Genomic DNA, 60948 nt, shown 5'->3' with positions numbered 1-60948 from the left:
GAAGAGTTGCCAAGTAGAACCACCCAAGACTTATGAGATCCTAGGCCAAAATAATCTATAGTAACTTCTAAGCAGCTCACACTGCTCCTGCCAGAAAGTACCAGCCAGACACTGAACACACCACTGTGCTCTGGCTTTGGGAAAAGGTCAGGTACAGGATGTCTGGACACACACAGACCTGTCCTGCACGGGGAGCATTTATTGCTCAAAGCATACACTCATCATTAACAGTTCTTGCATACTTCCAGTGCTCCTTAAGATCCTAAATGATGCATTGCATCTTTAGATATCTCTTAAATGCAGGAGATATCAAACCTACAAAATTATCTAAACTATGTCTGGAAGAAGCCGAAAATTGACCAGCTATTAAAGTGAACTCAGCTTTACTTTTGCTCATACCAAGCACAATGGAAGGTAAAACAAAACCCTCTGACTAATCTATTTATTTCTACACTGGACAAAGAAAGCAAGGACTAAATCAACTGCCTTTTAACCAACAAAGAAAGGAAACAAATATCATGAAATGAGAATTACCTCAATAACTAGAATGGTCTATAATGAATTAAAAATATGTTTTCAGCAACTCCTATGATGAACTGCTATGTTGTGCTCACAAGTTGCTGTCCTCAGGAAGTATAGACAGGAACTAGGTGACAAGAGAAACAGGAGCTATGGACACTTAAACAGCTATCTGCCACATTTTAAAGCTCTTTACACTGTGACCATGATTTAAAACTTTATTCCCTCCTTTCAAGGTTTGAGCACACAGTTTCCCTAGGGGAGCTATCCTACAGTTAATGACTTTAGAATCTGCTACTTGAGAGAATGGGAGTTGGAAGTGTGCCTTCACAGGTGCCACGTTACAGAGGCATCTATACAGACATTATAGTGCTGTTTTGAACTTGGCACCACTGCAACAACTGTCAGACTGAGCAGGAAAAAAGACACTACAGAAAGCTCCCTTTCAAGTATTACTTTCCTTTGCTCCAAGGAAGCCCAATTCAGAGGTTATTATTCAAAAATATAGAGATAGTCAAGCTACATTTTTTCTCCCTGCCTCCCAGGGACAGACAGCTATCTACATTATGAGACTCAGCACATTACAAGCTGGCTGCTTGTTTTCTATCATCATCTAATATTTTCAAGTGCAAAATCCTCAGTCCCCATTGAGGAAGGTTGAATTCAAAACAGAGACCAGGAAATGTAAAGCAGCAACACAGTGCATACAAAAGTTAGCACTAAGCAGGAGTGCACTTCCACCTTTCAGCTGCAATCAGCAGGACCAGGAAGGAATTAGCAGTCGCCACCAACAGAAAAAGCCAACTTTTTCCTAAGTCACTGGAAATGTTATTATTGTAAAACTGACCCTTAGCAGACAGATCCCTGCTTCAAAAACAGCATAAGAGGAGAAGCAAATCCCCCTAAAATCCTTTTAACAGGACATTAAAGAATAAAGAAAAGTGTTTGTAGCAAAGAAACGTTGGCAGCTGCAGTCTAAAATGCCGGTAAATGACCACAGTGCTCCCTCTGGTGACAACAGACGGGGCGAGTCACCTGCCGTGAGAATCGGCACATCCGTGTCAAACTCCAGGGCAACACATCTTCCTCCTTTGAAACTTCCTAGCAATACAGCAGGTACTTCCACTGAAGAAGGATTAGAAATACTCCAATGTCACGATGAGTTATCACGCTTAAACCTCGGGAATGTGTTGTACATTACCAGAAATAAGTTTTTACACCACTGATGCTGCCAGGTGTCAGTCACTGCAGCATGTAGAAAAGAGCATGAAATGAGATTTCAGCTTAGAAATGTGGATTTGGACTTAAATTCCATTTCAGCACCAGAGAAACCATTTACAAGGGATGAATGTTCTGGAAGGAGGTGAAAAAATGTTTCTATCCAGTAGGACACGGAACCTTTAGGAGCTCATACAAAGGATCTCAGGAAACCAAATTCTAACTAGTTCTGTACTGGAAAATGTTTGGATCAAGTGTATAGTTCAGGCCAGTACAGTAAGAGTGGACTGATGACAGCAAGCCCACAGTCAATGACACCTTTCCCTGCCAATTTATTAAAGGAAGTTTATCAATTTGTTTTGCCAGTGTGGAAATCTTTGTTTAGCTTGTGCCTAGATAGTCTTTGGCCACTGAGAGTTTCTCAATGCAGTGAAACTGGATAGACTTGAGAGATGATGAAGAAATGTTTAAGGACAGCTAATAAGAGATCCATAACAGGTTGTGTTTGGTTATGCCCAAGTGACCTCACTGACACACAGGGAGCTGTTTGCCAGGAGGTACAACTCACCTGTGCAACTGGTGCCCTGGAAATGAACTGCTGCAACAGGACCTACTGGGAAAGTTCCTGTGATTCAGAAAGCATAAACATCAGCTATCCAGGGAGCAGTCAGTCCTCTACAACAAGCAGCATTATAACGGCTCAAGGACCTTGGAAACATTTCAGTTTGTTTTTTTTCTACAAAACATTCTGTACTGTCAGTCACCTTTGGGTGAAAACAGCCAAAACACACAAGCAGGCTGCCCAATTGCAGGCAAAGCATCACAAGAGCAATAGCTTCTGCAGTTTCGTCCACAACGATTAAAGATCTCTCAGAGTTTGATAAGACTTGCTGTGATACACAGCATTTCAACCCTCATCTGTCCTTCACCATCCCTTGACATCTACGGAAACTAGGATAGTAACACTTGCCCAATATTACCTTCTGTCATGATGTTCTTCTCTGATGAGAATCAACTCCCAGAAGCATTTGATGAGCCTTAGTTGGGATGAATGAGGCAGTTTAGATCCCTGAGATGCTGCAGAAGACTTTCTGAACACAGGAATACATCCCTATGCCAGCTATTCTCTTACCAGGTTTTCATGATTTTTCTGTTGGATTCCAAGGGGAAAAAGGAGTTTTTGTTATATTACACTTGAAACTTTAGTATTGCAGAAGGCAAATTTGGTTCAGGGGCACAGATTACACAGGCTGGCAAGTGTCCTCACTCTAGTCCACTCAAATGCTGGTGGCAAAGCCATTGTCACTGACATGTCCTTGCTGGTGCTGCATGTCCTGGTGTGCATCACTGCAGCTTCTGGCATCCCCACACACACCCACTTCTGCCATGGCAAATGAGACCTGGATTTACAGCAGTGACACACAGGTGCCTGCATGGTGAACTGTAAAAGCATGGCAGGTTGGCAGCCTGTAAGTCTTATAAGGGATTTCAAACATCTCAGGACAGGTGGTGGTTTGATGGCTGTGGGTACTGAGGGTGACAGCAGCAGGTTCAGTTCCTGCTGGTAACAACAGTGATTAGACTGTCTGTGCCCACAGCTACACAGGATAGAGCATATATAGGAAAAATCCTCTCACACAGAGACCAAAACTAAGGACAGGCAGCTTCAAGTATATGACCTTGGGTTATATCATTCACAACAATGAATTGTTGCCCTATGACACGATTCTTGTCAGATTTTGTGGATAACAAATGCCTCTGGGTTAAGGAGGGACCAGTCTGCTTTCTGCCACTAAGAACCAATAAGATGTGCCACTTTATTTGTACTTTCTGCCTGAACAGTGACTCTGCTGGCCCTGTATATAAATCCCCCTGCTCTGAAGAAGATACCACATAGTTTCATCAGAATATCTTTGCTATATGTCATCAATTTTAATTCCAACCTGTACTTTAATATGCACATAACTATTTTCAAATACAAGGAAATCCTGAAGTCAACAGCATCAGAGCTTTCAGTAAATCCTTCACAACTTCAGAAAAATCTCTATAAACATTGTGTAAAGTAGATACAGAATGTACAGAGAACAGTTTTCTATACAAAAGTGCATTTTAGCATTACAATTAGCAGAGAACCGGGGGGGGGATCAATTTAAGCAATACCATATACTCTAATATATACCCTCACCTCTCCCCCTAAAAAAAGACAAAAAAAAAATCAGACCCCCCACTTTCCCCTTGCTTTGGTTATGAACTATATTCAAGGCTTCAATATTACAATTTTTTTTTTACACTGAAGAATTTATTTGTCATTTGGAAATGTTTTAAAGTTAGCCAGATGAGAGAGAATGCAAATACGATTCATCAGAGTTAATAGTCAAAATATACAAGCTTTGAATATTACTAGGATGTGCCCCTGACAGATTAATAAACTATCTTTGCAATCCTTAAATGGACAACTGCATGTTGACTTTTCTATGCTCAAGAACTGCAAGATCAGTAAGCTTAAGAATATTAAACCAATAAATCTAACAACAATTGCCATGAAAATCTGGCTAATAAGAATGAACTGTAAGAGCTCCCAAAACAGTTGGGTTTATTAATATTTATAGACCAATGCATCAGCTGATTTCAAAGTTGAAAGAGTGTTAAGAGAAAAGAAATGGCTTCAGGCCATTCAGCATAGATGAACAGTAAATACTGTCATTTTTATATGTTTCTATATTGTATATGCATTCTGATGTAAATGCATGTACTTAAGTTCAAGCAGGTTGGTTTGGGTTTTTCCCTCCAGAGAATGATCTTCACAGGTTTCAAACCACAACAGGAGAACCAAAATTTAGGCCCAGGAAAGTCTTGCAAAGAATTTTCTTGCTCTTTCAAGTAAGCACCCCATACTGAGCATACTGTAAGCATCTTTTTATCAGCTTCCCAGATAAAGAAAAATAGATATCTTAACAGAGACAAAAGATGACATTAGATACACACACAGAAATCAACCAGGTTTGTCAGGCAGCTTTCTTCCTCATATTTAAAATCATATTAGAAAAGAATGTTCTCTACTGTTTACAGTCTTATTGCAATCAAACTTTCAGTGCTCCTTCTAAGCCTTTATAGAGAAAAAGTTACCATGGAAGCAAACCGTTACCTTTACAGAGTGTAAATTAATTACATTCATATTGCAGTGGGTACAAAGCTCCTACATACACAGCTTCAGTACCATGGAACCATAGAACTCTGAGCTTTTTCCTGTGTGCCTCTATGTTACTTTTAAGCTTGACATTTGTGCTCTGTGAATAAAAAGCAGAGATTTGATTTAAAAAAAAAAAACAAACATACTAATAAGAGAATGCATTATTTTAGCAGTCTGTTACTCTTCACCTGAACCCAGTAATCTACAGCTGTAGCCACAATGGCCAACACTTAAATTGGCAAGACCGGGTTTAACTAAAATTCCAACTGTTTGACTAATGCCATGGGTATTTAACATAAATTCATAGAATCATTTAGATTGGAAAAGACCTTTTAAGATCATCGATTCCAACTCTAAATCTAACACTGCCAAGTCCACCACTAAACCACGCCCTTAAGTGCCACATTTAAGTGTCTTTTAAACACCTCCAGGGGCAGGGTCCTCCTGGGTAAGCACAGAGCACAAAGCAGGGAAAAACAGGATTCTGACCAAAAACCTCCCCCAGCACAAATTGAGCATGTCACTAGAACTATGGAGGATGAGAAAACAAAAGGGAAAAAAACTCAAATGTGAGAACTCTTGAATCCCACAGCTACTTCAGGCCTGATTCTCTGAGATCAAAGACAACATTATATCTCTGAGTACTTGGCAAAGAACATTCAGGCAAGATGTTACTCTGCATTCTTACCAGAACATTCAGAGCTTTGTATTCTTATGTTATAAGCATCCTGGGTCTATGAGATCACAAAGCTATAAATTACTACCATGGAATCCCTGGAAATCCACTCTCTTCTTTCATTTCTACTGTCACACAAGTGATTGAAGTACCTGCTGGAGACAACACACCACTATCAGCTATTGTGGTACCCAGGACCTTTTCATCCAATGTGACAAGAAACTGGACCCATTTAATCACTTGGATTAATTTATACTTACATGCTCAACCTAAGATCAAGGTGGAAATACTACCCTCCTCATTTCATGATCCCTGGAAACTAGTAGACAGGTGACCAAAACGAACTGTACCTCATCAAAATGAGGGTGTCTTCTCTCAACAAAACCTGAGGCATTTTAAACTCTGAAGAACTGTTGAAACAGAAAAAAGTTACACACTTTCATGCTCCACCACACTGAGATATTGCACCTTTCTTACAATTCACTTCAGAGTTTCCATTCTCTACAGTATCGTGTGCATTTTTCTTCAGAAAAAAAAATGCAACCACATTACAAAGACACTGCAGAAAATAAAAGTTGTACTGAACTGCGACAGTGTACACACGGTGAAATATTTCATGATGAATTCGTCCATTACCACGCAAGAGTTTAAAACTGCACCCTGAAATTAGCTGAATTGACAGCAATTAAATTTTGCCTTTCAAGGAAATACTGAGAGGTAACAGACACTTGTGGTTAGTGGCCAAATAACTGGCCATATGGGATAGCTAATACTTGAGCTTAAAATGACATTACATGGCTTTTAATCAGTGAGTGGACAAGTCTGGGTACCTGTTGTACAGCAGCAGTAAGAGTGAATAAAGTCACACATACTAGTTTGACCATGGACTCTTTCAGAGGGCATTGTTCAGATATTTTACTGGTCAGTTTGAGTCTACAAGGAATGCCACTTCTGAAAGAAAAACACTTCTCCTGTCAGGGCTAATAAGTCTGTGCAGGACATGCAAAATTAATGTCAGTAGTCCTAAAGCTGACCATGCAATTCTGCAGGACTGGGCTACATCGTGCAATTACAGACACCTGTGGCCACACTAAACTGCCAAACTCCTTAATTCAAGAGCAAAATTAAAGCAATGAAGCATCAAAATAATAAAAAATTACTAAATTCAGAATTCAAAAATACTTTCATAATCTTTTAAGTTTCACATTAAAATTTAGAAGTATTATTTTTATCTCAGCAGGGGGGAAGGAGTTCTGTAAAAAGTAATTCCAAAATAGAGACAAAAGTCACCTTAAAGATGGTCAAAATTAGGAAACAGGTTAAAACTACTTTTACTTCCCTACCTGAAAGCCACAATTTTACCTCATATTCTTACCAACAGAAATTTCAAAAGCCAATAGACAACAAAAGGAGATTCTGATACATGTCATGGTGCAACAACCCACACAGAAGACACCCTCAGCTAAACATACCACTAAAAAGCACAGCTGCATTAATTTAAATTCTCCTGTAAACAACATGAATCTATTTAGATGTGCTTCTGGGGAAGAAAACCACTGAAGCTGTGTGCCACTTGTTTGCACTTCTGTTTCCAGTAGAGTTCTTAACTACTGTTAAGTAGTGTCCTAGACAACTTAACTGCAGATTAGTGTACTTTCAATGCATAAAGACATTTTTATTGTAATCTTTTCATAGAAATAGAAGGGATGTACTGGTCAACCATTAGTGATCATCCTAAGATATTGAGCAGCTTCTGAAGACTAAGCCTGCACTTCTTGGGGTTTTTTTTAATTCTAGTTGCTTCCTAAGAACTACATTATTAGGCAGTATTTGTTACAGATTCCCTGCATTAGAAGTCCTGCTTCTTGTTTTCTGTGTAGTTTGAGTTAAATCACAACTTTTAGAAAAGAATTTATGACAGCACTTTGATTTCGTACAATTCAAGAGCAAGACTGAAGAAAGCCCCACAGAATAGAAAGATTTTTCCTCATGCTAAACAATCTTCCTAATAATGGGAAAGGAAGACAGAACAAGTCAAGTGGAATACTAACTCTAAGTTGTAAAAAACAAAGAAGCTGAAGCATAGTAATGCATGCTTTGTGTCATCCAAGAGCACCCCTAGACTTAAATCTTGTAAGTTAAGTTAGCATATTAGCCAAGTTCCATTTCCTTAAAATTGTATTTACTGAGCAGCTTTTCAGAAGACAGTTAAGTTTCTGAATTCTTTGTTGTAAAATTACTCTCAAAAAGCTGAAGTTACTCAATACTTAGACCTTCTTAGCAAAATTACACTTGAGAAAAGATCTGGTTTATATTGTTAACACTAATCAAAATTTGGTCAGGAAATGTATGTAAACAATAAGGATAATACATTTAAGGCTTAGAAAGAACACTGATAAATTCACCCCTGTCACATTAAAACATCCACATCTCCTTCATGGTCCTCCTCAGTCACTTTTAAAGAGAGCACTTCTTCATTAAGAAACAATCCACTCAGTCTTTCTTTACGAGCTTGTCTCTGCTCCTTCAGCTGTCTCTTCCGTAAGGCCTTTTGCTGTAGTTTCCGTTGCTTGGAACGTTTCTGTCAAAATAAAGAAGAGACAAAATGTAAGATTTTGTTCTGTAGATTAGAAAACACTTCTAAAGCTGGAAAATATAAATTAACCTCTAAAATAACAACTGCTCTGAAAAATAGCTAATATGAATTCTTAGAGGTGGTGCAAACAGTCATCCAAAATTGTATCTGATATTAAATATCAAGACCCAATTACCATATCTGAATTATGAGGCACAACATTACCCTGTGATGTTGCACAGTCGAATTTTTGATTGAAGGAATCTTTACTGCTGGGGAAATGCTACAGTCTTACATTAACAAACCCAAGATGTTGAAGAGCAAGGAAGAACTGCTCCTCTCCTCCACCCCTGAAACTGAAATTATGGAGACACGACAAGTGCCACAGTCCTACTTTAAATGGAACACGCTTCAGTGGGTCTCTCCTCACCACGTAATCTCATGAGACATGGAAGAATAAACTGAAGAAGATTCAAAAAGCCTGATGAAACTTTTAGTTGGAAAAAAAAAAACACAAAAGAAAAACAAAACACAACCAAGATGGTCTTTACTATCCAGAAATTATGCCTAGATTAGGGTGATCAATCTTAAATAATTATTTTTTTAAAACTGTGTGTTTTTAAGTTAGATGCATAAGCCCTTACTCAAGCCCACTCACATTACTCTAAACAAAAGGAATTAAAAATCTGCTACAAACATCAGGCTTTCTCTTAGAAGAGAAATTATGGCAAGAGCACGAGTTTTAACTCCTCGTGATCATGTCGCACCAAACAGTCTATCTAAGTAACTCAGTCACTAACTGTGTTCCTTCAGGACAAACATCCCAGGTAAGATCACATAAGCAAGCTTAAAGAGTTAAGACAGCTTAGTGCAGATTTACATAATTAGAAACTTTACTTTTGAATCCCGGATCCTCTCTGCAGCACTCGAGGACAGGTTACTATCGCTGTGCGCTCGACTCATGTTGGCACTCGAGTTTGAGGCGGAGTTGGCGACGCTGGAGCCGCTGCTGCTGGCTGAGCTGACCATGCTGGCACTGCTGCTGCTGGCACTGGCACCGCTCACACCACTGGTACTTGCACAGCTGTAGCTGCTCCTCTTCCAGCTCTCCCTTGCTGACCGCTGACGAGGCCCGTGTTCCTTGATGTAGTTCCTCACCTGTAGAACAGAGGCAGCAAAATGGCTAAGGCTTGATAAACACTGCACTGAGATGCTCCTTTCCATGGAAAAAAACAATTTGCCTATTAATGATCAAGTTATTAGATCAATTCAGTCAGACTTTTAAAATATTTTGCTGCGCCTGCTTAAATCCCAAGCCATCTGGCAGTCACCCAGAGAACTAAGTTAAAATTAGCTTCACTACAGAAGGAACGAAAATAAGTAGCAAGGTTTGGGGTTTTTTCTCCTCTCCTGCTCCTTGAGTTTGCTACTACATTAGTTATTATTTCAACACCAAAAAGGAACATCAGTCAAGTTCAGCTGAACTAAGCTGTTTACTTAATGTATCAAACCCCTTTATTTTGCTAGGTATACTCAAACAAAAATGGGTGTAAATAAAGCAGTACTTTTCTACTGTAAGATGATACTTAAAAAATGTTTGAAACATGAAATAGGCCAAGCCCATAAAAGCAGTGAATGTTTTCCAGTTTCAATCTTCACTTTCATCACAATCAGAGTAACACTGAGGAATTCAGCTTGTTTGGACACCACATCTCTTCCCAACAACACATCACAATAGTACAAAGACTAAGTAGTGGGATGTATCTACCCTACCAGTCAGGTACCCTTCTTTGTTATAATTCCTATTCCGTTACATCTTTAAAATGTGTTTTTATCTCCCTTTCTACATGAAATTTATGGTCTTCCCCAACCAATCCCAATCTTTTAGAGTTTTAAATGCTAGTTCATATTCAGTGAGCAAATGAAGATCCTCAGCTAGCTGATGGCCATGAGGTGAGGTACACTGCCATAAGCAGCACCAGGTCTATAGTACACACTCACCAGCTTAGGCTTAACACATACTGAGAATGTACAGTCACAGTCTCATATAAAGGTTTCCCTCACTGACAACATTGTGCTCTAGTGTATATCTCTATATCTAATGATTAGGTATAAAAATTGATCACAAGTCCATACGATTTTCCAAGACATATCAGATGCTGAAACCCCAAAGTCAAATGTACAAACTTTAACTCACCTGTTTCAGTTTTTCATCTGTGAGACAGTTCAATTCAATAATGAATTCACTATCTGTAGGTGAGATCTGAGCAGTAGGATCAATAATTTTAATAATATCAAGTTGCTCTCGAAGGCCCATTTCTGTACTGACTTTGCGACTCAAATATTCAATATATTCAACCTAGGATCCAAAGAGAGGCAGGTCATTTTAAAGTATCATTGATTCTAAATGAGAGACAGAAAAAAGGAAGGACCAACAGGATAAAGCATGCTCAAATATTCTAGCCTTGAGTATCCTTAAAAACTCAGGGTGAAAACCTGAGTAGGCATTAAACTGCCTCTTACAGACCCAAAGGACAAGATTTAGTTTTGAGAATCAAGCAGTCCTGTATAGGTCTGCATTTATACCTACAGCAATCAGGATGGCATTTAAGTTGTATCTTTTAATGGAAAGTTCTTCTGTACATTGCAGTTCTCACACAGGAAAAAAAGTCACCTGTTCATCATTTGTCATTGCGCTCCATGGAAGTTCATCAAGATTCCTGTGCTTGTTTTTCTTTTTCGGAAGCAGACAGGGAGAGCTCGGAATACTAGGTATAACATCAGAAAGCACATCACTCCCACTGGTAATGTCGCTGCCAGGCAACTTGTAACATGCAAGAGAAGGAACAAAGCTTTAGAGTACAGTAGGCAGACTGTAAATCACTCTAACACTATTAACCATTCAAAACATACTGTCAAATTAGCAAAGCATCGATTATCTCTGCACTCTGACAACTTCTTTGTAATTACTCATAACTCCCTTGAATCTTCCTACAAACAACAAGTGCAGCAAACTCGATTCATACTATTCTCTACTTATCAAATCTTTTTAAAAAATTGCATATAAGAAAACAGCAGAATGGTGTGACATTTCAATTACTTCCCTTTTCCATCAGTGGGAATTGTCCATTACAATCCAAACTTAAATCTAAACCCCCCATTTCAAAGCATAAGTCTAGTTTAAGGAATATAATTTCAAAGTCGGTCTGTAATTCATGCCACACCCCATAATTACACAAGAATATTCAATTAAAATTACTGTCATTTGCCTGGAAGCAACTGCAGAACTTCAGATAGCTTCATTTATACAACTGACACATGATTTCTGAATGCACTTCCAGTTGAAGTGGGACAGTTGGATTACTCATGCTCAGATTCTGCCAGATAACACCATAAAGAGCTGCAAAAAAGTCTTTCCAAAATTTTACAAGTCCAATCAAGTATGTCTCTTAAGAAAAGTTTGTTTTAAAAAGTAAAGAGTGATAAAAAAGCTAGTTACCAGTCAAACATGCTGTTAGCTAACTAAGGCTTAAGAAATTACTTCTTTTCAAAACAATTGCCAAGTTTATCAGGCAATTAAAATTTCACAGCTCAGTGAAGCTCTGAATCTTTGGGATCCAACCTGAGTCATTCCTACAGGCTGCATTATACACATTATACACGTGCACTTGTAACTTCTGCAATAAATAGAGACCTGCAGTTAGACTAAACCAGTCAGAAATTCGGAGCTAATCTCAGAGCACGTCTTGAGTTTATTTGCATCTTCTGGAACAGGATCTGAGCCGCCTTAGTTTTCAGTTCTTATAATGCCCTTAGGACTCTACATGCTTTGACTGAACTTTACAACAAAATTTAAAAGTATGACCTTCACTCACTCCTCCAGATTAAAAAGGCTGGAATAAAACTAAACAAAGCATTTCTTTATCACTCAAGATTCAGGTATGTGCTCCCATGCTGAGTAGTTACAAAGAAACAAATGCTGAGAAGGTCATTTGGTCTGTTCAGCCTGGAGAAGAAGAGACTGTGGGGAGATATCACAGCTGTCTGCAGCTTCCTCACAAGGGGAAGAGGAGGGGTAGGCACTGATTCTTCTCTATGGTGACCAGTGACAAGATCCAAGGGAATGGTCTGAAGTTGTGTCAGGGGAGATTTAGGTTGGGTATCAGGAAAAGGTTCTTCATCTAGAGGGTGGTTGGGCACTGGAACAGGCTCCCCAGGGCAGTGGTCACAGCATCAACTCTGACAGAGCTCAAGGAGCATTTGGGCAACGCTCTCAGACACATGGTGGGATTCCTGGGGCTGTCCTGTGCAGGGCCAGGAGTGGATTTCGATGATCCTTGTGGGTCCCTTCCAACTCAGGATATTCTGTTCTATCTGACAGCTTTTCAACTACAACTAAACCCAGCACATAACAGTCTACACAAAATTTTACATTTACAGTGGAACTAGTTTACCTGCCATTCAAACTCACTGTCTGACCAATCCCAGTATGTGCTGATAGAAGAAGAGACATCACTGCAGACACTGCCCTCGGGGAACAAATCAAAAGAGGTGAACTCCTGGTCATCCAACAGAGAGTAACAGTCATCCTGATCACCAACAGAGACCGATGAGAACAGCTCCTCACTGCACTCTGAGCTGGCGACGCTGGTTCCACAGGATGTCAAGTTCCACCTGCAAAACACGACAAAACAATTAGAAAGCAGCAAATGTTGGCATCAAGTGGCCCTGAAAAATTCTTTTAAGCCTTTTAAAACTATCTTCACTTTGCTTGCATTATACCTGGATTTTACTGAAGTTATAATTATGGAAATTGAAGTATTCTAGTTTAAAATATTTTTTAAGGTCCATAAACAACACCAAGGGAACCCAAGGCCAAAAATGGCCAGGTAAAAATCCACACATAGTTAGTATAATTATATCTTTATTTTAATATATTATCACTTTCCACCCCAGAGCCATGACTCCTCTAGTATGTGAATTGCTTCTTTTTGCTGTTGGTTGAATTTCTAAAATACACTGATCTAAAAATAAAATTTTCCATATGTTTGGATATTTAAACTGTCACGTAAATTGAAATAAGCAGAACTAAGAAGTTAATCAATCAGACATCAGGATAAATAGAAGTCAAAAAGAAATTCTAGGCTGATAATCCCCCACAAAACTGAGGCTTAATAAGGAAACACATTATGGATTCATTATTCACAACTCTGAATGTCAAAAACATTGGACATGCTATTGGAATAAAACAGTGCAAGATGGGAAAATGACCTGTGTGAAAATGTTACCACGCCAAAACTAAATACTTTTTCCACCTCATTATTTCATTTATAAAGCTAGTTAATGCTGTTGCTAAAGGAAAGCTATTGAGAACTCAATTTTCACAGAACAGGTTTTTTGCTCTAATGAGAGTAAGTCAGAATTTAACAAGCTCATGAAATCAGTCTCCAAATCTGGATTTATTTTACATATTGGTGAAAAGTAGGTCGAGACAAATATGAGTCAGCACAGCACTGCAATATGGCCAAAACAACTTGAAAAGGGCTTCTAAAATGCACCACACAAACCCACACAATCAACTCCTTTCCATCAGCCTGTCCACTTCAGCCTGGCTAACTAGAAAAACACTCTTCTTCCATCCAACTGCAAAAGCCAAGCAATCTCATCACCCTGAAGGGCTGGTCCTCACTGTCATTATTTAAGCTGCATACCAGGTTGGCTAAATATGTTTGTGATGGATTCACTCCCACATCTACTTGGCCAGCACTGAATTTATCCAATGTTAAAGACATTTCCAAAACTTCTCATTTAGCAGATTCAGGAGATCCTGCTCTCCCTCCCTTTCTGGATCCCTTACAGACGTGCAGTGTTTCACCGGTTCAGACTTTTGTGGGCAGGGCAGTCCATTGGTACGGAGCAGAGCACGGGTGTGGTGACACAGCACACTTCTCAACATGACTACAGTTACAGAATTCATGAAATATTGACGAAAGGAAAGACAGAGTGGACAAAGTTTCCAGACCTATCAAAACAAAGGGTGAGGTGCAGGGGCTCTACCACCACCCCACTGTGCAGATACTCCAGGTACAGGCAGACAACCCTCACCTTCTCACACCCAGGGGGGTCTGCTGGGCTTGCTGGGGTGAACTGGACTAACAACAAGCGGGAACTACATTACAATTACTCGTAATATTATGCAAACAGCACAGATTGAGCTGTGCATCTGCAATGGCTTAATGAGTGTGTGTCCTTGCCCAAAGAAGTGAGATAGCCCCTCAAGATGCCTGAGTTACAACCCTGCATTTGTAAAATGAGCAAACCTAAGTAACACACTTGGGAAGTGAAAAGCAACACAAAGAGAAACTCACAAAACAGTTATCAAACATTTATCTTACAGATATGCTAAGAATATTTCTTACTGCTCATGCCACAATTGTGTTTTATGATTTAAGAACCCTATCATGAGAAATGTATCATATTTGATTAAGGTTGTTTGTGTTGAATCATTTAAGAATCTATAATTAAGAGTTTGCCCTTGTGAACGATACTTTTAAAGTGCAATTTCCATGATTTCATACAAATTCAACTAAAAGACTACCTCATTATTCACTCTTCATAATGGTGTAGTAGAAACACTAATAATCAGTAAAAGTATCTTGCAAGTCTGGAACAGGAACTAGAACTATCCCACACATATGTTCGTGACTGAAATCTCACAGACTGTTCTCAAAAAAAAAGCTATTGCCATATTCAAGTTTAATTATACGCAGTAGCAGAATTACGTTCTTAGGAAAACTGTGATTTTCACTTTTGGAATTTCTTTGTAGAGTTGTATATGCACTTTTTGAATAGAACATTTCTACAAACTACAGGCTGAATAATTTGACGATCATTAGTAGCATGGGATTGAAATGTTTCTGCGGGAGTCGGTGCAGTCACCAAGCTGCCTGACTCATTCTGAACCTCTACAGGTTTGCCTGGTGTCCATGCAAGGCCTGCTTTTAACTCTTATAAACACACCACTCTGCAGCTGACCATCCTGCAGCGCTCAAAAATTACCAAAAATCTCAAAAAATAAGACATTTGGAAGGGAACGAGATTCGGAGCAACCTGGCTCAGTGCAAAGTATCCCTGCCCAAGGCAGGGGGGTTGGAACTACATGATCTTTAGGGTCCCTTCCAACCCAAACCAGTCTGTCATCCTACGAACAAACACATCTTTAAAGAACGACCCAGCTCACATCGATAGGTGTAACGTGACGAGCCGAACCCCGACTAAGCCAAGCTCAGGGTACCCCAGCAGGGCGTGCGGAGCACCCTCAGCCCGGTCACACCCGGCTCGCACCGGGCAGGGGAGCGAGGCAAAGATGCTCGGCCCTGCCCGGGGACAGCAGCCGCCCTGGGGCCCCTCAGCACCCCCCGGGCGCACCTGTTGGAGTGGAAGCGGTGCAGCGGGTCGGTGCGGTGGCAGGACGAGAGCTGGCAGCCGAAATCGCTGACGTCCAGGCAGCCCTCCTCGCTCAGGCTCAAGCTGCCGCCGCGCGGCGGGTGCTGGTGCGAGAGCAGCGGGCACGGCTCCTCGGGGGCCAGGAACTTCTCGTACGGCTCCTCGGTCATGGCGGTGGGCGCGGGGGCGGCTCGGGAGGCGGCGGGGACGCCTGGGGCAGGCGGCGGGAGCGCCTCAGGCACCCGGCGGCGGCGGCGCCATCAGCGGCCGGTCCCGGGACGCGCCGCGCTGTCGCGGCGCGGCTCCTTCCGCCCCGGCGGCGGCGCAGCGCCCCCGCGGCGGGAGGCCCGCACGGCGGGGCCATGGCGGCCGTGTGGGCCACGGGCTCGCCGAGGGCGGTGGCGGCCCGCGGGTTTCCTGGGCCCGCGGGTGCCCGCCGAGGTGGAGGCCATGGGCCCGGGCCCGCAGGACCTGGGCAAGGACACGTTCTCGGCGGTCCTCAAAGGTAGGGCCCGGCGCGGAGGGGTCCCCGCTGCCCCCCAGGCAGGGACGGGAAGGGTTCGCAGCCAGGGTAGATGGGCGGGAGCCGCGGTCCCCGAGAGGCCGTGGATCCTCTCGGTAAGGCTAGGACAGCTCTCAGAGGGCGTCCAAAGGAGGGCTGCGAAGATGGTGAAGGGCCTGGAGGGGAAGCCGTGTGAGGAGCGGCTGAGGGCACTTGGTTTGTTCAGCCTGGGGAAAAGGAGACTGAGGGGAGACCTCATTGCGGTTAAACTTCCTTGTGAGTAAGAGGAGGGACAGGCACTGATCTCTTTGGTGGCCAGTGACAGGATCCGAGGGGATGGCCTGAAACTGTGTCAGGAGAGGCTTAGGTTGGATATTAGGAAAACATTCTTCACCTCTAGGGTGTTTGGGCACTGGAACAGGCTCCCCAGGACTGTGATCACAGCACCAACTCTGACAAAGCCCAAGAAACTTTTGGACAACGCTGTCGGACACATGGTGGGATTGTTGGGGTGTCCTCTGCAGGGTAAGGGTTGGACTGAATGATCCTTGTAGGTCCCCTCCAACTCAGAAATCCTGTGATTCTGTGACAACTGAGAGGCTGCAGCTTCCTGTGTCACTTCCCATCGCCTTTCCCGTCAGGAAGTTAGAGCTGAGGGTTAAATACAGCACCAGGCTTGCTTGGTTGTTCTCTACAGTTCTGTAACAACCGTGAGAATGAGGAACAGACTTCTGCAGCTATGGATGGCCCCCGAACTCATGCTGAGTCCTGTTGGAGTTATTCCTCTCTCGTCCCTGTGCTCCAGAGCCAGTGGTCCAATCACTGTCAGGCTGTGTGTGACAGTCAGAGACCCCGTGGGCATCTTCATAATGTGCAGGAGACAATACAGGAACCTCAAGGTGCAGGTTTCTTGCTGAGATTGGGGCAGTAAGATTGACAATGATTGATTTCATTTTTGTCTATAACGCTTCTCCCTGTGGTGAGAATTTTCTCAAAGCACCTTTGACCCTCAGAATGAGGAGTTGCTCAGTTAAGTAAATTAAGGTATGTAAAATAATCATGGATTAATGGAAGAGTTGTTTAGCAAAGCAAAAGCACAGTTTGTTTGTGGCCAGCTGAGAGGAGGGCAGCTGCTGCCCAGCATGGGGTTGTGCTGCGACCCTGATATGTTCTCTCAGCTAACATCCTGTCAGGGTTTTCCTTTTTGATTTGAGTCAAGAAGGACTCAAAGTATCTGGTTAGTCTCAAAGTGTTGCTGCAAAGTGTCAGAAATTGAGCAATGTATCCAGGGTTTCCTTATAATAATAATTGAAAGTAATAAAGCTACATATAGGCAGAGTCATTTGGGACAGAAGTAAATACAGATGTTGAACCATATTTGCTATCTAGTGCAGGAGCCACAGAGACTGAAAAGCTCTATTGGTGCCAGGCAGCCTGACTGTCTGGGCTTAATTTTGGTGTAAAAGTACATTAAGTCAGGCAAAATCATAGAGGTGTTTATGTGAATGTTCACAGTCTCCAGGTCTTCCTCTTTTTAAAGAGGTCTTGCTTTGCTTTCTTATTCACAGTCACCGTTAATGCACTGGAAGGAAAAGACTGCAAGGAATCTGTCAAGCTGATTGCAGAAAGTGCTAATCTCTCAGAAGAGCAACTTGCTTTCCTCATTTCTGGCATGTATACCCTTCTCCGAGAGGCGTTGAGACTCCCCATATCAACCTTCAAACAAGAAGTAAGTTCTGGGAGTACTTGGAGCCCTGATAAGTTAAAAGCTGCATCAGACACGAATTACAATCTAGATCCTATTTGCAAGGGTGGGGAGCTGCACATAAAAATGTTACTCCAAGTCAAAGTTGTTGTAAAAAACTGTTAAAAATCTAGAGCTTATTCTTTCACTTGGGTAGATTTACAGTGAGCTTTCTGAAAGCTATTTAAGCTTTGGGAAAAAGATTCCTGTATCTATTTCTGCTTCATCATCTTGTTTACTGTACATGTTTGTTTTCACTCTGAAATTAAAACCTCCAAAGAAACCATAGCAAAGTGTTATTTCACAGACGTCACCGCTCTCTCTTACCCTCACTGGGTGTTCATATACTGCTCATTTTGTCCACACTTATCATTTCTCATATTTCCTTGCCTGCATTTGTTTATATTGCTGCCATAGAGGAAGGAAAGTCTTATGGCCAGAACAGTATAGTGGAAATTGGAATAAAGTGCAGTTTCCACTTATGCTGAGGATGCTTGGTGGGAATATGTAGACACGTGCCGTGTTCCCAACCCCTATCCCTTTTTTGTGCTATTTTCTCTCATTTTTCATGTTCCTCGACCTTATATTTTCCCTCTCTCATTTTATTTTTATGTGAGTGAATCACTTCTGGGCTTCCAGCACCTCTATCTTGTTTGACATATTGTTTCATATTTACTTAGGCATACTGGAAATGCTCCCATATTGCAGGAAACATAGTGGAAATATGGTTTTAGTATTCAGACCTTACCTTTTGCACTTCCTTTCTGTTGTCATAGTTTAAACAAGCTACTGCAAAACATATTTGAGAATAAGGGCACACAGTTACTCTAAAAGAAGAATATGTTCTGGGTAGCTAAGTAAGACAAGTGGCAGAGAGGTTATTTTGAAAAATAAAGGCTTCCAAGGTATTTAGGTCTTTAAAATTAAATCACAGCTTGATGGAACACTTCTGAAAATTCTTCTCAATATGTCACCCGTCATTTCAAAACTACTGGCACTCGAGACTAAAACTTTTGGGAAAGAGTAACTACTATTGATTCACTAGGTAAGAAATGATTTTTTTAAGGCTACACTGTGTAAAATTTAACCTTCCTTGTCTTTCTAGGCTTTTAAGGAAGACCTGAAGGAGCTCAGGTATGCCCATTTTTGCCTGTTTTTTTTAAATATTTGTTTTTTCATAACTTTTACGTAATTGCTTCCCCGAATCAACACAATGAAGTTGGTATAAAAATTACCTGTAAATAACACATAATACATCTGTTGCCAAGCATCACATAAAGCCAGAGTCAAAAACCAGGTGTTGTGTAAGACTTGATTTAGCAGTGAGCATGAGCAGTGAATTTCACATGCTGGGGAGAATGGTCTAATTTAGTCTGTAATGTAGGTTATGCAAATGTGAGTGACCTTCTCTCTGCCATCCCCACCTTGCCCTGCAATATTTTTTAACATGTTTAGTAAGACAGTGGTAACTTTTGAGAAGCTAAGGAAGTGCCCTACTTTTTTCACTTCTTTGAAAGGCCAACCCTACCACCTTGTTCAGCTACAATCTCTCCTGCCAATTTCTCAAGAAATCATAACCTTTGTTACAGGCTTTGCCAAAATCTGTGTCAGTCTCTCCAGAGTATGTCTGAATAGAAGATCATATCCTAAAAGCTAGATATCAGATGCTAGTTAACATAAAAAAAGAATTCCTTTTTATCCAAGCACCATTTAAAAATGTGGTGTAACCTCCCTTCTTCCATTAGAAATTCGAGCCGTAGTAACTGCTGTTTCATCTTCCCACTGTGTGAGTTGATGAGTTGTTTTTTCTCCTGTCATTAGACACTGTAAGCTCTTTAGGACAGGTAACTTCCTTTGATTTTCCTTTGATACACTGCTGTGTATCTCAAGCCACTGATGAGTAATGTCTCTGGGCACTGATTCATGGTGAGGATTTAACTGTGGCAGCAGCAGTAGTTACTTCTCCTTCTTGTCCAACTTGCCTCTCTGTAGGAGATTACTGTCCATGTGGCTGAATGGAGAGTGTTTGCTCTGTAGTCTTTGCAATTCACAGCCTGATCTATTGAACTGAAAATCGACAGCAGCTTGTTTGTGAGGCAACACCAGTGTCAAAGGAATAGTAAAGGAGTGGAGAGGCACAGGGTGGATGAAGTGTGAATTTGTTACACCAGTCCTCATGTTAGATATGCTCCTTTTCTAAGCAGTCTTAGCTTCAAGGGCCTCTGTTTTACTTTTGAGGGAGCAATTCTTTCTGTCTTCTTTTCATCATGCTTCAGGTGAAAGTAAAGTGAAATGTGTGGGTTTGGGATTTTTGAAAGCATACATTGCTGGCCTGCCTTCTACACTTGTTAGAGCCATCAGTAAAATTTTTCTTGACTTTACCAAGAGAAATTAAGCAAATACTGGGTTCTTTTGAAACTCACCATTTCCATACTAGGTAGGACAGGAAGATGTAATACAGTTTTTAGGGTTCTTGATATAAAAACACAGGCTGTCCTTTTGAGAGCTCCAACTGAATCAATACTGAAACGCTTACATAAGAGCTGATGGCAGTTTTAAGCAATGGAAGAGAGAAAATGTTGTCGCATCTTTTGTGTTCTATAATGGATTTAGTTTTTTCTAGATACGGCCACATAATTATAGGTACAAGAAACTTAACTGTTTTGTATTGCTCTTCTCTTTCAGGATACCAGAAGATTTCATTGTGGACTTTTCCAGTGTAGTCTTTGGTAACAGGTTGGTGTCTTCATGTGTCATACATTGTGCAGGCAGCAGGGTTGCACAGAGCTCTGCTGACACAAATCCCTCGCATCTTGAAGGAACAGCAAAATTTTCTAAATTATTGAGACAAGATTTGTCCCATTATCTTGATTCAGTACAGTATGATGTCCATCATGCATGGCTATATATGCATTAAATGGCTTTCATGCCAATTTTCAGGTTTTTTTCTGATCAGCATTTTTTATAATGTTCTAAAGACTGTGAGATGCATCAATACCTACAGATGAAAAATGCAGTGCAGAATTAAGCATTTTTGCCATCATTATCATTGCAAGTTAGAGCAACAGTGAAAGACTTGCTGTGTTGAGAGGCAAGCTACATGTGCCTTCTATTTGCTGTGGTTCATGGCAGCTTTTTCAGATAGAAATTCATCAAGTCTTAAGGTACAGTTGAATTGGGAGTTCACACTGGGTGACTTGACACATGTGAGATATCAAGTGCTCTGCTAGGTGAAATTCATTTTTTAAGCAGTATCCCTCAGTAGCTCCAGAGGAAGTACTAAATCAAGAGCTTTTTGAACATGCAGAAAAAGGGAATCCCAAGAATGGTTCTCTGCTCCATCATATTTAGCTTATTCTACATCTAGAAATTTCTTGAACATTTTGCATATGGAAAACTTGTGCAGAGCCAGGAGCTAGACTTCAATGATCCTTGTGGGTCCCTTCCAACTCAGAATATTCTATGATTACAACTTTCTTCCTTGAAACTTGAGGTCACTCAGCACATAGCATCACTAACCCAATGCTGCTCCAGATTCTTTGCATAGAATCTTGGTAATCATAATTGTGGTATTTCAGTTACCCTTACAAGGGTCTGAATGCTGCTACCAAAGTTAAAAATACTTTTCATTTCCTTGATTAAGATCTTGGCTTACAGCTAAAGGTTCTTGGAGTAAAAATAAATTCAGTCTTCTCATCTTTTCTTTGCTCTTCTTTTCGAATTATAGGTGTTAAGAATGCAAAATTCATGGTTGCAAAGTGGAAATATTGTTTGCAGTGGAAAAAGAAGATAAATTTAGATGTAATTTGAAACATGCATGATTGTCTGTTTTCTACTGTGAAATCACGATGCTGGAAAATTTAGCTTTTTCTCATTTTGAAAGCTGTGATTATCCAGTGTAATCTTGCTCTGTGTTTTGAGACCAGAGAAGAGCACCTCAGATTAGATTTCTAGACAGATCTGCTTTTATAATCTTAAATGTAACACTGAATCATACATTTGCTTACCGAGTTGTAAATATATATGATTGTGATGGTAAGAGATGTATTAGCATCTGATCAAAAATTCAATATGAGCTAGATAACCCAGAAAAATCCATTTTTAATACTTTTCCTGGCATCTTATCCTATTTTTGGACTTCTGTTCACTGAACAACAGCTCTGAAGAATTTGACATTTGTATTTCTGTGTCCCCACAATTCCATCAAGCTACATAGACTGAAAGGAAAGAAAAACTTGCCACGCTGACACCATCAAATAGCTGCATGAAATTAAAACTTTTTTAAGGGAAAGGATAGCTCTAACTTTCCCCTCTCTGAATGGTTATAATAAATGCACTGCTTTTTTTTTAATAGTGTAGCTTTAGTTTCTACCAGGAGGGTGCATTCTGTGTGCCATTTGTCAGCATTTCACACATACCAGTTTATTCATCCTTCCTTTTCAGTGACCTGCTAGGCATTTCTTGTTATGTGCATAGGGAACCATCCAGAACTTGTCTTTAGTTTTGTTAGGTCAGCTGCTGCTCCAAGTTCTCTAATCTTTCATTTTTGAGTGCTCTTGTGTTGCATCCTTTAGCAGATGATGTTCTTGTCACCAGGGGTATCATCCCTTCCACATATAGTTGAGATGGTCTCTGGCTGATCCATGGTCCTTTACTTGTTCTGACTTCTGCCTTTGCAGGGTGTGCTGACAGTATATTGCAGCTGTTGGTAGAGAGTGTTTATGAAATGTAATTACAGGCTATAGGTTTTGGAGTCTTTTCTGCTCCATTTTGCTATTCCTCTTATAAATCAATGGCTTTATTAACAGCCTGTATAATTTCTGTTTGTATGTTGGCCACTATGCACATTCTGTCATCCTTACAGGATTCTTGCAGTTCTAATTTAGTCTTCTCCAAACTGGGAACGTCCTGACAGAAGCTTAAACTAAGCCATAAAAGTTGTGACTCTTCCTGAGGGAATGGCACTGAAGTGCAGTCCTGACCAGAAATAAAGCTTCATATTTGGTTACAGAAATGCTGTCACCCAACAATATTCAGAAGCTTCACCTCTCTTTGGGAGGTCACCATTGCTGGCCTTTCCAACCATTGCTAATTAGAACATCTTCCTGTTTTTTCTACTCCTTTCTTCCCCAGGAGTGCTGGTGCTACACTGAATGGACCATCTTCCATTGATGGGAGTTAGCATGTCTTAAGGAAATGGTAGCAGGGTGGCTATTTTTAGGGATTCTCCAAATTAAGCTATTGCAGCTCTCCACTGAGGGAACGGTCTGTTCTTACTGTTTAATCCTGCTAATGACTGTTCTAGACTCCAGCTCCTCATGGTTGTACCCAGCTGTGGTGACCTACTTCCTATCCAGGAGCTGACAGTAAGAACCAGCTGGTCTACTTTTTTTTTTGCTCATTCCTTTACCATACTATTAGGAATGTGTGTCATTTCTGACACCACCCAATGCCCCCACCAGAAGGATAAATTCTTCCTTATATCATCTTTGTGAAAAGCAGGAGCATTGGAGGATCTCAGCCTGTCAGTCCTGTGTGCCTTGTTGGATCATTAATCTTTCCAGGCAGTTTCTAAAGGCACCAGCTAACTTGCACACAAGCATCTGAGTAGGGATGTTAGAGTGCCATTCCTACAGTCCTTGATTTGTTCAGAGAGGATTCCCTTCTGATGTAAAGTCTGTAATTAGATTATGTCTAGCACCATGGATAAAGGATGTAACGTTTCTTATCCCACCCTTAGTGGGACTAGTGGAGTAGCTTTGAAATGTACCGTAAATAACTTCCAGGGACATGGGATGCTTAGGAAAAAAAGTAAATATGGTAAGTAACACATAGTCCTGAATGGACCAGCTCAATGACCTCATTCTGAAATTATTTCTGCATATATCTCTAAAAATGAACGCTTGTTATGTGTTTGTGTCAGATTTGGCTTCTTTGGTTACCCAGAGCTTAAGATGCTGTTCCAACTTTGAAGATTGTCAATCATCTGAAGTTTAATCACTGTCAACTGTATTTCCTTACAGAAATAAACTAGGGCTTGATCGACCTAATTCTTACTGCAATATGACTAATAAATGAAGTGCTTGGCTTTTTACATGTTAGACTAGACAAAAATCTTGAAGGTTGTGCTGGGCTTGGCAGTGCACATTATGTAAGGAATTTAAAGTCTGTAAATTATGTTGGATTAACAAGAGCCGCTATTTTTTTTTGAGTATGCTTCAAAATACGCTCAAAAGACACTCAGTGTTATTATATTTTAAAACATTTCTGCTTGACAATACTAGATGCTTTTTGCTGAAGAAATACGGTGACCTTATCCAACTGTTTTGCGTAAGTCATCTGTCTTGTTCCTGCTTGCTTGTTCCTGTTGGATCTGCATGTATTTAAAGATACATTTGCAGGTCCCTTTCTATGCCTCACAGTTGCATATAATTGAAATAATAGATATGCCAGCCACCACAGTGACTCTTACTAAACTTTATAGTGACATCAGTTTACTGGAATTACACAGTCCCTTGGTCTCTTTTTTCAACGTGGATCGTAGTTAAGCGTAGGAAAAGGGGATAATCTGAGCGTAGCTGTCTTTAATCCACAATACCTCTACTCACTCAGACCTCTCTAAATGAGGACAGATGCAGGAGAGAAACAAGTTCCAGACAGGTTTGTTCTGAGGAATCGTATTTTCTCTTTAGATTGTTTTTTCTTTTATGAATTTGCATTTCAGTCTCCCATTACTGATTTACTCCTTAGGCGTCCCGCTTCCGAAGGCACAGCTCTGCCACAAAGAAGTAGGCTACCAGGTATCCAGGACTTCAAGTGGAGAGTGGACGTAGCAATATCCACAAGGTATAAAAGAGAATCGTGCATGTCCCTGGAAGTTGTTTTACCTAAGGTTAAACTGATTTCTTGGGCTTCTTAAAAATGTTAACAGGGTTAGAATGTATCTTGCTGTTAGGGATTGGCGTGTAGCGTTAAACAGTAAGATACAGATGGAATTTTCTGAACAGGATAGAAGTCAGTGTATATACATGTTATTGTTGTTAACATTTCACTCAAAGTTTGAGTCTCATTTTAAAACTTAAAGGAGCTGATACAAACCCACAAGCCCTCAGAGATGGATGGAATAAATTAAATGGATTGAGCCTCAAGCAGCCAGGCAAACTCTGTTTCACTGGAATGGGGGAGGGAAATCCCCTATGCAACTTCTCAAGTATACTATCACTTTATGTTACACATGTTAAAATGACTTTACATCCCCTGTACAGTGTGCTACAGATTCTACAAAGAGAGGTTTCAGAACAGCACCTTTACATTGCCATAGTTTTGCAGTTGGTCATTGTACTACCTCCTGGTTTCTTTCACAAAACAGGATCAAAGGCCTTTGTGATCATCCTGCCTGTGCCTGCAGTGAGTGGCTTCTTGCCATCTGCCAGAGGAGAGGCAGCTGGGGGATGTATCTTTGGCACAGAAACCTGTTGTCTGTGCTGTTTTGATCTCTGTCTAGTTCTAACCAAGACAGACCAAGATGAAATAAATTAGAACGTGATCCAGTATTTGTTAGTACAGTAAATTATTAGCATGAGTGACTTCATATTGCATTCATGGATACCTGCATCAAGGAGAGAGTGCAGCTTCTTTGCTGCCATAGTTGATAGTCCCATGGGTGATCAGGGATTGTCTTCCTGAAATCAAGAAAAAAGGCTCCTAAGTAAAAACTGTAATGGCCAGAAACTACTAGTTCAGGTGACTCTGCCAAGCAGTGCTGTAAGCACCACACAGGTATCACTGCAAAAAAAAATCTATACCTATAAGAGAGCAAAATGTCCAGATAAACATCCTCAGGCACAGTGCTTGCAAGCTGCAAGCAAATCCTATTATTTGTTTTCCAAACAGCACAGGAGCAATACATTATCCTTTTTTGTTTTCCTTCCTCTTATTTTCCTTTCCAGTTAACCTTCCCCCTGGGATTTCTTGTTTATCATGCAGCAACAGCCTCTGCAGAGAGGTATGGTGGCTCCTGGCTGTAGTGCCTGTCAGTACCTGAGCAGGCTTTGGCAACATCAGTTGATGGAAGCTGCACAAGAATGACTCATTTCCCTTCTTTGGGTCATCAAATAAAATAACAACACACGAATTTAGCATAAAGACTGGAAGAGCTTGATTCCCCAGGTGAGGTGGCAGTTGAAAATATGAAGGGATGGACAGGATGGTAAACTGCATAAGAAAACTGTGCATTATTATTAGCAGTACTTGGTCAGCTCTCATCCCTATCATAGTTCCACTAAATTGATTACATAAAAACAAAAATGCTCCTAAACTTGTGGTTGCTACAGTATTAAAGAAACGTTTAGTCTCAATACTGAGATAAGTTGGACAGTACTCTTATGTTCATGAGTTTCCAGCCAGACAGGTAAAGGACTCTGAGACTGAAATTACTCATGTTCTGTGTAAAGCCTACATGAACATCTAAAATGGTTAATGTGCAATGCTGTAGTCATCACCCTGCTGATGGCTGCTGCTGTAATACTAATAATGTAAATAATTTCAGCTCACTGGCCCGTGCACTTCAACCATCCATTCTGATGATGATGAAGCTTTCAGATGGGACAGCTCATCGCTTTGAAGTAAGTCTGATTGCCATAATAAATAAAAAAGAAACCACTTGAAGTTCTATTTAGAAAGTTGAATTATTATTTAAAATACTAAAGCTCTTTTAAATAATGCATTACCATTGCTTGGTTTGCTTTGGAATCCATCATGTTCAGTGTAGCTGCATACAATATATAATGAAACACCAACAAAAATCATTTCATACCTTGTTCCTATGCACATTCTGCTGAAATCTAATCTTTTAGAAGAAAATGACTGAAAAACACTGTTGCACAATATGTGGTTTGATTAAAAATTATGGGGTTGTTATCAACTGTAACCTTCAGACCTGAAGGTGGCTTTCGAGGGCAAGAAAATTACTGGGGTAGTTTATATAAGGTACGATACACTTCTGAACCTGCATTTTGCAGAGAATGATAACATTCTCTTCTGTGGCAGAGGTAGTTTTATTCTTTTTCTTCACTACCATTCTTGCTGCTAGAAAGTAAAAAACAAACCTCTTTGACCTCAGAATTAGTCAGTGGCAGTATTTATGACACTGTACCTAAAGGCTTGCCAGAAGATGCCATAAACTCTTCCGGAATTTTAACCTTTGAAAAGAAATGCTATTTGTTCTATAAATAACATGGTGGTGCATACAGGAATTCAGTGCACAGCAGGCATTGTTACATTTGAACTCTGTACAGATTTTGGCTTCAGTTCCCAGGATAGTAGTAGTCTGGAAGGAGCACCAAAGCCCTGTGGGTTGAAAGAGGTGAACTGATTTTACTGTTAAAATGTTGTGCAAGAAAGCAGCTGTTGAGGAAGGCATAAATCTGTGCTACACTGCAAAATGTTGAGGGTGTCATTTCACAGGAGATCAAATTTACCACTCTGGACAGTCCAGGTCAGAGCATCCCATAAGCTCTGTTTGACATCTTCCATGGAACTTAAATGATGCCATGGATGTCAGGTTAGCTCTTTACAACAGGGTTAGTTTCATTTTTGGGAATAAAAGCTAGTATATATTCTTTACTGTTTATATCTGGGGCTTTATTTCCTGGCATATAATGTCAAGTCTTCATCTTGGTGCTATTGTTTCTGGTTGTTTTGGTTTGATTTTAGTTGTTTTTCTTTTCTTGCAAGTCTGTGGAAGACCCTTTGCTATTTGGTAGTGGAGGTGTGTTTGTCCAGAACACACAGCAGTGCAGATATCTGATAGCAAGCAACGTGCTTCTCTTAGAATTGACTCTTTGCTGCTGCTGCTTAGTTCTGAATGCCAAGGATTTGGCTGTAAACACGATTTCTGTATCTGATGAGTGGTCTTCCCACAGTTAGTGGGGATAAACCTGTGTTTTGGTTCAAGGTGCCATGTGCAAGCAAATATAGTCCTCAGCTCTCTGGTTTCCTTTCATTTGGACATGTTCAGAATGTCCTGCTAACTATCAAGGCTTATGTAAGATGGTAAGTCCAGAATTCTATTGTGAACAGTTTTAAAATATGTCTGGCACAGGGAGAAGTTACACTCTGGTCTCTGTTTGGTTTTTTAATCACAGTGTGACTTCTAACTGAAGATTTTTTTCAAAAGCAGTGGGAATTGCAGCATTTTGAGTCTTGTTATATGTATGTCAAAAGTGAAAAGGACATGATGGCTTTTTATGCATTTCGGATGTATGTGGAAAATGCAAATCAAGTGTTGGATTCCTCTCACATAATTGATATCTGTGCTACACTAGGCAGAAGGATGACAAGGGTCTCTGTCAAAAGAACTGCTGTCTTGGGTGTAGCCAAAGCAGTGGAGTAAATTAGGCAGAGCTCTGCAGAGCAGCATGGGACCAGCTAGCCTGGGATGGGCACTCTGTGAGCACGTGTGTTTGTGCACTGCCCTGTTGTTAGTCTGTGCCACACCATCTGTGCCTGTGCTCAGGTGTGGATCTCTGTCTTAACACATAACAGATTTCCATCCACTTGGTTTCTCAGGCTTGAAATGGTAGAGTCCATAAGTCTCCTGCACAGCTGAAAATGCTTTGTATGTTCAAGCAAAGTCTTGTGCCTTCCACATATAGACACTGCCCAGTGCCCTTTGCTCTTGAGGTTGCTGCCAAGGCTCTTGCCCCAAGTCTCAGTTCCTTTCTCTTGCAAGTTTGGACAAGCAATATCTGGAATTTGTGTTTGAGAATTTTGTAGGCTTCACAACATTCCAGATGTCTTTGTTTTTCCTTCCAATCCAGGACTCTTACTTCACCACAGCAGTCCTCAGTTTACATCCTGTAGTATTTCCTTTCTTCCATCAAGCAGTACAGAAAATGTACTATGTAGCTGTTATTTCTGGTTTTTTCCACTCTCCTTTTCCACATGGATTTAGTTGAATTAACTGAATGTTATTAACCTCAAATCCTTTGTCTTAAATCTGAAAAAAATCGTATTTTAAGAGAGATTGCACTGACACTGCAATGTTCCCTATCCATAGGCATGCCCTAGTGAAAGTTCCTAAGACGTCTTCTGTTTTCTACACTGAATATTTTGTTTCAGGTGCCAGTTGCAAAGTTTCAAGAATTGAGATACAATGTTGCCCTTATACTGAAGGAAATGAATGATTTGGAGAAGAGGAGCATACTGAAGATCCAAGACTGAACACTTTTAAATTGGGAGTTTGTGGAAGAAACCTGGAACCCTCAGCGTGTTTTGTGAATGGTAGAGCAGGGGACCATCACCACTTTGCCTGTATGAACTTCAATGTGACATTTATGATGTCTGCTGTAAATATTTTTTTCAATTCAAGTGTTTAAAAGCACAAGCTCTTTTTGTAAGACTTAGGAAAACCAAAAAATGTATCTCTGAGAAAGTATAATGCTGTTTGCGAGCATTTTGCATGATTCATCAAAACATTTTTTTAAATAACTGTCTTAATAGATGTAAGAGTCATTTATTTCTGATTATGATTCATCACTTTAATTATTTTTGAAAGTCTGCTACCGGAAGCCCCAGCAATGTGTATGTATCATAAGAAAGCTCTGCAATACTTCAAATAAAAAATAAAATAACAAACCCACTCCTGCCTTCTAGTATGACAAATGCAATCTTGAGTTTTGCATAAGTAAAATTGTTGTCTGGCTTCTCACTGAGTGACTAAGGTATAGCTACAGACATTTAAAGGCTAATTTGAAAGAAAATTGGAAACCTGTGGATCAAGAACAAAGTGTCAGCTGAGCTTCCAGGACAAATTCCATGGAATTACAGAAGTGGGAAGGGGTAGTCTTAGGTCTTTATCTGGTTGATCGTAATGGGCTAAATAACAGTCATGTCATGGGTTTCTAAGTGGAAATGCCTGTCTCTTGTTTCATGTATTGCCTGTATGTTTGATTGAATGGAATCAGCTGACATGGCTGGACAGAAACCCCTGGGCCTGCAGTGATGGCAAACAGTGAGAGGCAGTGATCTTGTAGCCCACAACACCATAGACTCATCACCTGTGCAGGTCAGAGCCCAGGATGGAGGGGCTGCCTACAGCCTCTGGGGTGAAAGTCACAGGTGTGAGGATATCCAAGCCCCCAGGTCGAGAAAGGAGTTAAGGCTGAAGTTCCCTGAGCTGCTCCAGCAGTTGGACTGGATGGTCATTGTAGGCCCCTCCCTTTCAACAGAAATAGTCTATTCTAAGTTATTCCTTTGCCCCAAGAGTTAACCTCAGAAGGACCCCCTTAACTCGAAGCATATGTTTTAAGTCTCATTTAAATGCTGTGGGACCACAAGTATGTCCCTAAGAGTTTTGCCAAGAAGGGATGCATTCCTCAGTCCTTGCCCGAGTGAGTTTTCCCCAGCAGCAAAGATATGGAGGCTGTGAGCAATGGCTCAAAGACAGCATCCTAGAACTGGAGGCTTTATCTGCCTGTCAGGTGTACTTTAGAAAGCACATGCTACTGCCACTGTTAAGCCTTCACTTATTCTAGCTAATTGCAGGGGTTTTGTCTCAGTAGTACCACCCATACTCTTTCATGTTTTGTGACTATAGAACTTGCCTTTATCTTCCTCACCCCCTGCAGAAAACTACTGAAATTAAAATTGTGGATTTGGGAGGCCTTTTACACTCCCACAGATGTTTGTGTAGGAAAGGATGACTTGGCTTTTGGATTTTAAAAATCACAACAAGCGTAATAAGGCTTATTTGTCACACTTTTTAAGAGGAGACTTCTTTAACAGCAGTCCCTACCAGTCTAAAGATAGCTGAATAGCTCTGGTCCAGAAAGCTTTTAAAACCCAAGCAAGAACGTGTCCTGTAGTTTCAAATAAACCATCAGTCACGATTTCAAACTGTTCAAAAGCTGCATGTTCCATTTGCTTTGTAGGGGATTCATCAATAACTTCCAGCTTTGATCCATGATGCATCTTAGCTATTGTATTCAGGGAACACCAAACACCAAAGCACATAAAGAATTAGCTCCTATACCTTCAAGTGGACTGTGGATTGCATTGATTACTCTGCGGAGCTTGTTTGTCTTCTTTCTGGAATTACATTATCACGAGCTGTGAAACAAAACATAGATCATGATCTTCCTTGCTACAACCTTTCCCTTCTGGATGTTTAGATTTATAAGGTTTCAAACTGCAAAGATAGCTCAAACTGAGCCTAAGTGAAGTCTTCAGACAAACAGAATGCTGCATAAAATGATTTGTTGCTCAAGGCATTTGCAAAGTAGTTTTTTACTGGTCAGAGTAGAAAAATCCATTAATACCTTTACATTCTAGACAGAATATATTAATTCAGTTGTTCTCCTGTAACAGCAATTGCCCATGTTCTCCAGAAATGGAGAGGCTTCCTGACTGTGTGACCATGAGGGACCCTGGACTGCTTGGTCTCAAATTTGTCTTGCCACACATTAAGCAGGAGCTTGTTGTAATTGGAGGTTTACTGTGTATGCTGAGGGTACTTGAACACTTGGGATGTTCATTCCTCTGTACTTAAGAGTTAATCTGGGCTTTCCTTCTGACAGATTAGCTTTCCAGTAAAACAGAAGTTGTCACCCTAATGGCTAGTGGGAGTGCATAGTGGATAATTCCTCAGTTTTGATAAAATGTGAGTCTTCAAAGAACAGTTAGGTATCTCAGAACTTCATGGCAAACCACAGGTTAAATATTTGTTCAACGCTGAAATATCTTACTCCTTCATGATCAAAATACTCTGGAATTTGAATTCCACTGAGTTTATGACAGTAGCCCTTTCATTCTAGTACAGAACAGAAGTAACCTTCTAAGAATCTAGATATGGCTGAACAGAAATTATTTTACCCAGCCCACTCTAGGTTTGGTTATGCTTCAGGGACACGCTGTGATTCCCCCTTCCAGTATCATGCAGTGAAAGGTACAACCTCAGTGGGATGCTCGCTTTGTCAGTCCTGAGGTCTTGTCAAGCTGATCACTAGTCAGTCATCAATTAGGCAGGCAGAGGTTTGTGTGGGAAGGGCACTGGGGTTTTTTCTTATTACACAGTTCATGGACCAGTAGGTAACAAGAACCTTTCTCAGGCTCTGTTGGTGTTTTTCCCTGAAAAACAGCCCTCCATGATCACGTTGCTCTCTCTGTTGGTGCTTGCATTTATTTAAACTGGATAATGTGTTTGCATCTGAATTCTAGTTATTTTTCTAACCATGGCATATGAACATAAACTTCTCCATTACACTTCTTCTTTAATTTCCTTTATATTTTATGGAACATTATGACTTTTTTTTTTAAGATTAATGTGTCAAAATAGATTTAAAATAGAACTTGGACTTGATTTCTTTTCAATGTAAATTATGTGTGTATGATAGCAAAGACACCCAGTACATGAAGGAGTAGTCACAGCAGGCAGAATGTAAAAGGAGAGGTAAAGATAGTTGCCAAAAGTCATCCAGAGATTCAGTGGCAAAATAACCCAGAAGAACTGATATGTCTTCCCTTCCTGTTCCTATCTGTAAGTTAGTGCAGCTTCCTGACATACTGGTCAGGCCTCACACTTGGTGGTTTTTTTAATTATCTCAGCTGCAAGGGCCATCAGTCCAAATCTGTTCTTGCTTATGGACTACTACAGTGTGGGCAGAGCACTTGAGAATAAAAAGCCATCTGTGGCTGTATTTGTGATGTGACTTTTCACATCCCTACTTCCACTAGAGAAGGAGCTTTGTCAGCGTGACTGGTGGGGTGGAATTTCACACTTGGGTTTGTTGTGTTTGAGAGAGGAAAGATGTAGGTTTATTGATGGCTTTTGTGGTCTCAAAGCCTGATGCAGTTTATAGATGCAGAAGAAGGCTGAAGAATGTAGTCATGCTCTCACGCTGCCTGTTATGCCAGCCATTAACTGCTGGAAGGAGACCAGTATTGTGCTCATTGTCATTAAAAGGAAGAAATTAAACCTCCCTTTGTAGAAAAATCATACAAGGGAGATGTGCTTTTGCAGAGTGAGTCACCTCCTCGCTTTAACTTCTTCTGTTTAAGTGAAGGATAAATCTGTTCTTGATCTCATGAACAATGCAGGTAGGCAGGAGGGTGCTTTTTTCCTTTTTCCTTTTTTTTTTTTGCTTTCTAATCAAGTATACCTCATGACCTACTGCTGCTCCAAATCCATGAATATATGTATGAATGTATGAAAACTCTGTGCTTTCAGGATGTGTTATATAAAAACACCCCAGCATATCTAGATTATGTATGTTCAATTCACACAGCTGTTTTTGCTAAAAAAAAAGTCTTTGCAGAGCCAGGCCTGATGTCAGAATCAAATATTTTGTAGTTGTTTGACTTCTAGTGAACAGTAAATTAGTATCTTGGCTTTAAAATATTTTGCTGTTAGTGACTGTACAGGTCGCTCTGTACCTGTCACACCCCACCAAGTACTAACATTTACCAAACACCACACACATACCAGGAACTAGCAGAGGCAGAGCCAGCTGGTTTCTCCCCTAAGAAGTCACAGAGTTGTTGCCCGTAGGCCATCTGTGACAAGGTCTTAACTGTTTTCTAGCCTGGGATAAGGGTCTGTGTTCTGAACCCTTCTAAGCACACAGCTTCCACCACAGGAGTAGTTCATAAGCACAGCTTCCCTTTTCCCTTGAAACGTTCCAGCCACCTCCCTGCTGGTGGAAGAGAATTCCCAGAAGTGCATTTCACAGTGCTTTTTTGAGACTCGTTTCAGTCCAGAGCATCAGCCAGCCCTGCAGATGCTTTCATACATTGCAAATAGGAACTGTGGAAGTTCCTTTCAGAGTGCAAATGCTGATTACATTTTCTATGATAATCTATTCCCCTTCCCTATCTAGAATTTGTGTGCTGCTAGAAACTCTCTCTTTATACCACGATTTATCTCTTTAAGTGTCTGCTATGTAACTATGTAAATACTGGTGGCGTATCCCTGATAGGGAGATTGTCACTGCATTGCTACTGGTAACCAGTGGTTATGTCACTTTCCCTCGCTTGAATAGGCTTTGACTCATAGTGGTTTTCAGGACAATGGTTATAAAATAACACACCGAGGGGTTGCCGAGACTATAGTTTTGCAATAGAGACAACTGCCGACCTCAAGGCTGCAAGAAAGCATTTTTCCTTTTTTTTTTTTTCTTAAGGGTTTTATTCTTTTATAGGATGAGATTTTCTTGCATGGAAGTTTGGAAAACAAGAAATCTATGTTAGCAAGCTGGAGTCTGGTGGGAAAACCCCACACTCCCAAGCTAATTCTTTCTAGCTGTTCTGAAGCATTGCTTAACTGAAATTTTAAGTGCTTCAGCTGTCCTAGCTTTCTTTGAATTACTTGCTGTCAGGCTGTGCTATACTTTAGATTCAAATATGATTTAAGTGATGGCAGAAAGAAGTATGGAAACCAATGGTTCTTAAATTCTTTTTCCAATTAAAGGATTTGCCTAAGAACAACAGGTAGATATTGAACTCATTAATTCAAAGTGTATATTATTAAAAGTTAAGATCCAGAATTTAAGCAGCTTTAAGTTGTTTTTTATCTTGAAGTTCATCTGAACTTTGTCAAGTATCCTCTCTAAACAAGGTCTTACAAAACTCATGTTGCCTCTCCTTTCTTCCATCTTTTCTCCTGTCCATTCAAGCTCCATAGGCAGGGCTTGTCCCTTAATACCTGCTTAGCTCACACAGTCTAATCTGGGGAGTCCAGACACTTCTGTAAGTAGGAAAATGGAAATTTATTCCTTCATCCCGTCCCTTGAGCTTCGTGAGGAGGCAAGTAGTATCAGTGACAGGACATCCTCAGAAACTTCAAATTCTGCAGTGGATTTCAAGACAGCATGAAAAGTGCCCCACATTTTTAGAACATTTGAAAGGGTATGTATATATAACGTAACATGGACATTTCTGGTAACTATAGATATGCATGAAACTGCAAAAAAAAATAAAAATTTGACAACTTCTTTTAGAACAACTGCTTCTTTTCGATAGTAGCACAGGTGATTTTCTTCCTAGGCTACATTTAGCACAGACAGTTACACAACTAGTGCGATCCTCTCATCTAACAAGAATTGGTGGGAATGTGCAGATTCAAACGGTCAACACGGCTGGTCTTGAATAAAACAAAGATACATCATGTGCTTTTTTCTAGAATCCGGCATGGACAGGTAGAGCTGTGCAACATGCCATGCCGTAAATAAATAAACCCAATAAAACTAAATAAACACAGCGTTTTCCTTCAAATGTTTTCCTTAGTTGCTCTAAAAGCACGATTACCTGACATCAAAATAGCTTCAGCACTACGTAGATTCCCTGAAAGGGACCGATTAACCGTGCAAGTACAAGGCTCTACAACTCCACTTCTAGCAGGGAACGGCATCTCAAAACCTCTTTGAACCGCTGTTTTCTCCGTGTCACCGGCGGCACCAAAACGCCGAGCCCGGGAGCGAGCCCCGCGTCCCACCGGCGGGTCAGACCGAACTCCGAGCACGGGGCGCTCCCTTGGCCGCGCGGCTCCAACCCACCCGCCGAGGGGCGGACACACGGCCGGCCGGGGGTCTGAGGGGGCCGGGTAGGGGGGTCTGAGGGGCCGGGTGACCCTCACGGGGCGGGGGGAGCGGGGTGGGCCGGGCCGGGCCGGGGCTCAGCGGCGTTACAAAAACCGCCTGGTTTGTAACAACGCTGCGGGCCGCGCCCAATGAGCCGGCGGCGCCGCCGTCACGTGCCCGCCTTTATATAAGCGTTGCGGCGCGCGGGGCCGCTCCCGGCGCGGGCGGCAGCAGCACCGCCAATGGGCCGGCGGGGCCCGGCCGCGCCCCTGCGCGCCCCGGCGCCTCGCGCCGCCCGCCCCGCTAAGCCGACGGCATGGGCTCGCCCACCTGCGCCGCCGCGTCCGAGCCCCAGCTGGTGCTGCAGAGGCGGCGGGGGCTCTACAGGCGCAGAACTTGGAGGCGCCGGGCGGCGGCCTGGGCCCGAGTGCAGGTGCTGCTGGGCGGGCGGACGCGCCTGGCCTTCGCGGCGGCTGCAGCGAGGCGCTTGCCGCTTGTACCAGCTGGCGTCCCGCCACCAGAGCTGCGGCGGCGCGAAGCAAGTCTGGAGAAGCTGGTGGAGTGCATGGCGCAGAGGCGTCCGGATCAAAGAGGGGCTGCCCGCCGCCGGACACCCCGCGGCACCCCGCGAGTGGGACGTTTTCAGGTGCCGCAAGTGCCAGGGCTTCCTCTTCGAGCCCGTTTCCTTGCCTTGCGGACACACGTTCTGCAAAAAGTGCCTGGAGAGGGACCGGGCGCCCCAGTCCCGCTGCGTCCTGTGCAAGGAGGCGGGCGGCGCGGCGGCCGGGCAGCTCCTGCGGGTCAATGTCATCCTCAGCAACCTGCTGGCCAAGTGGTTCCCCTGCCAAGTGAAGGCTTCGCAGCTCCGGCACGAAGGGAACCTCCTCTACAAGGAGAAGAAGCTCCAAGCCGCCCTGCAGAAGTACAACGAAGCGGTCAGCCTAGGTAAGGGCTCTCCCCCTCCCCGGCGCTGGCCCGCGGGGGACGCGCTCCCGCAGCCCCCGGAGAAGGCAACTTTGCACCGGCCGGGGCTCGCCGCGCGGCACTCCGGTGCCTCTCGCCCCGCGGAGCCCGGGCTCTGCGGGGGCAGCCCCCGCGTCCGGGGGGGTGTGCCGGGGCCGCGCTCCGCCGCCGCCGGCCCCCCACGCCGGGCCCTGGCGGAGTGTCGGGGTGCCCCGGAGGGGGAGCCCCGGGGAGGGGTCGTGGCTCTCTTCGGCCCGCGGTGAACTGGGTCAGGAGAGCAGCGGTTGCGTAAGCCGGAGCTGCGGTCCGGCCGGGCCCCCCCCCGGCCGGCGCCGTTGTGTAACGGCGGGGCCGGGAGCGAGCGGAGCGCCGCGCCCCGGGCATCCCGCCGCGCCCCGGGAGGAGCTCCACAGGGGCCGGGGGCCGGTCCCCGCGGACCACCCGCCAGGTGCGAAGGAGCCGCTCGTAGCCGGGCGCAAAAGGGAATGGCGGGGGATGCGTGTCCGGGATCCCGCAACCCCGGCTGACCCGGCTCGGCTCTCCCGCCCCATCGCCGGGAAGCGCCTGCGGGGCTGTGCAGGGAGAACTTTTTGACGAGGTCCTTTTAATGCAGTTTGAGGAAAAGCAACTCACACACTGCACGCAGTAAGGGGGAATTAGAGGCAAGGTATTACGAGTTTCACTTAAATGAGAAAGTATTCTCAGAAAAGTGCCCAGCCTTCCCTCAGCACACGTTTTGTCTCGATGCTACAACGCGCCGCGTGTGTGTAACTCGGTGATCAGTGTAGTGTTATCTGATTCTTCACACTGTCACTTCTTTTCCTGTGTTGAGCGATGACACGAAGAGATCGTTATGTATCACTTAAAAACTTTGATGCCACGGATTTTGAAACTCCTCCCTACAGTATGCCAGCATCCCTCCTGCCGCCTTAAATGTCTCCTGTATGTTTCTACCAACCATCTGATCCTCAGTCAGCACTGGTAATTTATTGTGTGAGCGTCTCAGCATTTATTTATGCAATGTTCCCTGCAGTTATATAATACATAGCTGACATTTTGTCTGGAGTTGCCCAAAGAGGTTTCCAGATTTCATTTAGTACATAGTTATTTAAAAACTGGATATTTTGTGGGTTTGTGCAACTCAGAAGCACCAACATGTGTTTAACAAAAAAAAAAATAAATTAAGGAGTAAAGCTTATGTAACTAATTTTTGTTTTACTTAACCACTTTTTCTATTTCTTACAGCTCCAAATGACCACTTACTATATAGCAACCGGTCCCAGATTAACTCCACTTTGAAAGCTTGTGAAGATGCATTGCACGATGCAGAAACAGCGTGCAGGCTCCAGCCATACTGGTTGAAAGTAAGTTCTGACTCCAGTTTTACTTTGGTTTAAAATCTTGATACTACCCTGGTAGGAAATGGTTAGAATGGTCAGACAGCTGAATTTGAGGGAAGCTTTAAATCCTGTAACTTCTTGGACCCTTGTTGTTTACAGACATTTAACCATGGTATTCTCGAGCTTCCTGAGGTAGAGAGTGACAATCATGGAGCATGAGCTAAGGCTATTGTCTTTGACCTGGATGAATATCAAGTTCATGAACTCTCTCTAAAAATGAATGCTGTGCTTGTATCATTCTATAAGGACAAAATTACGATTTTAGGAGATCAGTGCAGGGGAAGTAGATGTTTCCAAGATCATTTGGGCTCAGGTGCTGTGAAAGTCATATTTGCTTGAGTTGGAGAATATCCTGTAGGAGTTTTTAGGACCATTGCGGTTAGAAACACAGAGTGGTGGTGTCTAGGTGTAAGAGATGCTTATAGTGACTTTTCCTACTTAACTTTTTCTTCTTCAGAAAGATCTCTTGTAATTTCATCATGATTTTATTGCCTATTTTCATAACAAAAGAAAAAATACTGTAGCTATGGATGTGTTTCCTTGCAGGGTCACCTGAGGAAAGGACAGGCATTAGCTAATCTGGGGAAAACAGAAGAAGCTTTAAGAGAGTTTCTATTCTGCCTTGCTCTAGATACTGGGAACAAGACAGCCAAGTCTGAGGCACAAAAGGTGAGTTCCCTAAATCATCTAGAACTGCATTATTGTTTTCAGTGGCCTTTCATTAAGGAGGATGGGATTATTTCTTTTCCCCTCTCTCATTACTGCAAAGAGCTGCACAAATCCAGACATTTGAGTTGTATATTGCTCTTGAAGATAGGGAGGTAGCAAGAAAACATACTCAGCAGGTATGAGGTGGAAGCAGTCAGGACATTAGCATCAGCAAATCTGAACTAAAACTGAGTCGTTAATAATTGCCACCCGCAGACTACTGTGATTCTCTATAGTCAAATTTCTGATCTGATTCCCAGCCTGGCAATCTATTACCAATGATGGAGTGCAGAAGAGGGGGAGTTGCTATTGAATGTTGTATCAGGCCACTGACTGGCAGAATGCAACACGCAGCACTCATCAAACTCCACTTGGGAGCAGCAGCTTTCTTCCCACTGCCAGTCGCGCTGTGCCGAGTATCTATCGGTGTGTGAAGGAGGCGTGAGAGAGGAAGCAGCCAACAGAGGAAGAACTGTTTTTAAAATAGTTTTCTAAGGTTGCTAATAATTAATGCTAAGTAAGCAATGAAATGGATCTGCAGTGTGACTTTTTTCAGCAGCAGCCTAAGATGTGTGTGAACTCTTAAGTGGCTTTTGTGAATACTGCTCTGTGTTGCACACCCCTCAAAACTCTGATTTCCTGTGAATCAGTATTTTGACATTTGACTGGTTTTTTTTGTTGTTGTCATAGCTAAAAGGCTCAGTGTGGCAGTGATAGCTAATGGCAATAAAACCATAATAGTTCTATCTTCCTTCTATTGAATTTTCTTTTATGGCAGTGTATTCATCCCATTCTCCATAACTGGTGGGGACAGGAGGTTTAGGGTTTCTGTGTACTGTAACACATAAGGCTTTCTAAAAGTAGAATTCTTACAGTAAAGCACTGTTCATGAAGGTAACAGTATAACCTGTATGGCTGTAGGACGATCAAATTTCTATCTCATTTTAAATATGGTTGAGATTTCAGTCTCCTGGGAGTTTTTTGTCACTGATGTTTGAGGGTTTTGTTTGCTGTTTTCCCCAGTGGGTTCCACGCAGTCTTTCATTGTCATTGTGTCATGCTTTGTGCTCATAGTCATGCTGGGAGACTCTGTGCACCAGAGCAAAAAGACAAGAAACAAACAGATAGGTTTCTAAATCCTGACTCCGAATAGCCCTAACCAAGACACTTGATTTCTGAGCAGTGGGGTTCCGAGAAAAACTAGGCTTCTTATGACCAAAAGAATTACTCGTGCACTCATCAGACACAGAGTTCATCCATGATGCAATGTTTTACTGGGTCGTTTCCAAGGCTGTTTGCATAACAATGACATACTACGTTTTACCAAATTCTTTGGGTGCAGCTGTGATGTTCTGCTTGTATTAACTGTCTGCACATGTTACTTTGAACATAGTGTGATCCTGTGGAATCCTTTTTGGCTTTAAATAGAAATCTTGGCTGTCATGTGGCTTCCTCAGACATCAGCAGGATCACCTCAGTAGTATGTTGAAATTAGTTTTTGAAGTGTGAATCTTCTATTCAGCTCTGTTTCTTTCCTTAAATAATCATCTGATAAGCTATGCTATACAAGGGGCTTCAAGCTGCTACTTGAAACAGATCCACTTATTTTCTTATAGCAAATAAAGAAATAGCATTTTTCTACTGCCTACCTTTTTTGTATTCCCACATAAGTGAATTAAAAATAGCTACAGTTTACAATATCAGAGACATTTACTCAACTGATCTTGGATTAAGCCTGTGAGAGATGAGTGCTTTCTGTACTAGTAAACTCCAGTGAAAGCTTCTGATGTGCAGCAAAAAAACGTACTTAAGAAAGATGGTAGTAATTTCTGGTGAACTTTGAACTGCAGGACAAAAACAACAAAGGCATGTTGTGTGTCACATCAGAGAATGATTAATAACTTTATGGGCTTATTTAACTCTGAAAATGTTTCTTGCTGTCTGTTTGGCCTGTATTGCCATAGCTCTTGATCTTTTTGTTCCTACCCTAGTCTAAAGGGCTCTTTAAATGGTTTTAACAAAATCAAGGATGCTTCTTTCAGCTATTCCCTTACTTGCTTTTTCATTTAGAGGTTATAAGGAAGGAACTAAGCAGTGAAGTGTTCTGTTTTATATCACAGCTTCTACTTAGTTTGTTTTCACTCATCCCGGGAAATGCTCAGGAACACTTACCCGATATCCTGCAGCTGTTGTCACATCACTCTAGATTAAAGGGGAATCTCCTAAATTCAGTGGGATCTGGAGGCACCAGCCATAACCTACAAAGGTTGCTCAAGGTAAAGATCAAGTCTGATGTGTGGTTCTTAATTTGTTGTGTGTTTTGTGTTCACATTGGGAAGCCTTCTCTCCTTTTTGCCTCTGGGAGATAGGAGGATACATTTTCTCAAATTTTTACTGAGTTTCAGAACATACAAAACAGTGTTGACTTACTGAAGTCTCCTTAATTGACTTTAATACAAGTCCTCTGTTGTTCTGATAAATTTTGTTTCAGAATTGATTGGGTTCAATTCCTCTAACTGTCATTAGCTCTTCCAAGTAGTTGGTAGTGGGAAAGGGCCTCTGAAGATTGGATTGAGATACCCTCAAAAGCTGTGAAATGTTAAAATCTAGAGTTTCAGCTTGAACCTGTAACTGGTGATGTCAGTGGCATTCAGAGTCTGTATACTACTTAGAGGTTATTGTAGAGCTGTGTCAGATACATCAGCAACTTTATAAGTTTGCTTTCATAGCCACAGTTTTGTAAATGGCTGTGGAGGTTTACATTCATGGGTGTGTGAGGACCACTTCTGCTTCACTGAACTTTGGGATGGGGTTTGCATATACTGTATATGTAGGAGGAAACTTCAGTGGTCCTTACAAACAAAGTGGTAGGTCTTGAGCAGCCTTGTTGAGACCAATAAGAAACAGTCAGTGACCTTGCCTTCTGGAAAGGCTGTCAGGATATTCTGACAAGAAATCCTTCTGTATGACCCTTTCACAAAGTCATTTGAGGAGCAGTTCACCCATCTTTCTGCATGTTACACATCACCACAGCTCCTGCTCACAATCCACACTATCTGTTTTGGGGTTCATCTGGGGAGTTGATGTTACAAGCTGACAGGTGATGTCCTGTAGCCGTAAGGGGATAAACACTGAGTGGTTTATCCTTTGCAAAAGAAATCTGTCTCGCAGAAGGAAGCTCTGTGTACTTTCTCTTATATATTTTTTGTATTTATACTGCTTCCTTGAAATAAACTCACGTTGTTTTGGTTGTTCTGATGGTTGATGCCATCATTATGATATAAACAATATGCAGTTTTTCCATAGGTTAAGTGATAACAACACATTTAACCTGAGATCTAGCTGCATTTCTGCCTGAATCCAGTTTCATGACCTTCAAGCTATAAAGCCACATAAAAGGGCTGAAAATATTCAGTGGTGGGGGTGGCAGAGAGGGAAAATAATTTGAGTTTGTTTGTTGGTTGTTTTTTGTTTTGTATTAGAATTAGCAATTCTCAGACTCTTGCTTCTTGACCTACTAGCTTTTTCCTGGTGATCCATAATATTAAAGATTTGTGACAGGTTTGGGGTCTTTCCTTACCAGGTTGTTGGATGATTGGTCAAATGTCAGTCCTCTCTTTACACAGGTAAATGTGGAACAGAAAAAGGGTTTTTCCATTCAAGAGGAACCAAATGTAACTACTTCCGGTAGTTTGAGGAAATCGATGCAAATTACAGAGAGCAAAAAGGACTGCTCGGAGGAGGAGAACAAATTCACCTCCATGCCAGAGTCTACTTTACTCATTTCTGAGAAATGCAGCCTCCTGAAAAGGAAGTGCTGCTCGGAAGAGTTGCGAAACGCTGAGGTACCCTGCAAACTGATGAAGAAAGGTATGTTTAATTACACACAGGATGGGTTCCATGACATGGAATCCTTGGGAACTTTGCTTTTATAAAACTCAAAGGAAGAGAGTCCATATTATTACACTTTGGTTTTTAAACTTTCTGTTTTGCCTAATGAAGGCATGATGTGGAATCTTTCCTGTATGTGGGGAGAAAAAAGTCAAAAAAGGGTCAAAGAAGTTTGGGCCAAGTGCTTGTTTCTCAGCAGAGCTTTAATCTTTAAGGAACATCAATGTTGCATGTGGTCTTAATGCTTTCTGTATCAATTTTAAAAGTTTAAAAGCAAAAATTCTATTTGTTCATTATAACTGGCCTTGTTTTCATGCTGTGGGATGTATTTACAATGGTACGACAGAAGAATTTGTCTCACTTTAGACTTTCAGCACTAACAGTGTTTTGACATTGATTGTTAAAGCAAGACCAAGTTACTCTGTAACTGGGTATAATGTGACCAAAATTAAGAGGAAGTATGAGGATTTGCTTTGCATAGAAATTATTGTAATGATGCTTAATGGTTCAGTAAATTAAAAGTACATACAACACCCATTTAAATATCAGATGTTGACAGAGATACATGGAATAGTATTGTGTTTGCATAGTTCTGTTCAATTATTTTTTTGTCTTATTGATAGATACAGTTGATACTAAGGAAAATAGTACTGGACAACATATTCCATTTGAAGTTGTGGATCCATCAGATTTGGACTGCTCCCTGTGTATGAGGTATGCGTTGTTTTCTCATGGATGTCTTTAGCTTTCAAGCTGTATCTTTTTCCATTTTATGATCTACAGATTTTCTATCTTACTTGGTACTTATTTTTGCCCTGACTTGAAATAAGTTTTCACTATAGTCCAATGATGCATTTCTAGACCTTTGGTTCTGAGCACTGTTCATGAATAGGGACTCTTTGATCTGCTCTAGGCTACTGATTGTTTTGGGAAGGGCATGTAAGGTCACACGAGGATTAAGTGTGTTAGTGAAGGTGTCTGGAAGATTTCCTCTCACCACTGATACACACCTACCCACAGACACATATAGTGCACAAAACCATGGTTTGTCCTCTGGAATTTGTAGAGCTGTTTGTAATGTTACAAAAAGCACAAAATAGCTGAAGAGACCACATCCAGTGAATATTCTGAGTTTGCATGTGAAGTACTGTGTTGCTGCTATTGCAATAGGAGGATCTTGCAAGTAAACAAGAGCATGCTTCTCCTCTATTGCTTAAGAGACATGTTAAGTGACATGGGTGTCACTCCATTTGCTTAAAGATCTCTTCCAGTTAAACAGCAGGTATTCTTGGGGACAGCAATGACTTGATAAAATAAGTAGGAGTTGTCAGCTCCATCTATTTTACTACTTGTTTTGTAAAAAAACATTTTAACTTTGGCAAAAACACATGTGGGGTTTTGTTACTGACTTAGAAATATTGGGAAGATGTTTCACTCACTGCAGTGAGTGTTGCTTAGGTTTGTTTTTTTTTTAAGTACCCAGATCTATGAATAACACATGGTGGGGTTTGCACTACATTTTAAATTCTTAAATAGCAGCCTCTTTATGGATTTACTTCTGAAGGCCTGTGTTTTGAGAAATCTGGATTTGCTTTGTTTTATTGTTTATATGTGGAGAAGGGGGCTTCAATTTATTCCAGACAAACTGAAACCTTTGAGGGAACAACTGCTGTTGTCTGATTTGCTTCTGCTTGAAATAAATCAGATCTGCCCCCTCTCCCTCTGCCTGTCTACAACTGAAATGTGTTCCAAAAGTTTATACAGCTGTCAAAACACTCAATACTGCAAAGAGCAAACCTTTCCTCTAACAGAAAGCCACGCAATTAGTCTTAGGTTGTTTAGTGATTCTACATGTTTATCATGTCCACACAGCATTTTTCAGACGTTTTTAATGAAGTTAATTAGTCCTACTTTCTCATGCTGTGTGTTAAGTCAGAAAGAGCCAGACTACAATACATTTGTAAAGGAATTAGCCCAAGGATTACTGATTCCCTTACAGTATAGAGGATGGGGGTGCTGAGCTTGTAATTGCAGTCACGAATCCAGGCCTTGCATCTAGAAGGATGTTAGCTTTGTAACATCACTGCACAAGGGAGGCTTGTGCTAAGGAAAGCTGTCATAAGATCTTTGTTATTGATTGATTATAATTATTTCCTGCCATGTTCTTCAGAAGTATTTCAGGGATTTGGTTCCTGAGGTACTTTGGACTAATTACCTAGTAACCTACTGACCTGTTCATAATTAACTTCAGGAGCTGTTATTAACCTGTTTGTCTGGTGGAGTGGCTAAAATGTTACTGATCTACATTTGCTCCCACAGCAAGCAGAAAACACAAAGTAATAGTCAAAGCAACATACTGGTGTGAAAGAGACTCAGGCATCCTAATAGGAATTCCTTGTCTTTTTGCTAATGTTTCAGATGAAGTCAGTCATTACTAAGTAATTACATATGCAGTCCAGTACCTACTGAAACACATTGTACAATTCAGTGTTTTACACAGTTAAAGCACTAGGGAAGCCTCGGTACAGTGAGGTTTCTGTTTATGAAACAATTAACAAGTGTTTTCAGTTATACAGTCAAGCAGCAGTAAGATAGGTGTGGTATTCTAGATACTACTTCATATGTTCCATTGCTTAAATGTCATATTTATATTAACTAATGACATTTAATAAACTGTCCATGGCAGTCCTGTTAAGAGCTGATTACATTCTTAAATACTCATCTTGTTAAAGATGCTGTTAAATGTGGGTTTACGTATTTGTGATTTCCACAGGTTTAATAGAACATAGTGTACTGTTTTGATAAACTAATATTTTAAAGGAAACTTATTAATTTACTTAAATTATGGTTAGACTAATATTTGAGACCTTAAAATGCTTAGACAGTATGTTGTAAAATACAGTATATGCCAAACACTTTAGTTTCTAGTTTTGAATTACTTCTATTTTTTTATTATTGACAAGGAAACATCACTTTGCAATACCACATAATCATTATAAGGAAAAAAATCCTTACATGAGAATAAGTGTCACAGAGGTACTGAGTAAAGGTTAAATACCATGGTACTTTGCAGATTTGGCCTTATATATTTAAATATTCTTCTCGATGAAACATGAACCTAATGTCACTCATTCTCCAGAAAAGCAGTCATTTGAAGGTTAAAACCTGTCTATGCCAACCAGAAAAAAAAAAGTCTCCATTAGAGCTGGCAATAGTAGAATTATAAAATCATTTAAGTTGGAAAAGACCTTCAGGATCTTTGAGTTCAGCCATTAACCCAGAACTGCCAGGTCCCAGTTTATTGCAGTCACTGATGTGGGCTGTTGATGCAAATAGCTATTTTGTGCTTAGCTCTACTCATACAAGTAATCACGTGATTTCCACAGTAATAGTTGTGCAAGTATTGCTCCATTTCATTAGCAAAGTCAGATGGTCCCAATTCTGGTTCTATTTATTGCTCACATAGAGGAAAATTAAATCCTGGCTTGTTGGAATTTCATGACAATATTGTCACTCACATTCATCAGAGTTCACCTTGGGTGACAATAAGAAAGTCTGTAAGCTGAATAAGTACCAACGTTGGTTGAAGAAATGAAAAGCAAGAATCAACTTTTTCCCTGTAGTAGTCAGTAGTTAAGTTAGTGAATGAATTCAGCTTTTTTGAGTAGCAGCCTTTTTCTTTTACTTTGGTACACGATATTGTTGTCTTTTTGCTTTTGGATTTTTCAATCCAGGCTCTTCTATGAACCTGTCACTACACCTTGTGGACACACCTTCTGTCTCAAATGTCTGGAGAGGTGTCTGGATCACAACCCAAAATGTCCCCTGTGCAAGGAAGGGCTCTCAGAGGTAATGTTTGGATTTTCTCAGCATAAGTTCAAGTGCAAGGCATAGGAACACCTTCACCTTCAGAAACCCTTGATATTTCCCAACTCCACAGAAATATTACATAACTTAGGAAGAATGTGATTTTTTTAAATGCTCTTGTGAGTTATCAAGCATGGATAGTCTCTGTTCAAACCTTAGGACCAGGCCTGTGCTTAGAAAAAGGTGACTTTACTTACTTTCCAGATTTCTGAAGAAACTGTCTGTAACATAGAGAATAGTTGAAGAAACAAATCTTCAATGGCAGAGCAAGCTTAAGAGATCATAGAACCACAGATATCAGGAAATGGGGGTAAAGGTGGATCCCATGTGCACAGGCACCATACGCTGTGAAATGCTGGACATTCCCTGTAACTGCTTGTGTGTGTTTTTCCTGCAGTGCTTGGCTATGAGGAAATATTGTAAAACAGTGCTAATGGAGGAGTTAATAGCCAGATATCTTCCAGAGGAACTCACTGAAAGAAGAAAGATTTATGAAGAGGAAATAGCAGAGCTTTCCAAGTATGTAATCCATTTATGTAAAATCCAATCTGTAATTCCACTGCCGTTAGCTGTGAATGGCTCCGGCTGCTGTGGAACAGCAGGCTGAGGTGCTGACAAAGGAGCTTCTTTCTCTGTGTCATTTTAGAGAACAGGGTCCAGGTGAAACTGTGCTTGAGTGAGCATAAAATCTGCACACTGGGCTAAACAATAAACAGAAGTAGAAGAAATCCAGAAGGTTGTTTTATAAAGGAAGTATAAAGCAATGTGGTTGCTTTCAGTGGACCTCTGTGAAAGGCACAGAGTGAGACAATAGGTGGAAGCAGTCTGACAGGATGGGGGTTGGAATGTACTGGGTAGGGAAGAATTGGGATTAAGGAAAATTAAGTAAATAAAAGCAATAATGAAGATACAATAATGCTCTCACTAGCAAAACCAGAAAGCATAATGAAAAATTCTTCTACTATTAAGTGGTATATAAATATAATATCTAGTCAATTGAGGGAAAACATTTACTTAATCCATTAAGAATTTTTTTCCAAAGATGTTGTAATTTCTATTTAAAGACATCATAATTCAAAAGACTATGTTACTACATATTTTATACCTTGTCAGTGGTTTGGTAAAATGCCACATCTGATTTGTCCTTTCTCTCTTACAGCCTAAATAAGAATGTTCCCATATTTGTCTGCACAATGGCTTATCCTACAGTCCCATGTCCTTTGCACATCTTTGAGCCATGTTATCGCCTGATGATTCGGAGGTGCATGGAGACTGGCACCAAACAGTTTGGGATGTGCATCAGCGACCCTGTAAAGGGGTGAGTGAACAGCGTGCTTGGACCATGTGATGTACCCACTTAGTCTGGAGCCAGTGTCTTTGGAAAGCTGCAGAAAGGTCCATGGTTATATATCTGCAGTAGTTTTCCAGCAGACAAAGTTTCTTCATAATCATGCTGCTTGAAGTCATTGAGAAGACCGAAGTTTCTCTCTTGATCACTTGGATTCTGACTAATATGACTGATTGTTCTCTCAAAACACACATGACTGGTGTGTAGCATATGAAATTGAGCTGCAGACCTCTTGTAATACACGAAAAGGAAGTGTATTTTCTACTATTTTCAAATCTGTTGAATGCTTTGGCACAAGAAATCAAGTTGAAATGGCAGTACAGCGCGTTGGGGGGTTTGCTTTTTTATATTATGGGATATGTTTATATCTTCAGTGTTCTGAATATAGTGGAGGCTGCAGAGGCATAACAGAACCATCATAAAGACTGACTGACCATTTACATTGAGAATTTACAGTCAGTCTTGGGTAATTTGACCTCAGTGTCTCTCTGTATTTAGATTTTCTCCCTTCTTTTTATGGTATCTACCTACTGGGTATGTATACACTGTAAGAAGCATAACATATACAAAGTACCCACCTACAGAGTTAAATCTGCTGAAACTGTGGAAACACTTTTTTCTTTATAGATTTCACAGTCCTTCCATAATTCTAATATTCTGAATTGCACTTGCCCTTCTGTACAAATTGACTGAACATATTAGGGTTATGGAGAAAGTGCTCCTCTGACCTATATAATTTTCAATTTCATAAGATGTTCCCTGTATTCCAAAACATCCAGTTAGCATTAATCAGATTAGACAGCCTGAATCTTCCTGATAGTTTTGCAAACAATTGTGGAATAATTTGAACTACAGCAGGTCAGTATTATGAACAATAGAAATGAGCTGACATTGGTAAATACCTTTGTGGTAGGGACTGGCTGTATGGCAGCTCTGTGGAACTAAGGGTGGAGAGAATAAGACTTGTTTACTTGCTTTTGTTCTGATTTCAATAGGTTTGCAGATTATGGCTGCATTCTGGAGATAAGAAATGTTGAATTCTTTGCTGATGGTCGCTCTGTTGTAGACAGCATTGGCAAGAGGAGATTTAAGGTGATCCAGCACAGCCAGCGTGATGGATATAACACAGCAGATATTGAGTACATTGAGGATCAAAAGGTAAATTTAGAAATATTTCATTTAAACTGTATTACTTGTGAAATTCTAAGTGCTTGTTTTCAGTGAGTTCTTCTTTGTAGAAGTTTATAGTAAAACAAATTTGTGGTATTTATTAAGTGCTCATGGTTAAGGTGGGAAACATAATAGTTACCACAAGCATGCACACATACTGCCCATGTACTGAAGGCTGTGTTTCCTAGAGGCATTTAGCAGAGGACAAAACTAAGTGAATTCAGGAATGAAATCTTACTGCTCTTCTAGACAGAGTAACTGCTATATATAAGAGGGTAGAGAGGGAACCTGCCTCCATTTGCATGGAATCCAGTTAGAAAACTCCCATTCAGGTAAGAAGGAGCAAGTTTGAGCCCACAATAATCTTCAAAATTACATTAGTTCTTAAGAGCTTTCGTATGGGAAGATAAAATGTCTACTCTGAGGCTCTACTAATTTTTTTTTTAAAAAAGCTTTGCATGGTCTTTTCTTCTGTTGTTGTATATGATGTTTGTGTAAAGGCCTTTTTATATAGCAATCCAGAAAGTGCATGTTCTGCAAATAGATATCTTTGGTATAGAATACAGGGAAAGAAAGTGAAGAATTTGGACTGGGGAGGGAGAGCAGAAGGGGGAACACCAAATGAGCTTTCAGCGTTTATCCCAGAACTCTATTGGTGTGGTTTTTTTTTCCTTTTTCTTTCCCTCACCCACCTCAGAAAATCCTAAAAATGCTGTGCCTTCCCCAACATAGAGACTGAACAAACAGTAACCTTCCCCCTTTTTTTACTCGTTTCAGGTGCAAGGACAAGAATATGCTGCATTACTTGTTCTCCATGATTCTGTCTATGATCAGGCATATATGTGGTTTAACTCCCTCAAGCAAGCACTCAAAAGTCGAATTCTCAGTCATTTTGGTCCAATGCCAGCTAAGGATCCTGACCCACAGGTATCCAGAATCAGTGGCTTATGTAACTTTTGGAGACAGAAATAGCAGGGATATCCGATAAGCTGGCAGGCATTGCCTTTTAAGATGAAAATATGAATACTCTGCATTTACCCCACATAAGCTGAGCCTGAGTTCTATTGCCATACACCAGCAGTAGCACAGTTGTGAACAAAAGCTCATATTTAATGTTGATAACTTTCTAAGGCTACTTATCTGACTATATTAATCCCAGGAAATGGAAATGCCTATTCTACCTCCTCAATTGAAGGATGAAGTGTAAATAGGCAAGAGAAAACCTGGTTCTCTTCTTAAAGGTCTGCAAATGGTGGGGTCTTAAAATAACAGAATGGAACAACAAAAGCTAAATATGAAGAACTGTTATGAAGTATGGAGAAGGGAGGCAGGAATCCCAAAGAGCTGGGTCAATGATAACATGGGAAAAAAAATACATTTAAAAAATCTAGAAAGTCCAGCCTATAAATCGTTGCTAGAAGTAGAAATGCCTTCAACATTCTATTTTTAGGAAAGGTGAAATTTGTTTGTAATCTGTTTCAGGGGAACCTGTAAGCACAGCCATTAGGTTGGTGATGAAATGACCTAGTTGCTAGATTGCTGTCAAAAACTGTGTTTTCGAAGTTAGATCTTCAAAACCAGGACCTTGCCATCTGTATGAATCCTGACTTCTATTTTTCTTTTTCCCCTGGCTGTAGGCTAACCCTAATGGGCCAGCCTGGTGCTGGTGGGTCCTGGCTGTCCTTCCACTTGAGAACAGAGCTCAGCTCCCGTTCCTTGCCATGAAATCCCTCAAAGACCGCTTGAATGGCATCAGACGTGTCCTTACGTTCATGTCTCGTACGAGATCACGGTGATGGTGAGGAGGAGAGCTGTGAAGTCTCCCACAGTCCTTGACTGTAGACTGTCTCTTGTAACTTCATATAACTGCAATAATGTCTTACAGATTTGAGTGTCAGGATGTTTCAAGCCTGAATTTCAAAGAGAATGGGTTATAAAGAGCAGGGGATGTTTATGGATACTTCAGTAGTTTCCATTTGGAAGTCTGAGACAATTATTCAATCACTGCACTGCTAAACTAATAACAAATGTGATAGAACAAAAAGTGATCTTGTTTGCCATAAACCTTTTAAAAATCTTAAGGATTTTTTTTAATTTATTTTATTTTTATTTTTTAGTGGATAAAGGATGAACTGTGCAGTTTAATGTGAAGCAGAAATAATAATGTTAATGCATTATTTCAGTGAACTGCAAAGTCTTTTATTCAAATGGTTCAGGTTTTATATAGCATTGTGTAAAATAATGTTCACAACTTCTGTTTGATAATTTATTTTTGCACTATGATTTTTTGTTTCAAAATGTATATTATTTATGTGTTCATTCGCTAAAGGAAAGTGAGCTGCTCTATTTATTTATAGTGTTTTTACCCTGTATTTATGACTGGGGGCAAAAATGATGATTCTTGCAGTGCACAAGCAACTGCTTTGATAATTTTTCAGTTATTTCTGTTCAAATACTTTGAATGTTTTTCTACTCATCCCCAGTTCTACTGTAGCTTAAGAAGGATTTTTTCCCCCGAAACATCCTGCCTTGAAGTCTTTGAATACACAGATTATGTTTGAGATAATTCAAGCACAGTTGTTGGAGGTTGATCCTATGCTTGTGACTAGGTTTGTGATGCAACCAAACAGTCAAGCACGTGCTTAACCTTGAGCATGAATGTTTAAATGCTTGGATAAGTTTGTGTTGATCAGGTGATGTCAGTGGGAATTGACCATAGTGGTGACAGAAGGATCTATTCCCTAATTTTTCACAGAACGGAGGATAACTTGAAGTTGAATTTGTATCTGAACTCTTTCTTGCAAAAATGGACAATGGCTACAAAGTGCGAAGAAAGAGCCACAATATATGAAAAGTGGCTCATCCTAGAGAAAACTGGAAGTACTGGTGTCATTTCATTGTAGGTTAATACACAGACTTTTTTTTTTTTTTAATCAACTCTTGTTGCTGTTAAGATGAGTTTTATTTCTTTTAATTGTTTGGTGGGATTTGGCTTTGGAGTGTGTGTATGGGACGGGGAGGGGGGAGTTATTTTGACCTGTAGGACTCAGAGGGCAGTTTGTGTCACATAAGAAGGAATATGTTGTAATAAATGCTATTTATTTCACCCCAATCTTCAGGTTTCTGTTAGCTTCAAATCTCTACCCAGCCATTGCATTTCTCTTAAGAGACTGGGTAGTGTTGCTAATAATAGTTAACTGCCAAGGAAAACAAGTGAATTTTAGCATGATTACTGCTAGCTATAAAGCAGGTAAAAATAGGGCAGAAATGAGAACAGGAAGTATCTTGGTTTTGATTTTTTTTTTTTTAAATCAACGATTCCTATACTTGTTTTTCTGCTTTTATTGCTCACAGTGTACCACTTTCTGGGACTGCTTGTACCTCCATCTGACTTGGGCTTTCACTGATTTCAATGCGAGCAAAACTGGGCCTTTTATTCTAAGCTACTGTTTTCCTTTTCAGTGGCAAAAGCTAGAATGAAGTGAGAATGTTATGGAATGCTACACATTTCTTTGATTTTTTTTTTTACCCAGGACAGTACTCTGCCATTTCATGCCTCCTTTATGAAAAAATGCAGTAGAATTTAATGTCATTTTTCTGGGTGTTTTTCCATCTCATCAGAAATATTTATTAGTTAAAAGTAGTTTCCATACTGTTACGTTTTTATAAAACTACCTTTGTTCCCCTTTTTGTTAAATTCCATAGAACACTTCCATAAGGGTACCAAAGCAACAAATGGAAGACAAACATGTTTCACCTTTGTGATAAACATGGAATGTGTATCCTGTTTGCATTGAGCTACTCTAGAAATACTACAGCTTCCTTCCTCACTGCTAGATTCCTGCATTTCTTCCATAAGGGTACTTGACATGCTGTAAACAATGTATAAAAATACCTTCATGTTCTGAACAGTATCAAGTATACAGTGGCTGACACCTGCTATGACATTTGTCTTCATAAATCAATAATGAAGTGATTTCCACTTGTTTGGAAGTGAAGCTGCATTCAATGCAATTCTTCCACAAACCATTATGTATTATTGCATAACGTAAGGGCCTCATAGTGCTCCCATAGGAAAAAAAGCTGTCACTTTGTTACTCTTATCTGTGAGAAAAGGACCTTAAGTATTTAATTTAAACTGTTTTCTCACTGATGTCATTATTCTTTTTCCCTGCATGCTATGTATTCTACATACTCATTCTGCCAATTTTGTTGTTTTAGAAACTGTCATGGAAAAGAATCCTTGGTTTTAAAAGTGAATATTATCTTTTCTGTTAGCCTTGACTGAAGCTGCCAGAATTTCCTAAGCAGAGACTCTCGTACATGCCCTGCATCATGAACACCCAGTGCATTTGCTGCCACCTGGAAACACTGGACCTACTGCATGTAATGCAAACAGGTGATCTGCACGTGCACAACAAATCAAACACACCAAAAAGTTCATCTGTACACATACAGTAGCATTCTGGGGCTGCTCCATGGCCACACATCCTAGATTAATGGCTGCAGTCTACAAATTCCATCAGAAGAAAAAAACAATATTGAGAAAGAAATTTGTTAGAGAACACAAACCTGTCCAGAAAAAGCTGGACAAGGGATGGCCCTAGCCTGCAATAAATTGAGATGGTAAAGTTTCAGTAATGACATTTAAAAACCAAAAAATCTTCTAGTTATGCCACATCATCGCTGACTATTTTTCAGTTGTGTTAATGAGTACAAGGATGTAAATGCAACATTTATCACAGGCATGAATAAACAGCTGAGCAGATCTAAAAATACCTTCGCTTTAATTATAGAAACAGCATTGATCAGATAAAATATTAATTGGGGGAGTATTTTATTTAAGCTCTTTGCATTTTTTTCTAGACACCAAACCCAGTTCCATAACCAGTCTTGCTCATCTGTTAAAAACAAAAAAAAAATCATGACTCAAACTTGTATTTCCTGTGTGATCAGAAGTATTGATTAATTGTTCTTGTGGGGGCATAAGTAATGCATAGGCTGCTTAGGAAGTAGTTCAGTAGTTTTAATAATGAAATGATAAAATGGTGTGATAGGCCATTATGCTAAGTCTTAAGTGATGTTCTGGTGTTAGATGTAAAAGTTTCTCTTATTTTTTTTTCTTTAAGTGCTGATATCTTCCATTACCTTATAGCAATAAGAGATACTGAATGGCTGGTCTATTGCTCGGCCTGTCCTTCTGTCCTGTATGACTGCTTACTGACAGAACACCTCAACCATGGATTTCTTAATCCAAAGATTGTTTTAGTCTAAAAAAAAAAATGTGGATTTGGTCTGTCTTAATCTGTGCTGTAGAGAAAGAGCTTCATAGAATTGAGTTCTGTTTTAGATGGTCTTTTCACAGAATTGTAGAATCCCAGGTTGGAAGGGACCTCAAGGATCAGCTGATCCAAATTTTCTTGGCAAAAGCATAGTCTAGACAAGATGGCCCAGCACCCTGTCCAGCCAAATCTTACAAGTGTCCAGTGTTGGGGAATTCCAACACTTCCCTGGGGAGATTATTCCAATGACTGATTGTTCTCATTGTGAAAAAATTTTCCTTTTAATGATTTCTACTTGGTGCTGAACTTCTACTGATGTTTAAATCAATGACAGGCAGGAGTTGTATTTAAATGCAATGCTTAGGAATGGAGAACATGTTCACAAACTCTTATTTAAAAAACAAAGTGTAAATTAACTACAGGGGTTTTGTGCATAAAAAACCCATGGACCTATATGCACTTAGAGTAGTGCTTCCCATTTCCTCCAAGTCCTACATCAGATGAACTCAATCTCTCTTTTCAACCCCTGCTTAGTTCTCATTTAATTTGTTGGCTTCACAACAGAAATTGTAACTAGTGCAGCACATAGTTTAGGATCTGGGGTTTATTCCAAAGCTCAGTAAATCACTGAAAGTCTTACAGCTACAGAAAAATGGTAGTTTGAGCAAAGTCACTCTCTTGAAACACTTTGCTAAATAAATATTGTCTGAAAGAAGAAAGAAACTAATCTGCTTAGACAGGATTAAAATGGTGGATAATAAAAACCTGAACTATTACATTGACTTACTCATCCAGGTATCATGTGAAGTGCTTACTAATGTTGGAGTTTCATAAGGTCTAAAGTAACCCTCACATAGAAGTGCCTGTATTCTGTTATTGCCATTCTTGAGCTTTTTAATAGTCATAGCCATATATTTTATAAATATAAAACATATGCACCTTTTAATCTTTACATTCAATTTGCAGAACAAAGGTTTACAGAGCAGAAGTGTAGCAAAAACAATGTAATAGCTTCTATAATTCCCTGATGAGGAACGGGAGAAGTACAAAAATGTGGAGCAAAAGACTATCTGTGTAAGATGTCTTAATTTGGAACCATATACTTGTCCAATTTAATTCCATCAAGCTATGTGGTTACAAGAGTGCCAGAAATATATCTATCAAGCCATTTTAAATAAAAAGTTTTGTGGACTTGTATAATCCATTTGTTTGTAAAACATCCTTTTGTGCACTGTAATGAACTTGAAATGTAACTTAAGTTATACTCTCATATCACTGGACAGAGTACTGTTCAGCTACCTCTACATAAGGTTGAAGTAATTTGTTTTTTCCAGATTTGTTTGCGTTGTCATATAAAATATATTTTAAAAAAATCATAGTCCAAAGAACCTGTATGTGTTTGTAGATGTACTTATAACTATGTTGTACCAATGAAGTCTGTGTGGAGAGTTGTTTCCTAATTAAAATTTTTGTGTTCTTTACTCTTTGGCTTCCATAACAAAGAACTACAGAGATGAACAAATATTACACGGGAGCTACTTTGTGTAGGTATTTTAGACAAAGGAAAAAAGAACAGCTGGATCCTGCAGTCACACAACAGCACTTGAAGCGAAGAAGCCAAACCACAGAAATTAAGTTGTTCAAACCTCAGAATTTGTAAAAAAAAGTACAGCAAGTGCTTTTCTTTTTTTCCTTCCCTTGTTGCTCTAGTAAAGTAAGAATAATGGGAGCTGAAGAGGGCCTGGCTTACAGTACTACCCTGCACTTCTCTGGACTTTGCTTCCTCTTATTCCCTGTTTTACATTTGCTTTACAGCCTGCTGTGATTTAAAACTATGACCAGGATACCTTCTCATTTACACTCTCAGGCAAGAATGCATCCTGGCCACACTTAACCTGTATCTATGTGGTGTTGAGAAGATTGTTTTTAGTGAAGAAGTTCCATAGGCTTATCAAAGCCATTAACTTCACAGAGAAAGCTCGAGAATAGTTTTATTCATAAACTTAAAAGTTTATTCTACTAAAAAAATGAAATCTGCAAAGTGTTTTGCAAGTCACATATGTATGGGCTGCTTCTTTTGCCTTGTCATTTAAGCAGGATGTAGCCTGCTTGTGACTTGCTGCCTAAGCCCCAGCTGCTGCTGGGGTCAGAGGTTGGCTTGCTGGTCTCTCTATGTAAGCTTATTCAGGCCCTGCATTTATTTTAGAATCCAGGGCACAAGCTAAGGCTGTATATGGTGGGCCAACAGCTCATTATGTCAAGGCTGCTATTTTCTACAACAAAATACATTTGCTTCTGAGTAGAGGAAGTGCTTCGGTTAAAGTGCTTTTTCACTGGGAAATAGTAAATAGTCAAAACTGAAGCTTTGCTAGGGAAAATGTTGATTTAAACTATTAAGTCATAACTTTAGTTTTGAAACCTTTAAGATCAGTTATAAAAATGTGGGGTTTAGATGCAGTGTAAAACAGAATTTAACCCAAATATAGGATAGCAAAATATTTCCCAACTATTTGCTCACTGTGTTCTTGTTTTATAAGTGTACCTACACAGATTGATTCAAATGATATTTGAAATATGCTAAAGTCATCTACACTTACATAATGCTTCATATTAAAATTATCATTAGCAATTTTGGATGATCTCTATCATATGAAGCACTTCAAGAAGAACTTCCACTTCCAGTCAGCCTTTGCTTCCCCGTTCCCCGACACAAGACCCTGTGCTGACTTCACTGTGGGTGTGAGGCTGAGGGAAGGGTGTGCCACAGGATAGCTCCTGGCTGTGACCTGCCACAGCTTTTCAAATGTCAGTCAGCTGTAATATGTTTTTTATTCTGTGAATGAGATGCCACAAAAATCCCGGAACATCTCTTAGCATGCTGTGGTTCTCTGTATGACTGGGTGAAAGGTGTGGCAACAGTTTTTAGCTTCAAAAGGTGTGCTGACTTCTCAGTTTCAACAGTTCTTCAGCTCTGCTGTAGGAGTTATGGCTTGCCTGGTCTTTGCTCCATACTACTCACAACCAAACCTAAGGTAAGGAATGCCATCAATCAGCCTCTTGGCCACACATATAGATGAAGGAAGACTAGAAACTGCATTACTAAACTATTGCAGGGCTGGGACTGGTGTTTTTTTTAGAAGTCTTTCTGATTTTCAAACAGGTTTTCATCAGCAGTCACTAATACTAAGTTCTCTAAAACATACACAGTAGAAGAACTGGTTAAGTCATGCCTACCAGTGAACAGCAATGTCATTGGGCTGCCTTTACCTGGAATGTTATGTTTTTAATTACCCAGATAAATTGTATATTGATACCAAAAATTAATATACAGAGGCTACCTGAAAAACACAGCACTGATGTAAAGAGCAGGCTTTGCTATGAAGGCCAGCCACATCCTGAATAGTTTACATCTTAGGATAGGATGGCTTTCAAGTTGTTAAAGCCCAAAAATCACTGGCTGGACAAATCCATATAATGAAAGTCTGCACATGCTGTCAATACCAGTTTTATGCCAGTGTAGCATCTTTTGTTTCAGTAGATCTGCTCTTGATTTATAATTCCATATAAGTGAAAGGAGAATTAAGCTATTTATGTAAGTGACTTTATATAACTGACTTATGCTGTATTATGCGATGGAAAAGAAAACCAAGCACGTCTTTTTTGTGTTTTCTATGAGCTACAGAAAGATTTTGTAAAAGTAGTGCTAGTGATAAATAGTTTTCTCTATTTGACATATTAGAAATTCATTCTCATCCACATGGATGTTTATCATGAGTAGAATACAGGGTAACAGATGACAAAATAATGTGGAAGGATTTTAGCAAGTCTGCAGACACTCCAGAAAATGTGAATGCTGCACATCACAATTTAGACTGCAAATCAGTTCAACAAAGCAATTGTTATTCAGGTTCTTCCTTGTATGAGTCAATGATTTGTACTGTGACTATTAGTACTGAATGTACCATCTAAAATTCATTTTGAAAGATTACTGAAGCATTAATGATTTTAAAATGGGTTCTACAAGTATTTTTTTTTATCAATGAGAATCCCAAACACTATCAAGGCTAAAGAGTATACACAAGGATTTTCAACATCACAGAATTAGGGTGGTTTTTTTTCACGTGCTTTTACATTGTTTTTTACTTCCTAGTGAACGATGACTATATAATATTTAGGAAATCAGGGTCAGTAGAGTAAATGTTTCTGTAGCAATGTGGCAGACACACCTTTCATAACTCATAAAGTCACTACTGGAAAGGCACAACTGGGTCACAGAAGTGCATGGTGGGATGCTGCTTTCCAGTTATGCAACCAGGGTAACTAAAGGTTAGAGCAAGCACTTGAATAACGAGCTTTTTGCCAGAAAGAGTCGAACAGAAAAACACAGTGTTTTTAAATGCTGGCTTCTGAGCAGCAGCCGCCTAACGTGTCTAGTTGGGAGTCATCAAACCGAAATAGAACCGGATGCGTCAGAACTTTGAAGAATGGCAGTTCAACATCCCAAAAGAAAAATACATCTGCTCGTATTCCAAAAGCAGATCCTACCGGTTCTCTCATTCCCACAGATGATACTAGAGACATTTGCAGCGTGCTGCTCCGCTTTTTCTCCTGGCTCACTGCAACTGGCTTTATCACTCATCTCATCTTTTTACTTTCCCCATCATCCAGCAACATCTTAAACTTTAAGGAATTCCAGTTTGCCTCTGTTCTCTTTCCTCCTTCTAGTCATATGTTGCTGGATTACTTATAATAACCATAATTATTGCAGAATTCTTACCTAACTTCTGACAGAGGAAAGAAGAGAGAAAGGAATCACTATAATGATTTTCCAAGGTTTGGAGGGCTTGGACATAGCCCGAGGGCACGAAGTATGACATAACTAACAACTAACTCCCATCAGTTTTGGGGATATTAGTTATAAAAACTGAAGGCTATGGCAAAGAGACTAAATAAAACGGTGTTCTTTTAATCACAATTACATCTCCTGTTACAGCTGCACACCAGATAAATATATTAATCAAAATGACCTCATTTTAGGCATGCGTAGCAGTGTGTTATGTAACCATGTTAAGTATGCTATTTTATTTTCCTCTCACCAAGGAGAAATGGTGTTTGTCTTACAAGAGTTCCAAATAAGTCTGGTTTTTAAGTGATGGGGAAAAGAACAGGAGGGAGAGACGAAAGTGAGAGCACTAATAAGCAAAATGACTCATTCCCCAAGTGCAGAGGTGACGTTACACTCTGCTTCTATCTCAGGGGCTCTATAGGAAACTAATGTTGTCACCAGCAGTCTCAGCATTCCTAACGTGCCCAGTATTTCTCAGGATGGGAAAAACAGATGTGTGACAAAGATGGAAAGTACATCTTTTCAGATCTCATTGGTTCACAGCATTCTTGGTTTATTTTCAAAGCTGTTTGTGAACGCTGCTTCCATAAACAAGGAGTTTGCAGAATTCCTGTCGCTCTTTTTGTTGCTCACTTCTTTGGTGAAAAGTGGCATTCAATTAATTCTTTTCTAGCGCTACTAATGATGCTTTAAACAAGCTCAAAAGCACCCTTAAAAGTAGAATACACCCCCCACACACACATAACAAGGCTGAGGCTCATCTAGATTTATATTGCACTACAGAAAAAAGGACCAAGAGGCGTACATTTTTGCAATATAAGATCACTCAGCCAGAGAACTCTGATAAGTGCTGAAAATGTGAAAAACAAATGGCAGGGTATGCATTTCCCATTTGCTCAATACACACACATAAAAGAAACACTGTGTAGGCTTCTCTGCAGCATACCAGTGCGTCCAAAACTCAAAGGTTAGTTACATAAATGATAAGGCGTGGGCTTAAATGCTTCATTCAGCTTGTTAATTACTTGCTTTGTGGCCTGAGCCAATGTTCTGAAGCAGGTTCATCCAATATTGTGTTGCTTCCCCTGAATTTTCATTTATTGTATTAAGCTGAAGTGCTGGGAACAATTTGTTGCAATACCTAGGAAGAGTCTATTTTCTTTTCAAGCAATTCACAGAACAATCTTACTCAGACTAATCCACAGATGCACTTTAAATGTCCTTGCTATTTCAGAAAATTGTGAGATTTAATTCTTAGAGCATTCTCTTTAAACAAGGGAACTGCTGGCTGCATAAATATGCATCTGTTATTGGAGTATGTTTTGAGGGTTCCTTTTTTTGTGTGCTTTTTAATCTACACAATCCAATGTGGGGAAATGAATGGCAGTGTGTTAGAAAACTCTCAAAATACTTGGTATGTCTCCAGCAGAATACAAGTAGATTTACTTTTTAGCAGCAGATGGAAATATTTCCACCTTCAATTCACTTAACTGGGACACCTCATTGATGAGGCTCTTTAATGCCATGGCTATGAACGAGGCCTCGTTGACCAGCACATCCCAAGCCAGACAGACCAACCAACAATCTCCTTCATGAGATGTGCAGGGAGAAACTGGAGGTTTAGAATTCCTCACCTTTGTGGAAATAAATCATATTGTGTTTGGAGCAAACTGTAGTTTTACTTCAAGATATCTCATTGAGATTGTACCTGGGAACCCTAAGATTTACATCAAACAACAGAATTTGTTTTAAAATTAGAACTTCATACCTTGTTCTGTTTTCAGCTGCGTACACTTGCAGATATCTTGATTTGCAACTCAGACATGGGTTAAGAAGCCTATGGAGACCTTGAATTTAACAGCAACAATAATGTAGAAGCCAACTGAATGCAAACATCTCAGAAGCTCTTGACTACCTTATTTTAAAAGATTAAGAAACATCCTTCAAACCTCACCTTTCTATTTCTACATGAAGGTTACATCTTTTTTTTTCTTTAGTAAGGATGTCACTTAGAGATTTCTGAGTCACAA

The 60948-nt window shown here is 40.5% G+C and overlaps 3 protein-coding genes and 1 long non-coding RNA gene across 4 annotated transcripts; 2 read left to right on the top strand and 2 right to left on the bottom strand.

Annotated features, from left to right (window-relative positions):
* Window positions 1-3634: 3634 nt before the first annotated feature.
* Window positions 3635-15818, bottom strand: FAM199X (family with sequence similarity 199, X-linked). The gene is made up of 6 exons (XM_018070737.2): window positions 15607-15818; window positions 12633-12852; window positions 10853-11002; window positions 10376-10537; window positions 9076-9336; window positions 3635-8184 (listed from the first exon to the last, which is right to left on the bottom strand). Exons 1-6 carry the CDS (start codon window positions 15792-15794, stop codon window positions 8014-8016), a joined length of 1152 nt encoding a protein of 383 aa, XP_017926226.1. The 5' UTR covers window positions 15795-15818; the 3' UTR covers window positions 3635-8013.
* Window positions 15819-16543: 725 nt separating this feature from the next.
* LOC103763927 (COMM domain-containing protein 5) lies at window positions 16544-29511 on the top strand. Its single transcript, XM_029959090.1, has 7 exons — window positions 16544-16651; window positions 17695-17855; window positions 18976-19004; window positions 20556-20606; window positions 24621-24716; window positions 26419-26494; window positions 28992-29511. Exons 1-7 carry the CDS (start codon window positions 16621-16623, stop codon window positions 29091-29093), a joined length of 546 nt encoding a protein of 181 aa, XP_029814950.1. The 5' UTR covers window positions 16544-16620; the 3' UTR covers window positions 29094-29511.
* Window positions 21704-35407, bottom strand: LOC115307384. Its single transcript, XR_003915707.1, has 3 exons — window positions 35172-35407; window positions 25480-25552; window positions 21704-22572 (listed from the first exon to the last, which is right to left on the bottom strand). It is a non-coding gene; the product is annotated as an uncharacterized LOC115307384 (long non-coding RNA).
* A 352-nt stretch (window positions 35408-35759) lies between these two features.
* On the top strand, window positions 35760-51902 carry LONRF3 (LON peptidase N-terminal domain and ring finger 3). Its single transcript, XM_029959196.1, is given in 17 exon segments — window positions 35760-35808; window positions 35811-35935; window positions 35938-35967; window positions 35970-36017; window positions 36019-36388; window positions 37652-37770; window positions 38353-38475; window positions 40635-40790; window positions 42141-42384; window positions 43029-43119; window positions 46140-46254; window positions 46670-46791; window positions 47432-47590; window positions 48616-48778; window positions 49568-49717; window positions 50428-50588; window positions 51546-51902. Coding segments are annotated over 16 exon segments (2223 nt in total). The 3' UTR covers window positions 50587-50588; window positions 51546-51902.
* The last annotated feature ends 9046 nt before the right edge of the window (window positions 51903-60948 follow it).

This window comes from Manacus vitellinus, unplaced genomic scaffold, assembly GCF_001715985.3.
Source record: "Manacus vitellinus isolate BGI_N305 unplaced genomic scaffold, ASM171598v3 scaffold_19_pilon, whole genome shotgun sequence".
In the NCBI taxonomy this organism is placed as follows: domain Eukaryota; kingdom Metazoa; phylum Chordata; class Aves; order Passeriformes; family Pipridae; genus Manacus; species Manacus vitellinus.
This window is presented reverse-complemented; position numbering and strand designations above follow the sequence as displayed.

Bases quoted from the DNA above. Each gene is read 5' to 3' on its own strand.
- LOC103763927 (XM_029959090.1), top strand. From the start codon at position 16,621: ATGGTGGGATTGTTGGGGTGTCCTCTGCAGG. The intron at 20,607-24,620 runs GTTGGTGTCTTC...TTTACTCCTTAG, and splicing joins AGTGTAGTCTTTGGTAACAG to GCGTCCCGCTTCCGAAGGCA. The intron at 24,717-26,418 runs GTATAAAAGAGA...AAATAATTTCAG, and splicing joins GACGTAGCAATATCCACAAG to CTCACTGGCCCGTGCACTTC.
- FAM199X (XM_018070737.2), bottom strand. From the start codon at position 15,794: ATGACCGAGGAGCCGTACGAGAAGTTCCTGGCCCCCGAGGAGCCGTGC. The intron at 10,538-10,852 runs GTGACTTTTTTT...TTTGGATCCTAG, and splicing joins CAATGACAAATGATGAACAG to GTTGAATATATTGAATATTT. The intron at 9,337-10,375 runs GTGAGTTAAAGT...TCTGTTCTACAG, and splicing joins CAGATGAAAAACTGAAACAG to GTGAGGAACTACATCAAGGA.